This window comes from Leucopleurus acutus (assembly GCF_964270905.1).
Source record: "Leucopleurus acutus genome assembly, chromosome: 11".
Lineage (NCBI taxonomy): Eukaryota > Metazoa > Chordata > Mammalia > Artiodactyla > Delphinidae > Leucopleurus > Leucopleurus acutus.
In genome coordinates this window covers 18,082,199-18,143,146 of record NC_139152.1, presented here as the reverse complement: position 1 = coordinate 18,143,146, position 60,948 = coordinate 18,082,199, and the positions used below count along the sequence as shown (strand labels likewise).

Genomic DNA, 60,948 nt, shown 5'->3' with positions numbered 1-60,948 from the left:
TTCTGTGAAAAATGCCAGTGGTAGTTTGATAGGGATTGCATTGAATCTGTAGATTGCTTTGGGTAGTAGAGTCATTTTCACAATATTGATTCTTCCAATCCAAGAACATGGTATATCTCTCCATCTATTTGTATCATCATTAATTTCTTTCATCAGTGTCTTCTTTCTGCGTACAGGTCTTTTGTCTCCTTAGGTAGGTTTATTCCTAGGTATTTTATTCTTTTTGTTGCAGTGGCAAATGGGAGTGTTTTCTTAATTTCACTTTCAGATTTTTCATCATTAGTGTATAGGAATGCCAGATTTCTGTGCATAAATTTTGTATCCTGCTACTTTACCAAATTCATTGATTAGCTCTAGTAGTTTTCTTATAGCATCTTTAGAATTCTCTATGTATAGTATCATGTCATCTGCAAACAGTGACAGTTTACTTCTTCTTTTCTGATTTGTATTCCTTTTATTTCTTTTTCTTCTCTGATTTCTGTGGCTAAAACTTCCAAAACTCTGTTGAATAATAGTGGTGAGAGTGGGCAACCTTGTCTTGTTCCTGATCTTAGTGGAAAGGGTTTCAGTTTTTCACCATTGAGGACAATGTTAGCGGTGGGTTTGTTATATATGGCCTTTATTATGTTGAGGAAAGTTCCCTCTATGCCTACTTTCTGCAGGGTTTTTATCATAAATGGGTGTTGAATTTTTTCAAAAGTTTTCTCTGCATCGATTGAGATGATCATATGGTTTTTCTCCTTCAATTTGTTAATATGATGTATCACGTTGATCGATTTGTGTATATTGAAGAATCCTTGCATCCCTGGAATAAACCCCACTTGATCATGCTGTATGATCCTTTTAATGTGCTGTTGGATTCTGTTTGCTAGTATTTTGTTGAGGATTTTTGCATCTATGTTCATCAGTGATATTGGCCTGTAGTTTTCTTTCTTTGTGACATCTTTGTCTGATTTTGGTATCAAGGTGATGGTGGCCTTGTAGAATGAGTTTGGGAGTGTTCCTCCCTCTGCTATATTTTGGAAGAGTGTGAGAAGGATAGGTGTTAGCTCTTCTTTAAATGTTTGATAGAATTTGTCTGTGAAGCCATCTGGTCCTGGGCCTTTGTTTGTTGGAAGATTTTTAATCACAGTTTCAATTTCAGTGCTTGTGATTGGTCTGTTCATATTTTCTATTTCTTCCCCGTTCAGTCTCGGCAGGTTGTGCATTTCTAAGAATTTCTCCATTTCTTCCAGGTTGTCCATTTTATTGGCATAGAGTTGCTTGTAGTAATCTCTCATGATCCTTTGTATTTCTGCAGTGTCAGTTGTTACCTCTCCTTTTCATTTCTAATTGTATTGATTTGAGTTTTCTCCCTTTTTTTCTTGATGAGTCTGGCTAATGGTTTATCAATTTTGTTTATCTTCTCAAAGAACCAGCTTTTAGTTTTATTGATCTTTGCTATCATTTCCTTCATTTCTTTTTCAATTATTTCTGATCTGATGTTTATGATTTCTTTCCTTCTGCTAACTTTGGGTTTTTTTGTTCTCCTTTCTCTAATTGCTTTAGGTGCAAGGTTAGGTTGTTTATTTGAGATGTTTCCGGTATCTTAAGGTAAGATTGTATTGCTATAAACTTCCCTCTTAGAACTGCTTTTGCTGCATCCCATAGGTTTTGGGCCATCATGTCTCCATTGTCATTTGTTTCTAGGTATTCTTTGATTTCTTCATGATCACTTGGTTATTCAGTAGTGTATTGTTTAGCCTCCATGTGTTTGTATTTTTGACAGATTTCTTCCTGTAATTGATATCTAGTCTCATAGTGTTGTGGTCAGAAAAGATACTTCATACGATTTCAATTTTCTTAAATTTACCAAGGCTTAATTTGTGACCCAAGATATGATCTATCCTGGAGAATATTCCATGAGCACTTAAGAAAAATGTGTATTCTGTTGTTTTGGGATGGAATGTCCTATAAATATCTATTAAGTCCATCTTGTTTAATGTATCATTTAAAGCTTGTGTTTCCTTATTTATTTTCATTTATGATGATCTGTCCATTGGTGAAAGTGGGGTGTTAAAGTCCCCTACTATGATTGTGTTACTGTCGATTTCCTCTTTTATGGCTGTTAGTATTTGCCTTATGTATTGAGGTGCTCCTATGTTGGGTGCATAAATATTTACAATTGTTATATCTTCTTCTTGGATTGATCCTTGATCATTATGTAGTGTCCTTCTTTGTCTCTTGTAATAGTCTTTATTTTAAAGTCTATTTTGTCTGATATGAGAATTGCTACTCCAGCTTTCTTTTGATTTCCATTTGCATGGAGTATCTTTTTCCATCCCCTCACTTTCAGTCTGTATGTGTCCCTAAGTCTGAAGTGGGTCTCTTGTAGACAGCATATATATGGGTCTTGTTTTTGTGTCCATTCAGCCAGTCTGTGTCTTTTGGTGGAAGCATATAATCCATTTACATTTAAGGTAATTATCGATATGTATGTTCCTATTCCCATTTTCTTAATTGTTTTGTGTTTGTTATTGTAGGTCTTTTCCTTCTCTTGTGTTTCCTGCCTAGAGAAGTTCCTTTAGCATTTGTTGTAAAGCTGGTTTGGTGGTGCTGAATTCTCTTAGCTTTTGCTTGCCTATAGAGGTTTTAATTTCTCCATCAAATCTGAATGAGATTCTTGCTGGGTAGAGTAATCTTGGTTGTAGGTTTTTCTCCTTCATCACTTTAAATATGTCCTGCCACTCCCTTCTGGCTTGCAGAGTTTCTGCTGAAGGATCAGCTGTTAACCTTATGTGGATTCCCTTGCTTGTTATTTGTTTTTTTTTCCTTGCTGCTTTTAATATGTTTACTTTGTATTTAATTTTTGATAGTTTGATTAATATGTGTCTTGGCATATTTCTCCTTGGATTTATCCTGTATGGAACCCTGCACTTCCTGGACTTGATTGGCTATTTCCTTTCCTATATTAGGGAAGTTTTCAACTATAATCTCTTCAAATATTTTCTCAGTCCCTTTCTTTTTCTCTTCTTCTTCTGGGACGCCTATAATTCGAATGTTGGTGCGTTTAATGTTGTCCCAGAGGTCTCTAAGACTGTCCTCAGTTCTTTTCATTCATTTTTCTTTATTCTGTTCTGCAGTAGTTATTTCCACTATTTTATATTCCAGGTCACTTATCCGTTCTTCTGCCTCCATTATTCTGCTATTGATCCCTTCTAGAGTATTTTTAATTTCATTTATTGTGTTGTTCATTGTTGCTTGTTTCCTCTTTAGTTCTTCCAGGTCCTTGTTAAATATTTCTTGCATTTTCTTTATTCTATTTCCAAGATTTTAGATCATCTTTACTGTCATTACTCTGAATTCCTTTTCAGGTAGACTGCCTATTTCCTCTCCATTTGTTAGGTCAGGTTGGGTTTTACCTTGCTCCTTCATCTGCTGTGTGTTTTTCTGTCTTCTCATTTTGCTTATCTTACTGTGTTTGGGGCCTCCTTTTTTCAGGCTGCAGGTTCGTAGTTCCCATTGTTTTTGGTGGCTGTCCCCAGTGGCTAAGGTTGGTTCAGTGGGTTGTGTAGGCTTCCTGGTGGAGTGGACTAGTGCCTTTGTTCTGGTGGATGAGGCTGGATCTTGTCTTTCTGGTGGGCGGGTCCATGTCTGGTGGTGTGTTTTGGGGTGTATGTGGACTTATTATGATTTTAGGCAGCCTCTCTGCTAATGGATGGGGTTGTGTTCCTGTCCTGCTAGTTGTTTGGCATAGGGTGTCCAGCACTGTAGCTTGCTGGTCGTTGAGTGAAGCTGGGTCTTGGCGTTGAGATGGAGATCTCTGGGAGATTTTTGCTGTTTGATATTACGTGGCACTGGGAGGTCTCTTGTGGACCAGTGTCCTGAAGTTGGCTCTCCTACTTCAGAGGCACAGCCCTGACTCCTCGCTGAAGCACCAAGAGCCTTTCATCCACACAGCTCAGAATAAAAGGGAGAAAAAGTAGAAAGAAAGAAAGAGGATAAAATAAAATAAAGTAAGATAAAGTAAAATAAAGTTATTAAAATAAAAAATAATTATTAAGAAAATTTTTTTTTAAAAATGTAAAACAAAACCAAAATCGGACGGACAGAACCCTAGGACAAATGGTGAAAGCAAAGCTATACAGACAAAATCTCATACAGAAGCATACACATACAGACTGACAAAAAGAGGCAAAGGGGAAAAAAATCATAAACCTTGCTCTCAGAGTCCACCTCCTCAATTTGGGATGATTGGTTTTCTATTCAGGTATTCCACAGATGCAGGTACATCAAGTTGATTGTGGAGCTTTAATCCGCTGCTCCTGAGGCTGCTGGGAGAGATTTCCCTTTCTCTTCTTTGTTCGCACAGCTCCCGGGTTCAGCTTTGGATTTGGCCCCGCCTCTGCGCGTAGGTCGCCTGAGGGCATCTGTTCTTTGCTTAGACAGGACGGGGTTAAAGGAGCCGCTGATTCGGGGGCTTTTGCCCACTCAGGCCGCGGGGGCGGGGAGGAGGGAGGGGCATGGAGTGCGGGGCGAGCCCGCGATGGCAGAGGCCGGCGTGATGTTGCAGCAGCCTGAGGCACGCCCTGCGTTCTCCCGGGGAAGTTGTCCCTGGATCCCGGGACCCTGGCAGTGGCGGGCTGTACAGGCTCCCCGGAAAGGGGGTGTGGATAGTGACCTGTGCTCGCACACAGGTTTCTTGGTGGCTGCAGCAGCAGCCTTAGCGTCTCATGCCCGTCTCTGGGGTTGGCACTTTTAGCCGCGGCTCGCGCCTGTCTCTGGAGCTCCTTTAAGCAGCGCTCTTAATCCCCTCCCCTCGTGCACTAGGACACCAGAAAGTGTCTTGCCTCTTCGGAAGCTCCAGACTTTTCCCAGACTCCCTGGGGGGTAGCTGTGTTGCACTAACCCCTTCAGGCTGTGTTCAGGCAGCCAACCCGAGCCCTCTCCCTGGGATTTGACCGAAGCCTGAGCCTCAGCTCCCAGCCCCGCCCGCCCCGGCGGGTGAGCAGACAAGCCTTTCGCCTGGTGAGTGTCGGTCGGCAGCGATCCTCTCTGTGCGGGAATCTCTCCGCTTTGCCCCTGCACCCCTGTGGCTGTGCTCTCCTCCGGGACTCCGAAGCTTACCCCCTCTGCCACCCGCAGTCTCCGCCAGGGAAGGGGCTTCTAGTTTCCTTCACAGCTCCCACCCACTGGTGCAGGTCCCGTCCCTATTCTTTTGTCTCTGTTTTTTCTTTTGCCCTACCCAGGTACGTGGCGGGGGCGGGGGTGGTTTCTTGCCTTTTGGGAGGTCTGAGGTTTTCTGACAGCGTTCAGTGGGTGTTCTGTAGGAGCAGTTCCACGTGTAGATGTATTTCTGATGTATCTGTGGGGAGGAAGGTGATCCCCGCGTCTAACCCTTCCGCCATCTTCTTCAACTCCATTTTTATCTTCTTCAATTAGTTCTTTGACAATTGACCTCTACTTTTTTGTGGTCAACTAAAATGCTGATTATTTCTTTGTTGGTGTGCATTTCTTTTTAATGTTTAGACGAGCAAACAAAAAAGATTCAAATGTGGTTCATTGAAGTAACTGGGCACTTCATTGCTATATCTAATTCAATCCAGAATATTAACAATATTGGTGACAGAAGCTAAGAATGACTCAAACAGGAGTTTATTAGTTCAACCAAAAAACTTCCTGTGTACATCAAAGCTCAAGATTTTTGTTTGTTTGTTTTTTGCTTGGGTTTCCTGATTCCCATATTATCTTTTGTAGTTTTTATTTAAAGTATTTCCTGTGGGGTTTGTATTTAGTCACAAATTTATCTGCCAATTCCTAGAAAAATTTATATTTTCTTACTCCATTCCTCTTTTCTTCCTGAAATGCAATACTAGCTGCTTCCTCTACTGTGTGTTAATATTAGCCAGAAGAAGCTCAATTTTCCCAGTCACTTCCACAATGATATAATCCATATAGCCACTAAAAGTCTCTCCTTATTTAGGACAAAGGATTTGATGAACCCTAGTCCCTTAATATAATGATTACACTCTGATAACTTGATAGCTGTGTATGTAAACTATCTGAGTCAAGTTGGAGGGAATATTTTGTAACATGTGTTATCAGCAAAATTCAGATAACATCATTTTCACAGTAGCCTTTGGCTCAGTTATCATTTAAAAATTACTCTTGTGAAGAATTGCAAAAGGTATATATATGTTCCTCTGATTGGAATGTCAGCTCAGTGATTACATTGCCAGTGAGCTAGGATTAAAATCAAGGACAACCCTTGCTCTGTGCCTTGTGTAAAGTTAGTGTTTAGTAAATACTTTTTGATTGATTTGATGAAACATGACATCCGAGAGCCAGTCGAGTGTTCTTCATAAATTCAAGGGAATCCTCTTTTCTACTATGTCTTCAGAAGAACTTTTAAATTCCCTGGATTCTTCTGAGACAAGAGAAGATGATGTGTTTCTGGTGTCCTATCCAAAATCTGGTAAAGCTTATTTTAATGTATTTTATAATGTAGAAAAACAATAATAATAATACACATAATAATAAATTTTATCAAACATTTATTTTTCAGAATTTTTCCACAGGAAATTAGAGTACCTTAAATGCTTATTTTAATGAAAAATCTTGACATTAGAAAGCCAAAAGATGTGCTCTGAGAAAATTCAACTGGAGAAATTAGAGCTTTACTACACTTTCGTTTCTGTTTTATTCATGAAGGCATACAGATGTTAATACATATAATAAGCATAATATCTATAACATTATGAATTCTCTTCATACTTTGAGCCAGGCATAGTGATAAATAAATAGTTTTTGTTCAATTTGTACTTAATGATTGATTTATAAATAATTGTTTTCTTCTGGGCTGATAAGAACAGGTGGCTAATTTATACCATATACAAACAACCATATTTAAGGCTTCCACTGGACGTTTTGGTGCCTATAAATTGACATCTTCCACTAGTTGCCAGGAGGTCCCTTTCAACAACACAAAGCTGTGTATTCTCTCTTCTTCATCAGAATAAATCAGTATGTTTAATTAAAATAATGCAAATATCACTACTATAGGAGTCACATTTATATGACTATTATAATTATACATATTTAAGACTTATTAACATTATAATCTAAAATTTTCTTAAATTTAAAACATATAGTGTTAAAGAGAGCACTGTTTAAATATTTAGTCAATTGTAAATTTGTTGATATTGTATCTAATTGGACTTACAATGAGATAAATGGAAACTAGGCCTCATTTAAACCCTTTATGGGCATTGCTTTCAAATTAGTGAAACACCCTCCCCAGCCAAACTTCTGCCTCTTCGCTCCAATTTACTGTAGTCTACAGCACTGGAGCATATCTTCATTTGCTTTAGGTAAACATAAAGTGATATTTCTTCCAGACTTCATGGTAGTAGGTATGCATCTCCATGACATTTGAATATGGCATTCGTTCATTGTTCAAATGCTTTGTTTGCGCAACTACTCTGTATTTGCATACAAACAAAGATAAGATTCTGTGTCTATATTCAAGGGGGAAATAGGGAGACAGACATGAATGCAAGCAGTGGCAACTCTCTTCTGGTGTGTGCTGCTTCCAAGGGACAGAAAGAGAGAGCAATTCTGAGAGGGGAGTGGGGATTCAGAAGACAGATTTTAATACAGCATGAGCTTGCAGGACCGGTAGGAATCGTGAATGAAAAAGATCTGTGTGTTTGTGAATTAGAGAAGGTACTAGAAGTGAGTGGTAACATAGAAGAGTATTTCAAGCTGAGGAAACAGTATATACACTTTTCATAACTCTTCATGCTCTTTAAAATGTGATCCCTCCTGTAAAGTGAATTAACATCTGAAAGGTTTCAACAGGTTTCAGTTGGTGTCAAGAGGTGATAACTATTTATAATAAAATTAATGCATTCATTGCTTTTATAACCTCATACTAATTTTCTATATTCATTTCGAGTATCACTTAATTATAAAATGCATTTCATTTTATTTTCTTATGAAGGCACTCACTGGATTGCAAAAATCATTGAGAATATTACCAAGGCTAGAATAACCCTAACACCTCTATTGAATTGGGAGACATTTCTAAATTTGAAGAGCTAAAAATATACTGTGAGAAGAGTTATCCCACCGCATTTGAACTACAACGTGCTACCAATGAATATTAAACAAAAACAATGCAAGGTAAGTTCAATGGTTAAGGGCAGAGGCTGGGGTTACACAAACCTGCACTTGGATTCTTGCTGTGTCACTTTCAAGCTATGTGACCTTTGAAAATTGCTGATGCTCTCTGAGCTTTGGTTTCCTCATTTAATACAGGGATAATAATATTCATCTCATATAGTGTGATGAAGATGAAACAAGATAATGAGTGTATAGGTGTTACCACAGTATCTAGCTCATAAAAAATTATTATCTTTCAGTAATGAAAGAAATCTGAATCAGTATGTCAACTGTAATTACGCTAGACAATGTCTTATTCTATTCTGAATCTGGTTTGAGTCATTTTACTTTAAATATTGATGTCTAGAGAAAGAAAAACTGCCTTAATAATTTTATTTTAATTATTTTATCTATAATTTTTGCAAAAGATTATATAGGAAAAGAATAAAAAATAAAACTATAATATAAAACACTAAAGAATATTTACCTCGAGCCGTTTTTAAAGTCCCCACATTATTATTTTAAGTTACTTCTGGGACTTCCCTGGTGGTGCGGAGGTTAAGAATCTGCCTGCCAATGCAGGGGACACGGGTTTGAGCCCTGGTCCGGGAAGATCCCACATGCCGTGGAGCAGCTAAGCCAGTGCACCACAACTACCGAGCCCACGTGTTGCAACTACTGAAGCCCGCACGCCTAGAGCCTGTGCTCCACAACAGGAGAAGCCACGGCAGTGAGAAGCCCAGGCACCACAAGGAAGAGCAGCCCCCGCTCGCCGCAACTAGAGAAAGCCTGCGTGCAGCAACAAAGACCCAACAGAGCCAAAAAAAAACCAAAGAAGTTACTTCTAATTTTAAAGAATATCTCTATCTTCATATACTTCTTATTCAAATTTGTTTTCATGGAGAAATGCATGATCAGAAAAAAAAGAGAATAATATTTGTAAAGCAAAGGCAAGATACATGTGTCCACTGTGAACAATTTCCCAGTAATGAAGCCTCTTTATACAATGTCAGCCATATTCTCAAAAAAACAAAAAAAAACCCTACCAAATGTGCATAAATTGAAGCAGATCTTCCGATGATTATAACTCTGCGACCACAGTGTTTCCACGTGCATCATATCTACTCTTCCACCCAAATAAAAGTAGACACAGTGAGAGGCAAATGCCGTGAAGTTTTGTTTTTATCCCAAGCAAATCTATCAGAACAGGTGAAAGTATACTAACCTGAGTACATTTTGACTCAACGGAGCATCTTCATTTCAAACAGACTGTCTCTGAGACAAGGAGAGAGAGATTTGGGGAGGAAAGGAGTCTGATAAGCTCAATTACCCTTACTCAGGGCAATACAGTAAAACTGATAAAAAAATGCTACCAGGGATTAGGCTGTGCTTTATAAACATTACAACAATGACAAGAGTAGGTACTTTTCCTCTTATAAGTAAAGAAACTGAAACTCAGATAGGTTAGGGTGCGTCTTAAAACCACCACACTAACAGTACAGCCTGAAGGTACAATCATTTCAGTGTGACCCTTAATGGAGACTGACACTGTCTGGTTGCCCTTGGTCTCCCTAGAGGATGACCTGTCCCCTCTTGTTGATGGCCACGCCCTGAGAGCTTGGGGGATGGACAAGCCTTAAATGCCCCAGGAGGGCCAGTCAGAGAGTAAGTTCCTCCTCCGATCTTTCCCTATCAGCTCTTGACCCTACTTGGCCTCCTATATTTTATTTCTAACCTTTGTCTCTCCTTTTATAATGTTTCCCAACTTTCTTACGTGAAATTTATGTTTTCAGCTCATTTCATGATAAGTTAATATTTAATTTTTTAAATAGAATTTTAATTTTTTAAAAAATTTAATTTTTTAGATATTTAGTTAATATTTAATTTTTTCTCCAGAGTACTATTCTGCCTTCCCTTCATATCCCTCAACCTCCCCCTAATGTTTCTTACAGTTTCTTAGAGTACATCCTTGATGTGTGTGTGTGGTTTTTTTTTTAATTTAATTTTATTTATTTTTTTATACAGCAGGTTCTTATTAGTTATCTATCTTATACCTATTAGTGTATATATGTCAATCCCAATCTCCCAATTCATCCCATCACGCCCCCACCGGTTTCCCCACCTCCCTTGGTGTCCATACATTGTTCTCTACATCTGCGTGTTTATTGAGTGTAATTGACATATAACAGTATATTAGTTTCAGATGTATGACATAGTGATTCCATATTCATGTGTATTGCGAAACTATCACCACACTGTCTACTTGACATTCGTCACCATGCGTAGTTACAGAACACATTCTTTTAACCTCTTTTGGTAAAATATGTGTTAATGGGTTGCACTGCCCTTCCCACTAGATCGTACTGACATGCAACTTTGAGGGAGGGTTCTCCAAAGGCCCTAAAATTTCTTCTCTCTACCAAAAAAAAAAGTCTCCATCTGGATGTCTAAGGTTTAAAATTTGGCCATTTATTCCTTTTTGTTAAGGCAGTGGGTTTTTAAACTGTCATCTCTGGGCCTTGGGGTTTTGTGAATCTGTTCAGGAAGCTTAGGGCATTTAGAGGAAGCCTGAGGTGCTGGGTTACTCCACAATTATCTCTTGGGATGAAGAGAAGATAATGGTGGGGTTAAAGGTGGCTCTTCATTCCTGCGTGTCATGGTCTTTGTGTATCTTTCAAGTAAAGAGCAGCAGATGCTGTGCATTAGGGTCACAACCTGGACTGTGAACACAGTAGGGAAAGATATGTATTAAAAATGACTCAGTGAAAACTTCCTTATCTAAGTAAAATGCGTCCACCTTGATTTTCACTTAAAAAGCAAGTAGAGTATCTGTTACTCAAGCGATGCTGACCATGATTGAGGACAGTCCTATTACATCCAGACTTCTCACACTGGTTTCCGGAGGTTTCTTACATGCTCCTAAAGCTCTCTGTACTTCGCTGTTATAACCTTCGTAACACTGCACTGTCAAGAGTGTGTTTAATTATCTGCTTCCCTCACTTGACTGCAAGTTTTGAGAGGGCTGGAATCATTTCTGTCTTGCTCATTATTCCTTGCCTCTGGAACACTGCACACTACCTGGTATACAATAGGTACTAAATTAATATTTATTGAATCAAATTAACTTACAGTTGCAGTATTTGTATAAAGTGGGAGGGTATCACAGATTCCCTGCTCTTTGGAGGATCAAATTGTACAAAAAGGAATTCCAAAGCATTCTTCTTCCTATAAATATGAACAATTTGTAAGAAATCTTCTTGTATGTAAATCATGTTTTGTAATACATGGATATTAAAAAATTAATCTCGTCCTTCAAATGAGTAGGGTCTCTCAAGTCTGCCCCTAAAATATTACTACAAATTTTGTCACATAAATTCAAAAAGTGTGGTCAGTGGGCTGGCAGCATCAACATCGCCTGGGAGCTTGTTAGAAATGCACAATGCCAGGCCTCATCCTGGAACTTCGGAATGAGAATCTGCATTTTAACAAGATCCCCTGATGATTTTTATGCACCTTTTGCACCTTAAGTTTTGAGAAACACTGGTCTAAGTCTGTGTTTAATAATCAGCTGAAGCTACCAAAAAGTTGTGACTTGCACAGGTGAGTTTGGCTGCTACTTTCTTTTAGGAAATGTTTTGTGTTGGGGCTATTTCCCTCCAAAAATAAATGGATATTTTTTTTAACATTATCTACATCACTAGGAATCCAAAAGATACAGCTGTTTCACTCTTCCACTACTACAGAGAGAACCCTAATCTCCCTGGCATTGAAACGTGGCATGAATTGTTTGAGCTGTTCCTAAGAGGAGATGGTAAATACAACAATGATTTTTATTCATAATATACAGGGAATATTTCTGCCCAAAATGAAAGCATTTTCCAAAAGTTCAAATGAATCCTAACTGCCTATTTTCAGAAATAGATTTGAATAGATTATTCTTTTACTTCTTCTAAGCAAATTCTTTCTCACTTTGCTCCCTCACAGTTTTTCTAATCACCAGTGGGTAGTAAGTACGTAAGAGCAATGACTTATTAGCTGGTTTTAATGTCTTCAGAACAGATTAATTCTGATCAAGCATTTCTTTTTTTCATATACCATCAGTCTTTTCAGTGAAGTAATTATTCACTGATTAGAGTACAGTGAGATACAGCTGAAAGCTAGACAGGTAGTTTGAAACATGCCTTATATATACCTGCACAGAAAATAAAACAAGTCAAACAGTACACACACACACACACACACACACACACACACACACACACACACACACCAATTCCCCAATTATAACAAAGAATTTGCCATCTTAACACTTGGCAGAAAGTAATTTATTCTGAAAACACCACAGTGATACATCATTTGTTGAGCTGCGCAGCACATGCTGGGCCTGCCACCATGTGTGACCTTTGGATTTATTCTTTTTTCCCTGACTCAGTGGTGTCTGGAGCACTTAAAGAAAACAAAACAAAACAAAAACTCTTCTGAATTCCCAAGGCTTTCATTAAACAAAAATAATATACCAAGATGATGCAGAGTCTAGAAGAGACATGATTTAGAAATGGTGTGTTCCCTGAGGATCTTCTCTCTCACTGGACTTAATCGCTACTTTCACTATTTTACTTGCAAATTGTTAAGCTTTTACTTCTTAATTTAAGAGAGGCCACAGCAAGCATAACCTTAACATGAGGACATTGGAAACTCACCAGCAACAGGGTTTTGTTGTTGTTGTTTTTATTTTTGGCTGCGTTGGATCTTTGTTGCTACGCAGGCTTTCTGTAGTTGCGGCGAGCGGGGGCTACTCTTCGTTGCCGTGTGCAGGCTTCTCATTGCAGTGGCTTCTCTTGTTGCGGAGCACGAGCTCCAGGTGCATGGGCGTCAGTAGTTGCAGCACGCGGGCTCAGTAGTTGTGGCGCATGGGCTTAGTTGCTCCGTGGCAGGTGGGGTCTTCCCGGACTGGGGCTCAAACCCGTGTCCCCTGCATTGGCAGGCGGATTCTCAACCACTGCGCCACCAGGGAAGTCCCAGCAACAGGGTTTAATATTTTGTTTTGCTGTAATCCCTAAGGAAGAATATACTATGCTCACACTGTTTCAACTCCTCTTTCTATTTTGCTCCCTATCTAATGGCACATATTTGATAGAACCATCAAATTTCAGAAATGACAGGTATATTAAAGGTCATCTGGTTAAAACACCCACCTGATGTTTGAATCACCTTTACAACATCCCCAGGAATTGTAGAGGCTAAGCTTGAACTTCTTACCCTCGACAACAAGTTCACACCCCTCCCTCTTGCCCCAAAGCAACACATTCAATATTGGTACTGCTAAGATGTTTTTAAAAATCTTACCATGTGATATAGATTGTGCACGTACCATGTGATACAGCCATTCAGCTAAGTGCTATGCAAACACGATCTCATTTCATCCTCACTAGAACAAATGAGGTAGATCTTATTATCCTCACTTTACAGGTGAGGGGAATGCAGGCCTTGGGAGGCCAAATATCTTATCCACAGATGCATAACTAATAAGGAGGAGAGCCAAGATATAATTAAGTGTGAGCTCCAAAATCTTTGCTCTGACCGCTGTGCCTTAACTCATCCAGCAAAAAAACTGTCCCCGATCATTAATTCATCTTCCACCTGATCGCCTTCTAAATATTTGAAGATAGTTAGCATGCCTCACTCTGCCTCAATTCCATTTTTGGAATAAGCAGAGTTTAAATACATAAATTATTTTTTAAAAAACAGATTTTGAGTCTGCTTTTCCTCAAAAAAAGAAAAGCTGTGTTCATCCCCAACTATTACAGACTGGTTCACCACCCCTTAGCACTGCATGAGCTCTCCTTTGGCGAGATCTCTATTATTTTGTCGTGCCGGAAGGCAAAGCTTCCTCTGGGTATGGTCTGGCTAGGGCCTGCTCCTGTTGTAGAGATGGTTTGTCTATGAGGGCAGCCACAACCCAGGCCACACGCAGGGAAGCAAACCAGCTACCACGGAGCATCCACCTTTGCTACCATTGTCAGGAGTCCTGGCAGAATATCTGGGAAGGGCCGAGTGTAGTCAGAAAAAATATTTCAGATGATTCTTTCACACCTTCTTAGCTGAGTTCATAGGGATTTGACTTGTAAGTATTCTACAGTCACGTAATCCAGTCTAGGCCAACTGTGTCACAAGACGAATAGTCACTGAACCGCTAAAGCTTTAGTTAAATTTATTTGAGTGGTAGCTTCCCTTTTTACTATTTATAAGATAGGGTATTTGTTTTCCTGTGTGTGCGGGGTAGGGGATGTTTGTATGTATGTGATTGAGTGTCAGGGATGTTCTTCAGTGTCTATTTGAGGGGAGGGTTATGTGCAAATGACATGATATATTAGAAAGAACAGGCTATGGAGACAGAAGAACTGGGATGAAGTCCTAACTCTATTTTATTCCCTGTATGGCTTTGGACAAGTAGCTTAGCTGTTCTGAGGTTCAGATTCCTAATGTAGAATAGGACTAACAAAACTATCTATTTTGTAGAATTATTTAGAGGTTATAATTATGTGATGGCTAAAGTTTCCTGTAGAAACCTACTCACTTATTCTATTAAACGTAGACATTTAAACACACACAGACTTACATAGTTTCACATTAGGGTGGAAATGTTACAAGTAGATATTTATCCAGAAAGATTAATTTATGACTGAGGCATCATGATACCCTGTACCCAATTCCAAACCATAAACATAAATACACATGATATGACAAGACAGGACAGTAAAGGTATACATAGCTACACATTTGTCTAATCATTTAATTTTCTCTTTCAGTTTACAAATACGCTTTAGGTTTTCAAATTACATAATAACTATGAATTGCGTTCTGGCAATATCCTGACAGATTAATCTCTCAATGCAATATTAGCATTTTACTTTTTCCCCCTACAGCCCCCTGTCCAGTTTTATATTAGAACTGGAGACAACTTTAGAACTTTATATTTCCTAGGCCACTTCATCCCAGCGAGTTTTGTTTTCTGCACAGTTATCTATCATCAGAGTACTTTCTAGAAACTAGAAACTAAGATCCTCATTATAACTGGATATAAGAGTAGGGCACAGGGTTTGCAGGAAATGTGGGAGGTTTGAAATAGCTGATGTGAAGAATAAGAGAATGTGTTCATGCAGGACAAATAGGTTTGCCAGGCAGCTCTGGAGCCCTTAAAGTTGGAAAAATGAATTTGCAGTGGTATAAATACATAGAGTTGTGTAAATTTCTTCAGCAGAACTCAGCAGCAAGGAGAGAGAGGAAGAGAAGAGGAAATGCTTTAGTTTAACACTGGGTGCTTTTTGGTGGTTGAAATAAACAATTAGAGGGCAAATAAGAAGGTATTGGCAAGTCAGTTGTTGAGGGGATGAATAAAAGGAAGAAAGTGAAAAAAATGGTCAGAATAGGAGATTGTAGAAGCTACCCATTAAGATTTTGGTCGAAAATCAGAATCTTCAGTGACTGTGGGAGAGAGATCCCAAGGCTGATTTCTGACTGAGACAAGGATGTCTCAGTAGTATATTCAAAAACATGATTCCCAAAGGAGCCTGGATTCTGTAGGAGGGAGGCGTTCTAGAAGTGGGTGGGAAGCAGTGAGATTTCTGACTCACTCTCCAGACCCTAAGACACACGGGTTGGTTGAGAAAGAGCAACTTCTATTTAGGGGCATTTCAGAGGAATGAGTAATTTTGGATAGCAGAAGAGGGGCCATCCAGGCATATGTTAAGGCCAGGAGGTGGTGGAATAATTCTGTAATTTCGTGAACAATGTGCAGAAAAACATTTTCCATTAAAGGAATATTTCAAATCTGTTTTAGAAGCTGTATTTTCTTTAAAGCCATAGGTCTACTCATGACCTAGACAATGAGGATTCTGATTAAAAAATGAACCAAAACTGTAATTCCCTATATTAGTAAGGAAGCCACAGGTAGTGAATTTCTTTAGATTCTTTTGGCTGGCTTAAGTCCTTTTGGAACAAGGTGGAGAATAAATTAATTAGTCATTAGAATAGCTGGGTCTCAAATTATGATCAGGCTATTATGCAAAGTTTATTCTTAAATCTATTTTGGGCATGTTGGAATATATTTCCTACTGAAAAACCATAATGGACAAGGTCAATTACATCTAATCACTGGGCATGGCACTGGGTCTCTATCCCTCCTCAGCCTCCTGGCTATAGAAGCATGGGCTCCCCTGACAGTATTGGGAGCTTCCATAGCATCAACAACTCTAGGCAGTGACATTAATCACCAGGGCTGGGCTGTAGCTGCTGAGGGGAGGTGGAGAGGCGGGTTGAGACTATGAGCATAGTCTGGGGTTCTAGAGACTTCCTAAATTTGAGAGAAAATCAATCTTTCTCCTACCATGTGTTTTGTGTCTTGGAAAAGGTTGGCCATTCTTAGAAGATAAACTTCTTACCACTGATATGGTAATTTGGGTAATTCTAAGATAAAGTATTATGTAAGTCATTGAAATAGCAGTGAGATTGCTAGTAACTGAAGTTTGTATCAGGGCAGCTCTTCTTGGCACCGATTCTTATTACATAGTCTTCTGGGCCCATGGAGCAGAAAATTGGGCTAACACTATAATGATACCACTGTAGTCCTGGAAATTCTTGTTTTAAAAATACATTATGGGACTTCCCTGGTGGTCCAGTGGTTAAGACTCTGTGCTCCCAGTGCAAGGGACAAAGGTTCAACCCCTGGTCAGGGAACTAAGATCCTGCATGCCATATGATACAGCCAAAAAAAATGCATTATTTTTTTGCCCTTTGCTTCCCCAGGAGCTGAAGTCATGAAAAACTGCAGTTGGTTTGGAGTTAATTATACTTCAATTTATTCAAAGATTTAATGTCCTAAATGTATAGCACAATGTTTGGAAGACAATAATGGCTTAATAAATGTTTATTAAAATGAATCAGCAGTCAGCAGATCTTCAGGAAATCACTAGTAGAGTAGCTCTTTTATGATTGAGGCATTAGCTAGTATTAAATCTTTGGATGATAAGGAGATGTCGACAAAAAATTAATCAGTAGCCTAAGAAAAAATGGAAAATTTTATTTAAGCGAATCTGAGGATTAAAACCCAGGAGACAGTCTTTCAGAAAGCTCTGAGGACAGTTCCATCCGTTAGAGGTCAAAGCACAGTTATATAAGTTTTGAGACAAGGGGTTATATGTCAAATGACGTATTATCGATAGATCTACATGTACAAAGTGAGTCATGAGTCATCGTGACTTCTTACAAGATTAAGAAGGAATGTTTTCTCCTAAGGATGTTTGGTTAATGCAGACACTCTAAAGGGGAGGGGGGAGCTCCAAACAGGCAGAGAAAACTTTTATGTTTAAATTTTTCTCATCTTGCCATAAAATATGAATTTTAATTCATCAATTTCCTGCTTTTGATCATTAATCTTTTAATAGAAAGCATTAGGTAATCATATATTTGGTCCCTTGATGCCAGGGTGGTTGCTTACCTAGCCTGAGTCCACCATGTCCCTTGATGTCAGGTCTTAATAGCTCGGTTCTTGCTTTCCTTTTAGGGGGTTGTACTAGTAAGATATATGGCAAAGAGTAACAGTCAATTCCAAGTTGTCCAATAGGACTGGTGCCAATTTTACCTTGCATGTGCACTGTGTACATTCATTAAGTTATAGAGAACTATAGATATGATAGTTTCAAGTTTAGATATCATTATCTTAGTAGAAGTTGATACACAGCTTGAGAGGCAAGAAACTATCGCTTTATAAATCACACAAACTGTAGTCAAAATTGCCAATAGGAGTAACAATGTCATTAGTAAAGACTGAAGCCAAGATCTTCCTAAACCAAACCATTTCCCTTAGATTGGGAAGAGGATCTTTCATAGGGGAAGTTTGATTCTTCATGTGTCATAATACAGGTCACATTAGAAGACCCATCAGGTATAAAAACCCAACATTTAGTATGTTTTATAGCACAAGTTCCCCCCCAAGAAGCAGTTAGAATATCCAGGGCCATGCAATCCTGTAGGACTACTTTTCTCATCATGGAGACTTCCAAATTGAGCAAGCTAATGGCTTGATTATTATCATTCAAAGCTTGCTGAGTAAATTTTGTTAAAGCCTACATGTGATTAATGATATCTTCTATCCCTAGTGAAGACAAGAGTGTCACAGCCAAATGGTCATACCATTGGAAAACTCATCGAAACCCAGCATGCTCACATTAAAGGCAGATTGGCAGGGGCTGTTTCAAGGCTTCCTGTAAGTGACCTTGAGCCCAAAAGAAATCAATTGTGCATCTTCCTAACCAACCTGGGGAAAGCCAAGGCCATAACCTTGTTCCATAAATCCACTGCTACCCAGTATTTAGCATTTAGTGTAAAGGAGTATTTATGGCCAGGTTCAGAACAAGTGTCATTAGTTGGTCAGGTAAGAGGGTCTCACTTATTGATACTGGTGGTAGCATTAGCTTGCATGAAACTAGAATTTCTTTCTTCTAAAATAAAATTTCTAAGAGCCATCCAGTTAGCATCCTGGAGAAAATAAATCTACCAAGGTAAACTAGGAGTATTGGATACAGGCAGTTGGCCACAAACACAGCAATTGGATTGACTTTTTCAAACTGGAAAACAATTGAGTCCAGGGAAGAAATACATTTGGTTCATCAGTAAAAGTATGAACAGCTATCAGAGTAATTGCTATATGAGCCTTGTCCAGCATCTTGGGTCAGCTGTCCACTTCAGATGTTGTCTTCTCATCCTGGTCTGGTAGTGATGGTCTTAGTCAGGTGTTACAAACAGGATTTGCAGTTCATTCAGGAGAGGAGGCCTGATAGGGTTCTTCCCAACGTGGCTGTAAAGATTCCTTTAACTGACGTCTTTTCCAGAGTGCACAGTGTCCTGGTTGCAGGTCATGGGGCATCTATTCTTCTTCCAAAGATAGGTTACTGTGATAGTAAGTTTCAGAAAAGTCTTTCTGGTAATGTAACACAGCAAGAAGGAGCCGTCTGAGAAGTGAGTCTTAGGTGGTAAATACAAAAAATCTCAAAGACAACAACCGTAGAACTTAATGTCCACTAAAACATGATTTTTTTTTTGTAAATTTATTTTATTTTATTTATTTTATTTTTGGCTGTGTTGTGTCTTGTTTGTTGCAAACAGGCTTTCTCTAGTTGCAGAGAGTGGGCTTCTCACTGCGCTGGCTTCTCTTGTTGCAGAGCACAGGCCCTAGGCGTGCAGGCTTCAGTAGTTGTGGTGCACAGTCTCTAGAGCGCAGGCTCAGTAGTTGTAGCGCACAGGCTTAGTTGCTCCACGGTATGTGGGATCTTCCCGGACCAGGGCTCAAACCTGTGTCCCCTGCATTGGCAGGCAGATTCTTAACCACTGCACCACCAGGGAAACCCAACATGATTTTTTTCTATGTCTACTAAAATTACCCTCATTTCTACCAAATGTAGCCAAATTAAGACTAATTTATTTGCAAAATAAGTCTGGTTTTAATAAACTCGGCTTGATTATTTACATAAGTGTAATTGATCATACAGGTTCTTTTAAGGTGGCTCTGCTGGAACTTTTTATAAAGAATATCAAATTGAACTTTAAAAAGGCCTCTCAAGGCCAGGAAAGCCACACCAAGGGCTTGACGTCAGATTCCACCTATGATATCTATAGATTTGGATGGACTCCTCTCTTCTCTAAGTCCCCCAAATATCCCAAGATTCCTACACCTGCCAGGAGGCAGCCTTTCATATTCACCTGATAAAGCTGCTGGGAACCTAAGAGTTTCCAATTTCTGGAGGGGTCATGTAGAGAGAAAAGATAAGTATTTCAATTCTACTTACAAAGGTACAACTTACCAAATTGCTGTAAGTCATAATTAGCTTGAAGGGAAGGGTTTCCTTATAGCTCAAAACACAGATTGAAAACCAGTAATATTTCAGACAAAAACTAAAAAATTATAACCATATTCATCAATTTGTTCAGTCCTATGTGACTAATCCTTGATCTTAATCTTCTGTTAACAGTTTTATTAAGCTATCAGATTTTCCATTAGATTTCTTTAATTTCTTCAGTTCAGCAGTATAATCTGAAAGCTATCAGAAACCTGTACTTGTCAGAAGGTTCCTCCTGTGAATCTTGAAGATGAAGCATTTTTGCAAAAGCATCAGAGTACAAACAATAACTGTCTACAAATGACAAAAGATTTAAGAAGCCACAGTTAAAGATCTGATTACAATGCAATTGACAAAGAAACTTGGTTATTGCTGTGGCATACAACATTTTTTTTTTTTTTTTTTTTTGGCTGTGTTGGGTCTTCGTTGCTGTGAGTGGGCTTTCTCTAGTTGTGGCGAGCTGGGACTACTCTGTTATGGTGCGCAGGTTTCTCACTGTGGTGGCTTCTTTTGTGGAGCACGGACTGTAGGTGTTTGGGCTTCAGTAGTTGCAGTGCGTGGGTTCAGTAGTTGTGGCTTGTGGGCTCTAGAGTGCAGGCTCAGTAGTTGTGGCGCATGGGCTTAGTTGCTCTGCAGCATGTGGGATCTTCCCAGACCAGGTGTTGAACCCATGTCCCCTGCATTGGCAGGTGGATTCCTAACCACTGCACCACCAGGGAAGTCCCATTTTTAATATTTTACTTTTAAACCCTGGAGATTTTTAAGGCTGTCAATTTAATGAAACGATAAAGGAATAATATCAACTACAGAGAAATCTCTAAGACTGTATTTTTCAGCTTTGAGCTAAGGTAAGTGAACAGAATTTGTTTTGAGGATGTTTATAAACTTTTTGTACTAAGAACTTATCATTATGAAAAGCATGTCATTTTACAGGAAGAAAATGATAAATTCTTATGCTTTCCCTATTTCTCCCAAGATCCAAGGTAGATATCAAAACACAATTCTTGGGAAAATATGTATCTTTGTAGTTCTGCTGTCACTGTTTTGTTTTGTTTTTTTGGCCTCGTGGCTTGTGGGATCTTTGTTCCCTGACCAGAGCTGGAACCCGCGCCCCCTGCGGTGGAAGCACAGAGTTCTAACCACCGGACCACCAGGGAAGTCCCTCTGCTGTCACTTCTGATGATAAAAGAATATTTACTAAAAATAAGAAAAAAACACCTCAGCCTAATTAAAAGAGGGGGTCATCCAGCTTCATTTCACAATATTATATTTATTTGAAATAGTGAAATTGAGCTCTCTGAAGGAAAACTCTTGCCCTCCGGAGTCTAATACATGTGTGCCTTACTTTGACTACTTCACTGAAGTGGGAAGAACCCAGGGATGCAAAGTGATAATGTTCAATGAAAGCTTTTTTATAACATTTAATATTAGCACAACAATTCACTTTTCTTCTAGTCGTATATGGATCCTGGTTTGATCACGTTTTAAGCTGGGAAGAACACAAAAATGCTAAGAACATTCTAATTATATCCTAGGAAGAAATGAAGAAAGCAAGTCCTTTCTACCATTTCAACGATGAAAATTTAAGTAGAATTAAGTTAAAACAGGAAATCAATCAATGAATTCCGTTTTCAGGTTTCAGAGAATGAATTTAGTGTTTTGATGAGATATACTTTTTATTTATTTATTTATTTATTTATTTATTTATTTGCTTTTTGCTCAGGATCCTTCTAAAACCATAAAGAAAATAACTGCTTTCCTTGGTTTAAGCATGAGTGATGGTGAAATTAATCAGATTGCTTGGAAAACATCATTCACTGAAATGAAAAATAATACAGCCAAAGAAAACTGTGATCCAAATCATACCATCTGTGCCCTCACATCTAATAGGAACCTGGTATTTAGGAAAGGTACGTCAGAGATGTGATGCTTTGTCTGGGCTTCCATCTGGAAGTAATTGCATTTCACCATTTTTAATCTCTCATTTCACCTTTGTACACCCCATACCTTGCACAGTGGATTGCACATTGGCATCCCTCAGTGAATGTTTATTAAGTTTATTAAGTGAAATTTTTGAACTGCATTCTTTCCAGACGTTGACATTCCCAGGCCCAGTTAGGAACCAATTGAAAGATAGACACAGGTGTCAAACAGATAGAAATGATAAAGCTATGTGAAGAATGTGCCTCAGGTCTGCAGACTAGTGTGATTGCTAATAACTAACCCTGAATTTTACAAACACACTCATTTAGTCACAGCCGCTCAAATGCAGTCCTGACCCCCGCTGGGGCAGGACACTTAGAGCATGGCACAGAGTGGTACATGACTCATGTTTTCTCCAGGAGAGAGAAGAGAGCTGATGAGTGTGACCAGTGCATTTTCCTAACCTCACCAATCAAATAACTCACCCTGCAGGAGTAAGGAAGGGGTGGAGAGAGAAGCTGGGATTGTTATCTAAGGATATCCCTCTGCATGGAAACACAGAAGAAAATAAATCTTCTCCACTAATTCCTGACGTTTTAGAAGCAGGTTGGGTACATCTGGATATAGAATTGTTTTGAAATCCATGTAAATTTTAATACACATCTGGGGAGAAAATGTTTTAACATTTTTCAGATTTTTCATAACTTACAAAGACAAAATTCTTTGTACTTATGTACTCAGGTTTCTTACTAAAAACACACATTTATTTCCGTTCTTTGCCTCAACTGAATATAATTACTCCCAAAGCAAATGCTGGCCAACTCATGTAAATCAGATATTATCTTAACTTTGCAAATTACTTTTATCCTTTTTTGTGGTTCATTTTTTATTTCCTGATAGTTGGAAACCCAGGGCTAAGAGAGAGGAGAGAATTCAATTTACCAAATGTTTATTAATAAACTATTTTCTAAAAACTAAGTTTCAAAAATTTAATAAAATACAGACCTGTCATTCAGAAGATCATAATCTAGATGGTAATACAAGGTCATAACAACCATACTAATAGTATGAGCAAATGTGAATAGCAACATGAGTAAGGGAGAGAAAATATTTGCCTAGCAAAGTAGTTGAGGAGATCAGATCTGGGACTGGAAGCCTGAGCAGGATTTTACTAGGAAAATGACAAGGAAGAAATATGTTACAGCAAGAGCTAACAGCAAGAAGAAAATCTCAGAACCACCATGGAATTAGAAGGTATTTTCTAGAAGGAGCAGGTAGTCTCATGTGCTAAAGTAGTATATGATATGTGAAGCAGAATGAGAGAGATAAAGACTGTGGACAGAGAGCAAAGGCTTTGATGGACATCATGAGGTCTGTTTGCTGTTTTAAGAAGGGACCTGACAATGGTCAGACCTGTGTGCTAGAAAATCATAGAGTCAGAGTGGAAAATTGACTAGAAGAGGGTGAAAACAGAGGCAAAAAGTGCAGTTAAAATGTTGCTGTAATAGTACAAGTAAAGAAGCATTGAGGGTCATAATTCGGGCACGGGCAGCAAGCTACTGTTGGGTGCAGCTCGGCTGAGAGGTCAGCTTAGGAGGCATCAGCAGACTGTGGAATTAGGTACAATTGTTCAGGGTGAGTGGGAAGGGCTAGTGAAGAAATGGATAGAAGGGAGAGCCCTAGGGACCCTGACATCAACAGCCCAAGACAAGCCAAGAAAAGAAATCAGCCAGAATTAGGAAGAAAACTAGGGTCAAACATGACCATTTATTTACCATTTGTGAATTCTGGGAACGCAGTTTCTATAGTATTGGGGATGGAAGCCACATTCAGGAGGGGCTTAAAGAGATAAGAGGCTAAGGAGAGGCGTAGAAATGAAGGACCACTCTTAAGAAGGGTGAGAATGGAGGATAGTATTGAAATGGTGTGGGAGCTAGAGAAAGGCAGGGTGAAGAGAAAGGCTAGAAGGGGGGAGGGATGATAAAGGGAAGACAGGATGTGGAAAAGGATGCATGAAGAAAAGAAATGAGCAAAGAGGAGAGAAATAGGAAGATATGGGGAGGGACCATGGTAAAGAGGATGCTGAGAAATGAGGAAGTTCTAATCCTTAGTGGAGTCCCATACTTCTGTTGACGTCTTTTACCACCTTCCTTTGAGATGTGATTAGCAATACTCAGTATTCATACAGCTTATTCTACAAACTTGAGAAATTTCACTCTAATGAGAAGAGTTTATCTCTGACCTGCCGACTGGTGACCCTAGCAAATAGCACCAGGTGAAATCATGTCAACATAATTGTAGCTAGCAACCTTAATTCTAATGCATTTAAATTCTACCTAAAAGTGATTTCCTTATATTAGATCTAACAAAACACAGGTTAACAGTGGGAGTAGCCTCTCTGATACTAGTTCCCATGAGTGCCAGTTGGTAAATTAGGACTGTATGAGGAATTATACACAAGGAGGGTCAATAGAGACCACTTACTTCATTCCTTCCGTTGGCTGGATGGAGTGGGAGTGGGGAATCCATCCTCTGAAAATAATCATTTCAAATAAACGACTGAAGTTGGTGATTCAGACTCCTTGGCACACGGAGCTATTCCTCACTTTTCAGAGGAGAATTTGTGCCTGCAGTTGTCCTTACTTTAAAGTCATAAATGGAGCTGATATTCTAGAAAGTGACTATGGTGGTCATGGAGATAAGGTGACAAGGGAGGATACAGAGTAGTCCACGTAAGTGTCAGAAGTCCAAGGGCCCATACAAACTAAAGTTTATGGGGAATATTACAGGAGTATGGAAAGATGTATGGACAGGATGCATGTTGCAATACTGCTTATAACAGTGAAAACCTCAGATGCACTTAAATGGCTACTAATCAGAAATTTAAACATATTAAGTTACACCCATACAGGGGTTTACTATGGAGTCACGAAAACTATAGATGAAGAATAGCTAGGATTTACTGAGTGCTTACTCTGTGCCAGGCACATTACTCGATTTGTCTAAAACTTGGCAACAGACTTTTGAGGATGCTATTTATGTGGTTTTACTGAGACTCCAAGCGCCTGAATAACTTGTCTAATATCACACAGCTAGTAGCTGGTACAGTCAAGATTCGAATCCAAACAATCTTACTCTACTTAGTGTACTTTTCACTGTAGGTGTATAAATAGTAATATGGAAAGATGATCAAAGTATAAAAAGTGAAAAAAGTAGGTTATGATTGTGTGACTTTTAAATGCAGTTTATATGCTTATATATGTTTACAAAGAAGAACATCTAGAAGAAGGCATGCTAACCAATTTATTAGCCATGTGAGCTGGGTACATTTCCTTGATTTTTATCTTCTTTTGCGTCTATGTATGTATTTTCTGTAACCTACATATATAAGTACTCTATTATTTTTTAAATATTTTTTTCTTAAAAAAAGTAAAAGAAAGAGTGAAAGAATAAATCAGAAACCAAGCAAACAAAAGTCAGGTCAAATGGAAGAAGACAACAGTGGTTCAGGCAAATTGATATAAGAGCCTGGAAGGGAGAACTAAGAAGGATGGGAAAATATTAAGTAAATTAATAACATTAACATTGCCCTTCTAAGGGCCAGGCATTTTGACCTCGTGAAATTGACCTTGTGCCCTAGTTGGTGTGTTTTAGAAGTCGTGCCATTTCCTGATTCTGGGATCTTCCCTCTGATACTATTTTCTTTCCTTTTTCTTCTCCCCCAAGTGGAAGAATTCCACTTTACTTCTTCTTTTTATTTATTTATTAACATTTTATTGGAGGATAATTGCTTTACAATGGTGTGTAGGCTTCTGCTTTATAATAGAGTGAATCAGCTATACATATACGTATATCCCCATATCTCCTCCCTCTTGCGTCTCCCTCCCTCCCACCCTCCCTATCCCACCCCTCTAGGTAGTCACAAAGCACCGAGCTGATCTCCCTGTGCTATGCGGCTGCTTCCCACTAGCTAGCTCTCCGTTTTACATTTGGTAGTGTATATATGTCCATGCCACTCTCTCACTTTGTCCCAGCTTACCCTTCCCTAATTGGCAGATGGTTAGACTAACATGTGCTAATATTGTTTCTTCATGCTTGGCGTCAGATGTCAGCTCTTTGATCCTCCACAGCTGTGTAGGTTGGAGGAGAGTTAAAGCATTGAAGTAGAAAGCAGGAAATTTACTCTTTGCCCTAATTTTAGAAATTATATCCCTTAAAATTAGCTGAAAACAGGAATGCTGGGTGGGAAGGATAAATGAGAGAAATATATTTATTTCAGTCGAACTTTGCACACGTGAAAATTTTGTTAACTAGGACCTTAAAGATCCTAGGGTTGGTTTTTATTGTGGGGAACAAAAATCTTTTGCTAGTAACACTGGCATTTTAAGGTGATAGAAGTCAAAGATTGTTTTCTTGGGGTTGAACTAGCAGCCAAAACATTCTTTACTTAGGGGCTGGGATGTGGCTGTTGGCGACGCATTTCATGGTGCGGTCTTTAATTCAATGGTAAAATTTAAGCTAAAACAAGCCAAAAACTATAGGTTTCTTTATTTTCACTAAACAGGCAATTGAAATACATGGTACAAAAATAAGTGGTAAGATTATTGTAAAATGAAATGGACAGAATAAATATTCAATTTAATGTTCCATCTATGAGATTTTCACAATAAAATCACAGTTTACTTTGTAAAAAAAAAAAAAAAAACAACTCCCCGTGTCCCCAAGTCCATTCTCTAGTAGGTCTGCATCTTCATTCCCATCCTGCCCCTAGGTTCTTCATGACCATTTTTTTTTTTTAAGATTCCATATATATGTGTTAGCATATGGTATTAGTTTTTCTCTTTCTGACTTACTTTACTCTGTATGACAGACACTAGGTCCATCCACCTCACTACAGATAACTCAGTTTCATTTCTTTTTATGGCTGAGTAATATCCATTGTATATATGTGCCACATCTTCTTTATCCACTCATCTGTCGATGGACATTTAGGTTGCTTCCATGTCCTGGCTATTGTAAATAGAGCTGCAATGAACATTTTGGTACATGACTCTTTTTCAATTGTGGTTTTCTCAGGGTATATGCCCAGAAGTTGGGTTGCTGGGTCGTACGGTAGTTCTATTTTTAGTTTTTTAAGGAAACTCCATACTGTTCTCCATAGTGGCTGTATCAATTTACATTCCCACCAACAGTGCAAGAGGGTTCCCTTTCTCCACACCCTCTCCAGCATTTACTGTTTGTGGATTTTTTGATGATGGCCATTCTGACTGGTGTGAGGTGATACCTCATTGTAGTTTTGATTTGCATTTCTCTGACGATTAATGATGTTGGGCATTCATTCATGTGTTTGTTGGCAATCTGTATATCTTCTTTGGGGAAATGTTTGTTTAGGTCTTCTGCCCATTTTTGGATTGGGTTGTTTGTTTTTTGATTTTGAGCTGCTTGTAAATTTTGGAGATTAATCCTTTGTCAGTTGCTTCATTTGCAAATATTTTCTCCCATTCTGAGGGTGGTCTTTTCATCTTGTTTATGGTTTCCTTTGCTGTGCAAAAGCTTTTAAGTTTCATTAGGTCCCATTTGTTTATTTTTGTTTTTATTTCCATTCTCTAGGTCATGGGTCAAAAAGGATCTTGCTGTGACTTATGTCATAGACTGTTCTGCCTATGTTTTCCTCTAAGAGTTTGATAGTGTCTGGCCTTACATTTAGGTTTTTAATCCATTTTGAGTTTATTTTTGTGTGTGATAATTTAGAGTGTTCTAATTTCATTCTTTTACATGTAGCTGTCCAGTTTTCCCAGCACCACTTATTGAAGAGGCTGTCTTTTCTCCATTGTATATTCTTGCCTCCTTTATCAAAAATAAGGTGACCACATGTGCATGGGCTTATCTCTGGGCTTTCTATCCTGTTCCATTGATCTATATATCTGTTTTTGTGCCAGTACCATACTGTCTTGATTACTGTAGCTTTGTAGTATAGTTTGAAGTCAGGGAGCCTGATTCCTCCAGTTCCGTTTTTCTTTCTCAAGATTGCTTTGGCTATTCGGGGTCTTTTGTGTTCCATACAAATTGTGAAATTTTTTATTCTAGTTCTGTGAAAACTGCCAGTGGTAGTTTGATAGAGATTGCATGGAAACTGTAGATAGCTTTGGGTAGTAGAGTCATTTTCGCAATGTTGATTCTTCCAATCCAAGAACAAGGTATATCTCTCTATCTGTTTGTATCATCTTTAATTTCTTTCATCACTGTCTTAGAGTTTTCTGCATACGTGTGTTTTGTCTCCTTAGGTAGGTTTATGCCTATGTATTTTATTCTTTTTGTTGCAATGGTAAATGGGAGTGTTTCCTTAATTTCTCTTTCAGATTTTTCATCATTAGTGTATAGGAATGCTAGAGATTTCTGTGCATTAGTTTTGTATCCTACTTTACCAAATTCTTTGATTAGCCCTAGTAGTTTCCTGGTAGCATCTTTAGGATTCGCTATGTATAGTATCATGTCATCTGCAAACAGCGACAGCTTTACTTCCTCTTTTCTGATTTGTATTCCTTTTATTTCTTTTTCTTCTTTGATTGCTGTGGCTAAAACTTCCAAAACAATGTTAAATAACAGTGGTGAGAGTGGGCAACCTTGTCTTCTTCCTGATCTTAGTCGAAATGGTTTGTTTTTCACCATTGAGGAGGATGTTGACTGTGGGTTTGTTATATATGGCCTTTATTATGTTGAGGTAAGTTCCCTCTATGCCTACTTTTGGAGGGTTTTTATCATAAATGGGTGTTGAATTTTGTCGAAAGCTTTCTCTGCATCTATTGAGATGATCATATGGTTTTCATTTTTCAATTTCTTAATATGGTGTATCACGTTGATTGATTTGCGTATATTGAAGAATCCTTGCTTTCCTGGAATAAACCCCACTTGATCATGATGTATGATCTTTTTAATGTGCTGTTGGATTCTGTTTGCTAGTATTTCATTGAGGATTTTTGCATCTATGTTCATCAGTGATATTGGCCTGTAGTTTTCTTTCTTTGTTACATCTTTGTCTGGTTTTGGTATCAGGGTGATGGTGGCCTTGTAGAATGAGTTTGGGAGTATTCCTCCCTGTGCCATATTTTGGAAGAGTTTGAGAAGGATAGGTGTTAGTTCTTCCCTAAATGTTTGATAGAATTCACCTGTGAAGCCATCTGTTCCTGGGCTTTCGTTTGTTGGAAGGGTTTTTTTGTTTTGTTTTGTTTTTTGGTTTTTTTTACGTACACGGGCCTCTCACTGTTGTGGCCTCTCCCGTTGCGGAGCACAGCCTCCGGACACGCAGGCTCAGCGGCCATGGCTCACGGGCCTAGCCGCTCTGCAGCATGTGGGATCTTCCCGGACCAGGGCACGAACCTGTGTCCCCTGCATCGGCAGGTGGACTCTCAAACACTGCGCCACCAGTGAAGCCCTGTTGGAAGGCTTTTAATCACAGTTTCAGTTTCAGTGCTTGTGATTGGTCTGTTTATATTTTCTATTTCTTCCTGGTTCAGTCTCAGAAGGTTGTGCTTTTCTAAGAATTTGTCTAGTTCTTCCAGGTTGTCCATTGTAATGGCATATAGTTTCTTGTAGTAATCTCTCACGATCCTTTTTATTTCTGCAGTGCCAGTTGTTAGTTCTCCTTTTTCATTTCTAATTCTATTGAGTCTTCTCCCTTTCTTTGTTGATAAGTCTGGCTAATGGTTTATCAATTTTGTTTATCTTCTCAGAATGCCAGATTTTAGTTTTATTGATCTTTGCTATTGTTTCCTTCACTTCTTTTTCATTTATTTCTGATCTGATCTTTATTATTTCTTTCCTTCTGCTAACTTTGGGGGCTTTTTGTTCTTCTTTCTCTAATTGCTTTAGGTGTAAGGTTAGGTTGTTTATTTGAGATGATTCTTGTTTCTTGAGGTAGGATTTTATTGCTATAAACTTTCCTCTTAGAACTGCTTTTGCTCCATCCCATAGATTTTGGGTCATTGTATTTTCATTGTCATTTGTTTCTAGGTATTTTTTGATTTCCTCTTTGATCTCTTCAGTGATCTCTTGGTTAATAAGTTGTGTAGCATTTAACTTCCATGTGTTGTATTTTTTACAGATTTTTTCCTGTAATTGATATCTAGTCTCATAGCGTTATGGTAAGAAAAGATACTTGATATGATTTCAATTTTCTTAACTTTAGCAAGGCTTGATTTGTGACCCAAGATATGATCTATCCTGGAGAATGTTCCATGAGCACTTGAGAAGAAAGTGAATTTTGTTTTTTTTGGATGGAATGTCTTATAAATATCAATTTAGTCCATCTTGTTTAATGTATCACTTAAAGCTAGTGTTTCCTTATTTATTTTCATTTTGGGTGATCTGTCCATTGGTGAAAGTGGGGTGTTAAAGTCCCCTACTATGATTGTGTTACTGTCGATTTCCCCTTTTATGGCTGTTAGCATTTGCCTTATATATTGAGGTGCTCCTATGTTGGGTGCATAAATATTTACAATCGTTATATCTTCTTCTTGGATTGATCCTTGATCATTATGTAGTGTCCTTCTTTGTCTCTTGTAATAGTCTTTGCTTTAAAGTCTATTTTGTCTGATATGAGAATTGATACTACGGCTTTCTTTTGATTTCCATTTGCATGGAATATCTTTTCCATCCCCTCACTTTCAGTCTATATGTGTCCCTAGGTCTGAAGTGGGTCTCTTGTAGACAGCATATATATGGGTCTTGTTTTTGTATCTGTTCAGCCAGTCTGTGTCTTCTGCTTGGAGCATTTAATCCATTTACATTTAAGGTAGTTATTGATATGTATGTTCCTAGTACCATTTTCTTAATTGTTTTATGTTTGTTATTGTATGTCTTTTCCTTCTCTTGTGTTTTCTGCCTAGGGGCATTCCTTTAGCATTTGTTGTAAAGCTGGTTTGGTGGTGCTGAATTCTCTTAGCTTTTGCTTGCCTATAGAGGTTTTAATTTCTCCATCGAATCTAAATGAGATCCTTGCTGGATAGAGAATCTTGGTTGTAGGTTTTTCCCTTTCATCACTTTAAATATGTCCTGCCACTCCCTTGTAGCTTGCAGAGTTTCTGCTGAAAGATCAGCTGTTAACCTTATGGGGATTCCCTTTTATGTTATTTGTTGTCTTTCCCTTGCTGCTTTTAGTATTTTTTCTTTGTATTTACTTTTTGATAGTTTGATTAATATGTGTCTTGGCATGTTTCTCTTTGGATTTATTCTGTATGGAAATCTCTGCACTTCCTGGACTTGACTAACTATTTCGTTTCCCATATTAGGGGAATTTTCAACTATAATCTCTTCAAAAATTTTCTCAGTCCCTTTCTTTTTCTCTTCTTCTTCTGGGACCCCTATAATTCGAATGTTGTTGTATTTAGTGTTGTCCCAGAGGTCTCTGAGACTGTCCTCAATTCTTTTCGTTCTTTTTTCTTTATTCTGCTCTGCAGTAGTTATTTCCAGTATTTTATCATCCAGGTCACTTATCCATTCTTCTGCCTCAGTTATTCTGCTATTGATTCCTTCCAGAGATTTTAAAATTTCATTTATTGTGTTGTTCATCATTGTTCGTTTGCTCGTTAGTTCTTCTAGGTCATTGTTAAAGATTTCTTGTATTTTCTCCATTCTATTTCCAAGGTTTTGGATCATCTTTGCTATCATTTTTCTGAATTCTTTTTCAGGTAGACTGCCTATTTCCTCTTCATTTGTTTGGTCTAGTGGGGTTGTACCTTGCTCCTTCATCTGCTCTGTGTTTTTCTGTCTTCTCATTTTGCTTAACTTACTGTGTTTGGGGTCTCCTTTTTGCAGGCTGCAGGTTCGTAGTTCCCGTTGTCTTGGTGTTTGCCCCAGTGGCTAAGGTTGGTTCAGTGGGTTGTGTAGGCTTCCTGGTGGAGTGGACTAGTGCCTGTTTTCTGGTGGTTGAGGCTGGATCTTCTGTCTCTGGTGGGCAGGTCCACATCCAATGGTGTTTTTTGGGGTGTCTGTGACCTTATTATGATTTTAGGTGGCCTCTCTGCTAATGGGTGGGGTTGTGTTCCTGTCTTGCCAGTTGTTTGGCATGGGATGTCCAGCACTGGAGCTTGCTGGTCATTGGGTGGAGCTGGGTCTTCTCATTGAGATGGAGATCTCTGGGAGATTTTTGCCATTTGATATTACGTGGATCTGGGAGGTCTCTGGTGGACCAATATCCTGAACTCGGTTCTCCCACCTCAGAGGCACAGGCCTGACACGTGGCCGGAGGACCAAGACCCTGTCATCCACATGGCTCAGAATAAAAGGGAGAAAAAAGGAAAGAATGAAAGAAAAAATAAAATAAAATAAATTTAATAAAATAATTATTAAAAAAATTTAAGTTAATAAAAAAAAAGAAAGAAAGAAGAGAGCAACCAAATCAAAAAAGAAATCCACTCTCACCACTCTTATTCAACATAGTTTTGGAAGTTTTAGCCACAGCAATCAGAGAAGAAAAGGAAATAAAAGGAATCCAAATCGGAAAAGAAGAAGTAAAGCTGTCACTGTTTGCAGATGACATGATCCTATACATAGAGAACCCTAAAGATGCTACCAGAAAACTACTAGAGCTAATCAATGAATTTGGTAAAGTGGCAGGATACAAAATTAATGCACAGAAATCTCTAGCATTCCTATATACTAATGATGAAAAATCTGAAAGTGAAATCAAGAAAACACTCCCATTTACCATTGCAACAAAAAGAATAAAATATCTAGGAATAAACCTACCTAAGGAGACAAAAGATCTGTATGCAGAAAATTATAAGACACTGATGAAAGAAATTAAAGATGATACAAATAGATGGAGAGATATACCATGTTCTTGGATTGGAAGAATCAACATTGTGAAAATGACTCTACTACCGAAAGCAATCTATAGATTCAATGCAATCCCTATCAAACTACCACTGGCATTTTTCACAGAACTAGAACAAAAAATTTTGCAATTTGTATGGAAACACAAAAGACCCCAAATAGCCAAAGCAATCTTGAGAACGAAAGAAGGAACTGGAGGAATCAGGCTCCCAGACTTCAGACTATACTACAAAGCTACAGTTATCAAGACGGTATGGTACTGGCATAAAAACAGAAAGATAGATCAATGGAACAGGATAGAAAGCCCAGAGATAAACCCACGCACATATGGTCACCTTATCTTTGACAAAGGAGGCAGAAATGTACAGTGGAGAAAGGACAGCCTATTCAATAAGTGGTGCTGGGAAAACTGGACAGCTACATGTAAAAGTATGAAATTAGATCACTCCCTAACACCGTACACAAAAATAAGCTCAAAATGGATTAAAGACCTAAATGTAAGGCCAGAAACTATCAAACTCTTAGAGGAAAACATAGGCAGAACACTCTATGACATAAATCACAGCAAGGTCCTTTTTGACCCACCTCCTAGAGAAATGGAAATAAAAACAAGAGTAAACAAATGGGACCTAATGAAACTTAAAAGCTTTTGCGCAGCAAAGGAAACCATAAAGAAGACCAAAAGACAACCCTCAGAATGGGAGAAAATATTTGCAAATGAAGCAACTGACAAAGGATTGATCTCCAAAATTTATAAGCAGCTCATGCAGCTTAATAACAAAAAACCAAACAACCCAATCCAAAAATGGGCAGAAGACCTAAATAGACATTTCTCCAAAGAAGATATACAGAGTGCCAACAAACACATGAAAGAATGCTCAACATCACTAATCATGAGAGAAATGCAAATCAAAACTACAATGAGATATCATCTCACACCAGTCAGAATGGCCATCATCAAAAAATCTAGAAACAATAAATGCTGGAGAGGATGTGGAGAAAAGGGAACCCTCTTACACTGTTGGTGGGAATGTAAATTGATACAGCCACTGTGGAGAACAGTATGGAAGTTCCTTAAAAAGCTACAAATAGAACTACCATATGACCCAGCAATCCCACTACTGGGCATATACCCTGAGAAAACCATAATTCAAAAAGAGTCATGTACCAAAATGTTCATTGCAGCTCTATATACAATAGCCCAGAGATGGAAACAACCTAAGTGTCCATCATCGGATGAATGGATAAAGAAGATGTGGCACATATATACAATGGAATATTACTCAGCCATAAAAAGAGACGAAATTGAGCTATTTGTAATGAGGTGGATAGACCTAGAGTCTGTCATACAGAGTGAAGTAAGTCAGAAAGAGAGAGACAAATACCGTATGCTAACACATATATATGGAATTTAAAAAAAAAAAAATGTCATGAAAAACCTAGGGGTGAAACAGGAATAAAGACACAGACTTACTAGAGAATGGACTTGAGGCTATGGGGAGGGGGAAGGGTAAACGGTGACAAAGCGATAAAGAGGCATGGACATATATACACTACCAAACGTAAGGTAGATAGCTAGTGGGAAGCAGCCGCATAGCACAGGGAGATCAGCTCGGTGCTTTGTGACCGCCTGGAGGGGTGGGATAGGGAGGGTGGGAGGGAGGGAGACGCAAGCGGGAAGAGATATGGGAATATATGTATATATATAACTGATTCATTTTGTTGTGAAGCTGAAACTAACATACCATTGTAAAGCAATTATACTCCAATAAAGATGTTAAAAAAAAAAAAAAAAAAGAAATCCACCAATGATAACAAGCACTAAAAACTATACTAAAAACAAAAAACCAAAAAATGGACAGACTGAACCCTAGGACAAATGGTAAAAGCAAAGCTATACAGACAAAATCATGCACAGAAGCATACACATACACACTCACAAAAAGAGAAAAAGGAAAAAAATATATATCGTTGCTCCCAAAGTCCACTGCCTCGATTTGGGATGAATTAGTTGTCTATTCAGGTGTTCTACAGATGCAGGGTACATCAAGTTGATTGTGGAGATTAATTTACATTATCAAATTTGCCTTAATAGAAATGAGAAAATATAGGTCTTTGGATGCTCTCAGTTATTTGGATTATGCCTTCATTTTGTGAAAGTTTCATAGTCTACCAGCATCTGTGCAGAGGATACCTGAGGGAGGTACGGGCAGGCACGGAGGGAGACAGCATCCTTGTGATAAGCAGGCTGGTTAGGGAGAGAGGGTATATTTCTAAGTAATTGACACAAAGGAAATTTCAATTAAAATAAATGTGACAGAACGGTAGTGATGCGTATTGCCGAGAGGATGGCGGACGCCGGCGCGCCGCGTGGTTCCCAGCAACCTGTATCCCCTTGTGCTCGGCTTTCTGTGTGATAACCAGCTCTCGGACGTGGCCAACAGGTTCGCCAAGGCAACAGGCGCTGATGGTTTCCAGTGATTTGGAATTATAAACCACGTTGCCGCAAACATCGTCCTGTGTAGATGTTTGTTTCATGGACCCAGCAGGATGCCAATGCCTCTTCCCTCTTGGACATCTATAGTTTCTGGCTCAAGTCCACCAAGGCCCCAAAGCGGAAGTTACAGGCAAATGGACCAGTGACTAAGAAAGCTAAGAAGAAGACTTCATCCAGTGACAGCAGTAAGGACAGCAGTGAGGAGGAAAAAGCCCAAGGGCCCCCCACTAAGAAAGCTGCTGTACCTGCCAAGCAGGCCGGTCTGCTTCAGCACCCTGGAAAGGCTGCAGTCAAGGCATCAGAGAGCAGCAGCAGCAGTGAAGAATCCAGTGATGATGAGGAGGAGGACAAAAAGAAAAAGCCTGTCCAGAAGGGAGTTAAGACGCAAGCCAAGACAGTCAAAGCTCCTCCTAAGAAGGCCAAGAGCTCTGATCCTGATTCTGACTTAAGCTCAGAGGATGAGGTGCCCAAGAACCAGAAGCCAAAGACAACACCCGTGGCAGCTAAAGCTCAAGCTAAAGCCCTAGCCAAACCAGGTACACCAGCTCGTCCCGCACCTAGAGTAGTCAGTGGCAAAGCAGCTGGTAGTAACAGCAGCAGCAGCAGTGATGATGACTCAGAGGAGGGGAAGGCAGCAGCCGTATCTAAGAAGACTGTACCTAAAACGCAAGCTGTGGCCAAGGCCCCAGTGAAAGCAGCTGTCGCTCCTGCCCGAAAGAGTTCCAGCAGTGAGGACTCCTCCAGTGAGGAGGAGGAGGAGGAAGAGCAGAAGAAAAAACCAGGTCCCTATAGTTCAGTTCCCCCGCCCTCTGTTCCCCCACCCAAGAAGTCCCTGGAAATTCAGGCTCCCACGAAAGCTGCAGAGAAGCAGCAGCCTGTGGAGAGCAGTAAGGACAGCAGCGACGAGCCTGATTCAAGTTCTGAGGAAGAAAAGAGACCTCCAGCTAAGGCAGTCATCTCCAGAGCAACTACTAAACCAGCTCCGGCAAAGACGGCAGCAGAGAGCTCTTCAGACAGCGCAGACTCTGACAGTTCTGAGGATGAAGCTCCTGCCAAGCCAGCCGGTACCACCCAGAATTCCTCGGGTAAGCCGGCTGCCGCTCCCAGGCAGTCTGCGGTTAAGCCAGCTACAACGCCCAAGCAGCCTGCAGCCACTGGCCAGAAAGGCTGATAGCACCTCCAGCGAGGAGGAGAGCAGTGCTAGTGAGGAGGAGAAGACGAAGAGGACTGTAGCCACCCCTAAGTCCAAGGTGATGGCCAAAGCAGCTCCGTCGTTGCCTGCCAGGCAGGCCTCTCAGGGTGGTGGGGACAGCAGCTCTGATTCAGGCAGCTCCAGCAGCGAGGAAGACGAGCAAGAGAAGACGCCCAAACCCCCAGCCAAAAAGAAGCCACAGAAGGCAGGGGGAACTGTAGCCCCTTCCAAACCAGCCTCTGTGAAGAAAGCGAAGGCCGAGGGCAGCAGCACTTCTTCCTCTGAGGACTCCGGTGAGCAGGAGGAAGAGGAGAAGCCCAAGGCCAAGGGCACTCCAAGACCACAAACCGCCAAGGCCAATGGCACCTCTGCACTGACTGCCCAGAATGGAAAAGCAGACAAGGACAGCAACGAGGAGGAGGGGGGCAAGAAAAAGGCAGCAGTGGCAGTTGCTAAGCCAGGTTCAGGAAAGAAGTGGAAGCAGAATGAGGCTGCTAAGGAGGCAGAGACTCCTCCAGCCAAGAAGATGAAGCCCCAGACCCCCAGCATGTTTCCTAAAAGGAAGAAAGGAGAACGAAGGGGATCCTCCCCGTTCCGAAGGGTCAGGGAGGAGGAGATCGAGGTGGATGCTCGAGTGGCAGACAAGTCCTTTGACGCCAAGCGGGGTGCAACCGGAGACTGGGGGGAGCGAGCCAATCAAGTTCTGAAGTTCACCAAAGGCAAATCCTTCCGGCACGAGAAAACCAAGAAGAAGCGGGGTAGTTACCGGGGAGGCTCCATCTCTGTCCAAGTCAATTCTGTTAAGTTTGACAGCGAGTGACTGTGGGCCATCTGTAGCACAGCAGGGGTGATGGTCTGAGACCACTCACTTTCCCCAGTCGACCTGGGAACCCTCAGCTCTATCGGGGGAGGGTGTCGGTGAGGAGAGCAGTTTAGATTAGGTCTGAAGGCTTTGCGTCGTAACATCCTCTAAGGTCCTTTTCTATGTTTGTGGTTTTGTACAGATTTGTTTTTGAGTGTTGGGTAGCAAGGACAAGGTAAGGGGAGTGTTCTTTTTTAAGAAAAATTGTTTTAGTTGTCATTCTCCCTGTTTTGTGGAAGTTCTCATACTGAGAAATTTGTATATTTTACATTCGATCATTTCTTACTGATTTTTGTTGTGGTTTTCAGAGGTGGGTTCACAGATTAAAATCTCAGCTATCTTCCAAGATGTGGTAAAGGTCACATTATGAATTTTTATAATTGGAGAATTCTGTCTATGGGAGTGCTTGTGTCCACATTTCATCCTTCCTACCCCTCAGGGCCCTGGTGAGGGGCGGCTAAGAATGGTTAATGTATATATCTGTTAAGCATGAACTACGTACCTCATTTGTGGGGTCTAGGACTGAAGTTTTCAGCCAGCATGGACTTACCTACTTTGGGGGATAAAATTTACTGTTTTGTTTCAGGCAAAATTCTGGTGGGGTGTGAATGCTGTGGGGTCAGTCTGAATATTTCGTTTGCTATAATTTTATTATTACATAATGTTTGTAATATGTGTTTTTTAATTTGAAAGCATAAACTCTTTTATTGTTCAAAAACAAAAACAAATAAATAAATAAATGTAACCAACTAAATCCCGCCAGGTAGTAGGCAGCTGAGTTGGAAAATGACAGAGAAGCTTATTCAGTCCTGACAGAAATATTTAAAAGTCATCAGGTAAATATACAAATTAATAATGTTAGTATTACATTTGATCCAAAAGGTAGTTCTAGCCAGTCCAATAAATATCTCATTTCATTCTTCTTTTGCTCGCATAGTAAAGGTCAACAATATCCTGTTTTGTGAGAGTTCAGCTTCTGATTTATAACTAAGATTATAAGGCTTCTGTAGCCATGGGTGAAGTAGCATTTCCACCCTGAGGGTCATAAAACCTAAGTAGGAATTCCTTGAGGCCACTGTAGAGTGCAAACAAAACTAAGGCCGAGGGGGATGAGGCTGCAGTGACAGGACTCGTCACAGTACTCTTCCTATGATGCCAATTAAACAAAAGGGCCTGGGTCGCAGGAAGGACAGCTAATAAGTGCCCTGGCCAGGGCTGGTTTCATACCTAGACTATTGAGGACAGTCATCTGCTCGTTCAAGTAAGGCCCTGCTTTCAGTCAGAGCTGTTGGCTCTTAAAGTCTGACCCAGGCCTGGGTCTCTGCTATGAAATGAGAGATCTGAAATTCAAAAAAAGAGAACTTGGGCAGTGATATTTATTTTTGTAAAATGAGGAGATTGGGGCTTCCCTGGTGGCGCAGTTGTTGAGAGTCCACCTGCTGATGCAGGGGACACGGGTTCATGCCCCGGTCCGGGAAGATCCCACATGCCGTGGAGTGGCTGGGCCCGTGAGCCATGGCCGCTGAGCCTGCGCATCCGGAGCCTGTGCTCCGCAACGGGAGAGACCACAACAGTGAGAGGCCCGCGTACCGCGCAAAAAAAAAAAAAAAAAAAAAAAAAAGGGATTGTACAAAAAGACCCCTGAGGGCCTATCCAGCTCAGCACCTTTCCCATGCCCTGAATTGCCTCCCTCAGGGACTCTTCTCCCCGAGAAGCGAGAAGGATGAAGAATGTAGGTACCAAGTGCGGGTAGAGGGTGGAAGGAAGAGGACAGTGACGTGTTGTCATTTCCCCAGCCACATCCAGTGGTCCTGTCTTGACTCCTATTTCTGTCTGTGTTGCTTTTCCTGCCAGTACTTCAGGCTTTCCTATTTTTACAGGTGATGGAAGAAGGATCAGGAATCCCTTAGAATGGACTCCAGGTGCTGTACTAGACTGTGAAGATACTGGTGATTAAGCCAGAAGGCGTTATTTCTTTAGCCCTTACAGCCAGAAGTGGAGGGTGATGACTACAAAGTCCAGTGACAGAGTTCTGCAGGCTTGAATCACTGTGTGTGGGCTCAGGAATGGGGTCCTTAAAGGAGTCCCGTGGACTGCCATTGGCAGGCAGTGGTCCCCCACTCATGATGGACCCCTAAATGTGTAGCTGTGCTGGTGGACCCGGAATGCCCACATGGCCAACCAGGTCTCACATTTTGCAAAACACAACCCCCTAGCCAAGTGGGTCAGGCATGAGGAGAGACTATGGGTGGACATGCTGGCCCCTTGACAGATTCATCTTGCCCAGTCTTGACGTGAGCTTCAAGACAGCCTGGTCTCTGGATCTGGAAAATGAGCCATAGTTTAATACCACCTGGAAGAGTCTTCATCTACACTTTTTCCCCCTTTGGCATTCTTATCTCTGCCCCGTCTTTTTATTTTTTATTTTGGTCATGAGGCACGTGGGATCTTAGTTCCCCGACCAGGGATCGAACCTGTGCCCCCTGCAGTGGAAATGTAGTCTTAATCACTGGACCTCCAGGGAAGTCCCTGTCTTTTTATTAAGACAGTTTCTCAAAGTGTATTTTGCAGAATTTGCATGAGAATCACCTCTAAGGTACTTGTTCAAGATTTCATTTGAGAACTATTGCTCAAAAACATGACGTCAACTCTGGCTGCACAAGAGAATCACCTGGAAAAAAACCTTTTTAAAATACCAATTCTCTGGGCCCCATACCCAGAGTTTCTCATTTGATTGGTCTGGGTTCTGATTCAGTAGTCAGGGATGCAACTGGAGTACATATGTTAACAATTATTATACTTACCAATGATGTTTTTAAAATTTATTTTTATTTTATTTATTTTTGGCTGTGTTGGGTCTTTGTTGCTGCACATAGGCTTTCTCTAGGTGCAGCTAGTGGGGGCTACTCTTTGTTGCGGTGCAATTCTCATTGCAGTGGATTCTCTTTGTTGTGGAGCATGGGCTCTACGCGCGTGGGCTTCAGTAGTTGTGCGTGGGCTCAGTAGTTGTGGCTCACAGGCTCTAGAGCGCAGGCTCAGTAGTTGTGGTGCATGGGCTTAGTTGCTCCACGGCATGTGGGATCTTCCCAGACCAGAGCTCGAACCCGTGTCCCCTGTGTTGGCAGGCAGATTCTTACCCACTGCACCACCAGGGAAGCCCTTTACCAATGATTATATTCAACTTTGATGAGGGTGGTTGAGGTACCATGACATTTTGAAAACACTGTCTAGGCCTTCACCAAGGGTATAATCTGCTACCCTTGGGAATGTTCTCTGTCTTGAATTCTGGTTCCACCAACTTGTGTCTGATCTTGGGTAGTTATTAACCTCTCTGTGCCTCAGTTTCTCCATCTGTAAAATGGAGGAAATAAAAGTACTTACTTTACAGAGGTTGTAAGGATTAAAAGAAGTTAAGACAGAAAGAGGTCATTTTTATTTTGGGAATCTCTCTCTCTCTCTCTATTTAGTTGGCTCTGGTTCTCTGATAAGGCAGTAATTCAACTGTTTCCATGTCCTCCTTCAGCCTTAGCCTTCCCATTCCACTTGCCCTCTCACATGAGATACTCCAATCATGGTTAGAAGAAATCTTCTCTATATATGATTTGTTGTGAAGAAAAACAAAACATGCTGAAATTCTATTTTACAAAGAATTTCCTCTAGTGGATATTAATGTTCAATGTATGATGGTTGAACAATGAAAATATGTTATTAAATCTCTAATGAGATTAATAATCATGAGATTTAATAACATATTAATTTCTTATTAATTAATAAATAATTTATTAGTTACTTCCAATCAATTGATTAAAACTTTATTTATTTTAAAAGCTAGAACTGTGATGATACCCAGTATATCTTTGAAAAGATAAAGAAAATTGATAAACCTTTAGCCAGACTCATCAATAAAAAACGGGAGAGGGCTCAAATCAGTAAAATTAGAAATGAAAAAGAAGGTACAATGGACACCACAAAGGATCATAAGAGACTACTACAAGCAACTATATGCCAATAAAATGGACAACCTAGAATATGTGGACAAATTCTTAGAAAGGTACAATCTCCTAAGACTAAACCAGGAAGAAATAGAAAATATGAACAGACCAATCCCAAGTACTGAAATTGAAACTGTGATTAAAAAACTGCCAACGAAAAGAAGTCCAGGACCAGATCACTTCAAAGGCAAATTATATCAAACATTTAGAGAAGAGTTAGCTCCCATCCTTCTGGAACTATTCCAAAGAATTTCATATAAAGGAATACTCCCAAACTCATTCTGAGGCCACCATCATCCTGATACCAAAACTCGACAAAGATATCACAGAAATTACAGGCCAATATCACTGATGAACATAGACGCAAAAATCCTCAACAAAATACTAGCACTCTGAATCCAACAATACATGAAAAGGGGGGCTTCCCTGGTGGCACAGTGGTTAAGAATCCACCTGCCAATGCAGGGGACACAGGTTCAATCCCTGGTCTGGAAAGATTCCACATGCTATGGAGCAACTAAGCCCATTTGCCACAGCTACTGAGCCTATGTGCCACAACTACTGAAACCCGTGCACTCTAGGGCCCATGTGGCACAACTGCTGAGCCTATGTGCTGCAACAACTACTGAAGCCAGCACGCCTAGAGCCCGTGCTCCACAACAAGAGTAGCCACCACAGTGAGAAGCCCATGCACTGCAACGAAGAGTAGATCTCACTCGCCACAACTAGAGAAAGCCCATGCACAGCAACAAAGATCCAACACAGCCAAAAATAAAAATTAAAAAAAAAACATGAAAAAGATCATACACCATGATCAAGTGAGATTTATCACAGGGATGCAAGGATTTATCAATATCCACAAATCAATCAGTGTGATACACCACATTAACAACTTGAAGAATGAATAACCATATGATCATCCCAATAGATGCAGAAAAAGCTTTTGACAAAATTCAACATTCATTTGAAAAAATGAAAAACTCTCCAGAAAGTGGGCATAGAGGGAACCTACCTCAACCATAATAAGACCATATATGACAAACCTACAGCAAACATCACACTCAACTGTGAAAAGCTGAAAGCATTTCCTCTAAGATCAGGAATAAGACAGGATGTCTACTCTTGCCACTTTTATTCAACACAGTTTTGGAAGTCCTAGCCACAGCAATCAGAGAAGAAAAATAAATAAAAGGAATCCAAATTGGAAAAAAAGAAGTAAAACTGTCACTGTTTGCGGATGACATGATACTATACATAGAAAATCCTAAAGATGCTAACAGAAAACTACTAGAGCTCATCAATGAATTTGGTAAAGTTGCAGGTTACATAATTAATACAGGTAAATCTCTTGCATTTCTATACGCTAAAAATGAAACATCAGAAAGAGAAATTAAGGAAACAATTCCATTATCATTGCTTTGAAAAGAATAAAATACCTAGGAATAAACCTACCCAAACAGCAAAAGAGCTGTACATGGAATACTATAAGAGGCTGATGAAAGAAATCAAAATTGACACAGATGGAAAGATATACCATGTTCTTGGATAGGAAGAATCAATATTGTCAAAATGACTATACTACCCAAGGCAATCTATAGATTCAATGCAATCCCTATCAAATTACCAATGGCATTTTTCATGGGACTAGAACCAAAAAATCTTAAAATTTGCATGGAAACACAAAAGACCCCAAATAACCAAAGCAAATTTGAGAAAGAAAAATGGAGCTGGAGGAATCAGGCTCCCTGTCTTCAGACTATGCTACAAAGCTACAGTCATCAAATCAGTATGGTACTGGCACAATAACAGAAATATAGATTAATGGAACAGGATAGAAGGCCCAGAAATAAACCCATGCACCTATGGTCAATTAATCTATGACAAAAGAGGCAAGACTATACAATGGAGGACACTCTCTTCAATAAATAGTGCTGGGAAAACTGGACAGTTACATGTAAAAAAATAAAATTAGAACATTCTTTAACACTATACACAAAAATAAACTCAAAATAGATTAAAGACCTAAATGTAAGACTGGATACTATAAAACTCTTAGAGGAAAACATAGACAGAACACCCTTTGACATAAATCACAGCAATATCTTTTTTGAGCTGTCTCTTAGAGTAATGGAAATGAAAACAAAAATAAACAAATGGGACCTAATTAAACTCAACAGCTTTTGCACAGCAAACGAAACCATAGACAAAACATAAAGACAACCCACAGATTGGGAGAAAATATTTACAAATGAAGAAACCGACAAGGCATTAGTCTCCAAAATTTACAAAGAGCTCATGTGTCTCAATATCAGAAAAACAAACAACCCAATCAAAAAATGGGCAGAAGACTTAAATAGACATTTCTCCAAAGAAGGCATACAGATGGCCAACAAACACATGAAAAGATGCTCAACATCGCTAATTATTAGAGAAATACAAATCAAAACAACAATGAGATATCACCTCACACCAGTCAGAATGACCATCATCAAAAAATCTACAAACAATTAATGCTGAAGAGGGTGTGGAGAAAAGGGAACCTCTTGCACTGTTGGTAGGAATGTAAATTGTTATAGCCACTATGGAGAACATTATGGAGGTTCCTTAAAAAACTAAAAATAGGGCATATATCCAGAGAAAAACATGGTTTGAAAGGATATATGTGTCCCAATGTTCATTGCAGTGCTGTTTACAATAGCCAAGACATGGAAGCAACCTAAATGTCCATCAACAGATGAATGGATAAAGAAGATGTGATACATATATACACAATGGAATATTACTCAGCCATTAAAAAGAATGAAATAATGCCATTTACAGCAACATGGATGGACCTGGAGATTATCATACTAAATGAAGTATGTCAGACAGAGAAAGACAAATATCATATGATATCACTTATATGCAGAATCCAAAAAAAAATGATACAAATGAACTTATTTACAAAAGAGAAACTGATTCACAGACTTAGAGAACGAACTTATGGTTACTGGGGGGGAAGGGGAAGGGAGAGAGTGGGAGGTTGGGATTGACATATACACACTATTATATTTAAAACACTAACAAGGATTTGCTGTATAGCACAGGGAACTCTGCTTAGTATTCTGTAATAACCTAAATAGGAAAAGAATTTGAAAAAGAATAGATACATGTATATGTATAACTGAATCACTTTGCTGTACATTTGCAACTAACACAACGTTGTTAATCAACTATGCTCCAATAAAAACAAAACAAAAAAAAAAAAACAAAAAAAAAAGAAACGCTAGAACTGTGGTGACACCCAGTGGCCAAAATGTTAACCACTGAGATTTTTTAAATACATGTTATTTTCCTCGGCATACAGATATTTAATATTGCATCTATTTTATCTTTATATTTTGAGACCAATTTAATAATAAAGCATGAAACAGTCCTTCATTAAGAATATCAGCAGTGATATCACTTATATGTGTAATCTAAAAAAATAGTACAAATGCACTTATTTACAAAACAGAAATAGAGTCACAGATGTAGAAAATAATCTTATGGTTACCAGGGGGGCAGGGGGTGGGGCGGCATTGACATATACACACTACTATATATAAAATAGATAACTAATAGGGACCTATGGTATAGCACAGGGAACTCTACTCAATACTCTGTAATGACCTATTTGGAAAAAGAATCTAAAAAAGAGTGGATATATGTATATGTATAACTGATTCACTTTACAGTACACCCGAAACTAACACAACATTGTAAATCAACTCTACTCCAATAAGAATTTTTAAAAAATAAAATTTTACCCAGTATAAAAAAAGAATATTGTCAATGAAATGTGGACAAACCAACATTCTTTAGTATATTTTTAGTAGTAAAAGTTTTCCAGCCAGTTCAGGCAGACGAGCACAAGGTCATCAAAGGTGACATTCATCATAAAAACTTTTCCACTTGGAGAAAACAATTTGTATCAGTATGTAGAAAACAAACGAAAGACCAGACACAGGAGAATTGTAACAGAGACTATTAAGACTTCTCATATGGCCCTTTAAATGATGAGGAAATAATTAACAATTCAGGTAAAAGTGATTCCTCTATCTATTTCCCCTCCCAAATTGGTATAGGATCTATCCTTCGGTATATTCATTCTTTTGCTCATTCAGGAAATATTTCCCAGTGTCCTATTTGAGAAGCAGACTCTGAGAGGGAGATTAATGTCCAGGAGGTTTATAGGAGAGTGATCTTGGGAGGATTGGGCAGAGGGAGAAGATGGGCTGCTATGCAGTCTCAACAACAGCTTCAGCTGACCCCACAGGGAGCTCTGAAGCTAGCATGACCCCTTAGTGTTGCCTCTTATTGGGGAAAGTGGGGAGAACTTTTATCCTCTGGGTCCATCCAGTCCTTGGATGTTGGCTACCCCCAGGAAGGGGTGACTTTTCGGTGAAGTAGCTCTCTTTTAGCTGAAGCAGTGCTGAAGAGGGCTGACAGCTGAGGCTCATCTACTTGACAATACTCGCAGCAGTTGGAAGAGTAAGGCCTCCAGTATCAAGGGTGATCGGCCTAGCCCATCTCAACGTCCTCGGAATCACCACACTGAAGCCACACGATGCCAATAGAACAGACCGGTCTTCTGACCTTTTAGAACTTAAACAAATGAACACCCATATAAATACTCCAGGCTATGAAGGAAGATTGAACTTTAAGAGAATAATGGGCACGGGTCGGGTAAGGAGAGGAAGGCTAATTTTGTCTCTGCTGATTTCTGCATCAGAGTAGAAGGGCAGGAAGGATACAAAGAACTACAACACTTGCCTTGGACTGAGAAGTGTTTACCTTATTCTGTGGGCAGTTTGGAGTCACTGTAAGGTTTTACAAAGAGAAGAGCAAGCACTAAGTAGACAACCCAGCTGGTAGTAAATTTTCTGTCATCTTTAAGGCCACTTCGAATTGCACCTTCACCTGAAAAGCTTTTCCTGCTTCAAGATTTTTAAGGGCCTCTCTCTACCCTTGGTCTTAGAATAAAATAAAAATTCCTTAGTGTAACTCACAAGACCTGTGTGATTTGGCTTTGTTTGTTTACCGCTCCAGACTCATCTCTCATCCCATTCCTCTATATTTGTTGGCCAGCCTAGGCTAATTTTGCCTCTGCTGATTTCTGCATCAGAGCAGACATCAGTAGAACTGGTGTCTTATTTATCTTTTTATCTTCAGGGACTATTATAATACCTTTAACATGCTAATGCTTTATTGCTGAATTGAAGAAAAGTAAATAGTCCTCACAGATTATTTTGTTGATAGCTGCTCTCCCTCAAAGAACCACAGAATCTAATCCAGAGTATTTCCTTTTCCAGTTCATTTTTGTAATAAGAAATTTAAAAGACTTCTGCACTGTAATTCTGTGGCCGGTCATCCCCAGTGCCCTGAATACCTATATTTACCATAAATTTGGCATATATTTCTCCTATGTGAAGTATTTCTTCTCAGTTAAACATCAGTACGGTTGCAACTATAGAATGAGAAGGGATCGTAGAGGTAGTCTATTATATAAGCCCCTCAGTTCATAGTCAAATAAACTAACTTGAGGGTGTTAAATGATTTGAAAAATGCCACCTAGCTAATTAGTGACAAAGTTGAAGCTAGAATCTAGAAGTAGTAAATCAAGTACTAAATCAATTCATCACTCATCATCATCATCATCATCATCACCATCAATGCTTAGAGGCCCTACATGAACCAGGTACTCCTCTAAAGATGCTACTTATATATTATCTCATTTAACCTTCACAATCCTCTGAGGTGATACTATAATATTATTAGCTTCAATTAGAGTAAGGAAGGTAGGGCACAGAGAAGTTGACTACCTTGCCCAAAGTGCATAATGCATAATAATTCCAATAAAAGCCCTCAAACATATCTCTTTTCCCAGCTTCTTTAATTCCCAAAGCTGAACATATCAACATAGATAGTGGATTAAAAATAAAACTCCTTCCATTAGGAAATAGACTCTATCTCCTGACTTCTTGATCTGGGCTGGATAGTCAGCAACTTGCCTCACTTTGACCAGTAGAAATGGGACTGAAGTAACATTGAGTGATTTCTAAGGAAGCACTCAAGAGGTGTTGCAGCTTCCAATCTCACCTTCTAGCTGCTCTGAGATTGCCATGTTAAGAAGCCTAGGCTGCTCTCCTTAAAGTTGAAAGATTACAAGAGAGAGACCCAGACAACAACCAGCATGTGAGTAAAATTCAGATCATTCAGTCATTCTAGCCACTAGGTGACTGCGACCACAAGAGTAAGCCCAGGTGAGACCAGAAGGACAACCCTACTGTGTTCTATTCAAGTTGCTGACCCAAAGAACTGAAAAATTAAATGGTGGTTGTTTTAAGCAAACATATTTTGAAGTAGTTCATGATATAGCAATAGATAACTTGTACAGTGTATGATATTATCATTTGATTAGTGTTAGCATGGTGTTTCTTTTTCCATCTCATTACTTTTAATTTTTTCTGAGTCATTATATTTAAAATAGGTTTGTGGTAGACAGCATAAAGTTGGGTCTAGTTTTTTAATCCGATCTGAAGATCTCTGTCTTTTAACTAGTGTGTTTAGACGATTCACATTTAAAGTGATTATTGACATAGTTGGATTAAAATTTACCATCTTTGTAACTGTTTTCTATTCTATTTTCTATTACATTTGTTCATTTTTCTCCCACCCCTCTTTTTCTGACTTCCATGTGTTTAATTGAGAATTTTGTATTATTCCATTTTACTTCCTCTCGACATTTAAAAAAAACATTTTCAGTTGTTGCCCTAGGGTTTACAATATACATTTAAAAATATTCTAAGTCCACCTTCAAATAACACTATACTGTGCCACTTTATGAGTGTATTCCCAAGTCATCCTTCCCATCCCTTGAGACACTGCTGTCAATCATTTCATTTATCCATATGCTGTGATCACCCTGGATAGATCAACCAGACAGAAAATCAATAAGAAAACAGCAGACCTGAATTAACACTGTAAACCAAATGCACCTAACAAAATATATAGAATATTCCACCCAATACCACCAAAATAAACATTCTTCTCAAGCACACATGGAACATTCTCCAGGAGCGATCATATATTGGGTCATAAAGCAAGCCTTAACAAATTTAAGAATATTGAAATTATGTCAAGCATTTGTTCTGTCCACAATGGTATAAAACTAGAAGTCAATAACAGGAGGAAAGTTGGAAAACTCACAAATATGTGGAAATTAACACACTCCTCATCAACCAGTTGGTGAAAAAAAAGTCAAAAGGGAAATAAAAGAATATGTCAAGACAAATGAAAATGGAAATACAAGATATCAAAACTTATGGAATGCAGCAAAAACAGTTCTGAGAGGGAAGTTCATAGTGATAAACACATACATTAAAAGAAAGATCTCAAATAAACCACCTAATTTCAAGGAATTAGAAAAAGAACAAACTAAGCCTTAAGTTAACAGAAAGAAGGAAATAATAAAGATTAGAAATAAATGAAATAGAAACTAGAAAGACAATAGAAAAAAAATCAATGAAACTTTAAGAGTTGGTTTTTTTAAAACATAAATAAAACTGACAAACTTTTAGCTAACCAAAAAGAAAAAAGAGAGGACTCAAATAAAATTATAAATGGAAGAGGAGACATTACAACTGACACTACAAAAATACAAAGGATTATAAAGGTTACTGTGAAAAATTATATTCCAACAAATTGGATAACCTAGAAGAAGTGGATAAATTCCTAGAAACATATGTCTTACCAAGACTGGACTCTCAGGCAGCAGCTGGTAAAGAATGTAGTTAAGGTGCTTCTAGGGAAAAAGTGTGAGATGGGTGTTTTTGTCTGCTTCCTCTGCACTGAGCCCTGGTGGGATAGCTTTGTCAAGTGCTCATATGCGCATTAACTATTGCTTCTTCTTTTGCGATAGTCTTTTGGGTCTCATGTATGCAAGCCTCACTGGCTCTCAGAGTTAGGTGTTTTGGGGTCCCATCTATTGTGTGGGCATCTTAAAAGTTTGGGTGCTAAATGTAATGTCCAAACTCTTCACTCTTCTGGGAGAAACTGGTAGTTGGAGTTCCCTCCTGATCGTCCCCTACTGTGCTGGGAGTAGGGTTTATAGCAAGAGTGTGTCTCAGCCTTTTTTACCGGTTTCAATGTGTGTATTTTCTCATTTGTCTGATGTTTAGGAATCACTCAGCTAATTTCTGGATTTCTTTTAAAGGAAATTGCTCTATATGTAGCTGTACATTTGTTGTGTTGGTGTGAGGAGTTCAGGAGTCTCCTGTGTCACTACCTTGGTTGACCACATATCTATGTGATCCACTTATTAAGTGTTAACTTGACAAGTTCATAACACATGGAAACAACCTAAGTGTCCATCAATGGTGAATGAAGAAAACGTGGTATATAGATATATACAGTGGAATATTATTCAGCCATAAAAAGGAGGAAATTCTGCTATTTGCCCAACACTAATGAAACTTAAGGGCACTTATGCTAAGTGAAATAAGCCAGACAGAGAAAGACAAATGCCATGTGATTTCACTTATATGTAGAATCTAAAAAAAAGCAACCAAAAAACCAAACGAATTAATAGAGAGTGTACTGGTGGTTGCCAGGGGCTGGGGAATAAGGGAAACAGATGATGTTGGTCAAAGGGTCCAAAGTTCCAGTTATAAGATTATGTAAGTTTCTGGGAATTAATGTCCAGCATGGTGACTGTAGTTAACAATACTGTGTTGTACACTTGAAAGCTGCTAAGAGAGTAGATCTTAAATGTTCTCACCACACACACACACACACACACACACACACACACACACACACACACACAGAATGGTAGCTGTGTGAGGTAATGGGTGTGCTAACATTATTGTGATAATCATTTGCAATGCATACATATTTCAAATCATCACGTTGTACACCTTAAACTTACAAAATGTTATATGTCAAGTATAGCTCAATGAAACTGGAAAAAAACAAAATGTAATAAAATAAACATGTAATTCAGATGTATAGAGGAAAACAAAATAAAATCGGCTAATATTTAAGTTCGCCCATTCTTTCCTCAGCTGTTTCAAGTCTACTCACCCACTCTCAAAGGCATTCTTCATTTCTCTTCCTGTGTCTGATTTCTAGCATTTACTTCTGATTCTTTCTTATAGTGTCCATCTCTCTACTGACATTACCTTTCTGGTCTTTCATGTTGGGTACTTTTCTCATTACATCCTTTTAGATATTAATCATAGCTATTTAAATTGCCTATTTGATAATACTAACAAGTGTGTCATATCTGAGTCTGGATCTGATGATTGCTTTTTCTCTTCAGACTCTGCTTTTTCTTGCCTTTTGTATGCTTTATAATTTTGTTGTTGAAAGCCATGTATGTTATTGGGTAATGGGTACCAAGACACAAAGTCTCTAGTGTGAAGATTTATGTTAATCTTTCTAGGAGTTGGGCTGTATTTACTCTTTCCTGTAGCTATAGGGACCAGAGACTTCAAATTCCTCCATGTCCTTGGTTTTGATTTTGGGACTTCCTTTTTTTATTTCTCCTCAGAGAAAGTCTGTGTCTTGTAGTCTTTTTAAGCTGTAATCCACTGTTATCATACTAGCAACATATTGGTGTAGCATAGGGTGTAGAAGACGGGCAGCATTCTAAAATCTTCTAAGACTTGGTCTCTTAGTGGGCTTGTCTTGGGAATATGCCTTCACAGGTGTTTCTGTCTCTCCTACAACGTATAGCTTTCTTCCTCCTGCTGCTACTGTTTTTCCTGCCTGCAGCATTCTCTATTTCCTTAATGTCATCTCCCCTGTTGAATAAGGGGGAATTTCCCCACCTTAGATGAGACAGAGATGTTGGAGTGGAGCAGAGTTCCCTTCTCCCTGTTGGGGTAAGTCTTCTGTATTGCCCTCTGGGGAAATGTCCTTCCTACTGGAGTAGTCCTTTCTTAGGGAGATAGGGTTTCTCCTATCAGGACCATAAGGGGATTTTTCTTGAATCCTCAGACCCGATTTGTGATAACATGCTGGCATTTCTGGAGGGAAAGTGTGTCCCACTCCCACCTCCCATGACTGCAGTTTCTAGGAGTTTCTCACTCTCACATTAGTTCCACACAACTTCTGGCAATTTGCAAATTACTAAATGTTCCCGTCAGTTTATGGCATCCAGCAGGTTTTGCTCTAGGCAAACCAATATCAGGTGCTCTATCTCTGGATGTCATTGTCATTGATTTTGGCCAGTTTGTCTTGTTGAACAAACTGGAAGGGGAAGGGGTTGGCAACTTCGAAGTTCTTTACATGTCAGAGCTGAAGATATATTTTCTTGGCTAAGTTTCCCTACTATTGGGCACACAGGAACTAAGAGTCACAATGTGGTCTGAACTGTCTCTTTGTATTTGGCTTTGGGTGAGGGGAATGAAACAAGGACTCTAGTATAATCTCTACTTATACATGGTATTTACAGGAGGTATTTTGTCAGGATTTTTTTTAGGAATGAGTGACTCATGTGGTGATTAAATATAAGACTTGAGAATAGGCTACTAGAGGCATGGTTGGAGAATTACACAGAATACCTTGATTGGGGTGGAGAACCGCACAAGAATCAGTAGGAACCGAAGCTGGAAATATTGTGTCCAGAGTACATTCAGACTGGGAAATGTCTGATTACATTCTGTGGTCAGCATGGAGTCACTACAGATTTTGTAAATGATAACAGCAAATACATAATTAATCTAGCAATAGTATTAGATAAACTGAAGGGACACTGGGCTAGTAGCATCAAGCTCAAGATTTAGTGTCTGACTAGAAATGAAAAGGAGAAACTGAGGAAGGCTGTGATGTCCCAATGATAAAATCAGACATTTGAGAGATGAGGTACAGGAGTCTGGCCTATAATACAAAGAACTTGAAACGCAACCAGATCTCACAACAGAGATTAGGTTTTGGAGTCATCTGCATGGAGGTTATAGCCGAAATACTGAATAGAGCTGTGGTCTTCGGGAAGAACAAGAGCTGCGTTTAGAACCTTGGGGAATGTGTAAATTTAAGGGGATGGGAGAACATAGAGTTAGCAGTGGAAAAGCAAGAAAGATGGGAGTAAAACCAGGACAAGATGTAAAGGAAATTAAGGTAGAAGATGGTCCTTTTTTTTTTCCAACTTATGTCTGGCCTATAGGGGCAGACTCAACTGTACAGATCCACCCAGCCTTGACTGGAAAACAGCTTCCTATATAGCGCCGCGTGAATGGCTTGCTTCTTGCTAGAGTTTTACATGAACTCTTTTTATAGTGGAAATAGATGAAAATGTTCCACAAGAAATGGTTAGTGTTTTTATTAGGTAAGCATCCACAATTATGAGCTAATGTCCCATTCTTGGAATCTAACCAGGTGGGAGAGAGATTTGTGCTGGCTGTAAAATTGTGATAATAGCCAAATTTAGTACACAAAATTACCATGATCTCCGAGGTAGTTGCAAACGATTTACTACAAACCAATATACAACCTTCACAACACATGAATTTCTTCAGACATCTGTATTTGTATTCATGTGCTGTATGTATCCATATATGAAGTACAATCGGATGCTCTACAGCTGGTATTTAGTGGCTTGTTTCTCACGCTGACTGCATGGTCAGTGTTTAAAGGAAATAAGGCAATGTTTGGTAAATCTCTTCTATAGCAACAAGACAGTTTTCATCAAGTTTGTGAAATGTAATTTTATTAATAGAAGGGCATGTCTTACCAGACAAACTGTCCCCAAATAAATAAAGTTTCAGCATCATTAAGAGCACACAAACACACAATTTTACAGGATACAATACAAAGTCAATTTGGATGATGTTCTTACTTGCATTTACTAAAAATCTGAGAGAGACTGTGATCAATCTCTAAATAATGATCCTGCATAAAGAGAAAAGTACAGCACAGTTATTTCATAGAAGGTTTTGGAGTGACAGTTTGAGAAGACTCTGCTTTAAAAGATATTAAGATATATCACAAATCAAATCACACTCTCTGTTAACATTACAGCATGGAATTGTACTTAATCAAAAAGAAAAGAAAAGTGGCTGAAGAAGGCTGTATACTTTCTTTTCCAACATAACACTAATTTCTATTTTTGGCATGAATTAATAACCTTTTCCATTAGTAGGAAAACGTGCTCTGCAAACTCTCGGAGGGCACCACGGCCACCATAGCTTTTGCAAATATATCCAACAGCCTTCTGGGCAGCGGCACAGGCATCAGCAGGAACACCACTGAGGCCCGCTTTCTTCAAGCACTCCTCATCAGACACTTCATTTCCTATCAAGTTAAAGAAACACTGGTTGAATATTTAAAGAGAGAAGGAATTTTCTTCCTAAATAATGCAAACAGCAATCAGTAAGTGATTCTGGCAACTTCAGACACTGTATATTAGAATACTACAGATTAGATGGAACAAAAATAAAAGCTTTTCCAAGTATAATAAATACTTAAGGTCTAGGGTTTTTCCTAAGTAATTCATAATAAACGCTTATCAATTAGAGGAGAATGGAGTATACTTTCTGCTTGCCATGCATATTACAATTACTAGAAATCTAATATAAACTATAATTATTTAAACTTTTTATTAAGGAAAATTTCAAACATGCAAGAATCCCAAATTTATGTAATTATTAATGTTTTGCATTATTTATCAATATTCTTGTCCATTCCCTGCCCCCCAAGTTTTTTGGAGGAAAGGGAGAAGAAGGAATTCCCAGAAAACATACTTTACCCATAAACTTTGCCATCTGTCTATAATACATATATTTTTAAGAAACTGACATAACATCATCCAACCAACAAAATCAACACTAATTCCTTAGTATCATCTAATAACCTAGTACATGCTCAAATATCCTCAACTGTCTCAAAATTGTCTACAAATCAACTATAAAAAGTTGATTTATTTGAATCAGAAACCAAAAAAGGTCCACATAGTGCATTTTGTTGCTATACATATTAAGTCTCTAACAGTTCTCTCTGATTTGTATGCTGCTTGTTGAAAAATTACCATCACATTGACATAACTACATCCTTTCTCTCCCTGCCTTGCTTATTAGTTTCTCCACCTCCCCCTCTTATTTTATTTTTTTGGTAGGATGAATTTCAGAAGCTCCCAGGATCTAACATTCACCATTCTGCATATAACTATTACTATAATATAGACTAAATACTACTAATAAATGTTGGTTAAGAGTGTTTGTTTTAAATCTGTTCTACATTTATCAACTGAAATTTTTTCTTTTATTATTAAATGTATTGAAATTTGAATTGTTTTCAATGAAAGATAAAAATTAAAGTATTTCTTTGCATAACCCACCCCTGAAACTAAACTTTATTAAATTTTATTTATAAAAGTGTTTATTAGAACTAATAAATGAATTCAGTAAAGTTGCAGGATACAAAATTAATACATAGAAGTCTATTGTGTTTCTATATATACTAATAATGAACTCTCAGAATGAGAAATTAAGAAAACAATCCCATTTAGTATTTCATCAAAAAGAATAAAATACCGAGGAATAAATCTAAGGAAGTAAAAGACCTGCACTCAGAAAACTCTTTAAGACACTGACAAAACAAACTGAAGATGACACAAACAGATGGAAAGATATACTGTGCTCATGGATGAGAAGAATTAATGTTGTTAAAATGATCATAACTACATCAAAGGCAATCTACAGATTCAATGCAATCCCTCTACCAGAATACCAAAGGCATTTTTCGCAGAACTAGAATAAAACTAAAATTTTTATGGAAACAAAAGACCCCAAATAGACAAAACAATCTTGAGAAAGAAGAACAGAGCTGAAAGAATCATGTTCCCCGTTTTCAAAAGCTATACTCATTAAAGCAGTATGTTAAGAGATTAATTGTAAGAGTTCTCATCGCAGGGAAAACATATTTTTATTATCTCATATGTATCTATATGAGATGATGGATATTCACTAAATTTACTGTGATAATCACTGCATGATGTATGTAAGTTAAGTCACTGTGCTGTAGACCTTAAACTTATACAGTGCTGTAAGTCAGTTATATCTCAATAAAATTGGAAGAAAAAAAGTGTCAACATTTTAAAGGAATACAATTTTATACATTTATGTAACTGACAAAAAATACTGCTCTGATTTTTAAAATAAAAATTTGGAGTTTATTCTCTATTTTCTTGATTTTCTAACCTCTACTTTTTATACTTTTTTCCTTATGTGATATAAGTAATGCATATTCTTGGTAGAAACTTTAAAAAAAAATAAACGAAGGCAAAAAAAATCAAAATTAGGCTAATTATTATTATTTATGGATAATCACTGTACTTTGGCATATATATTTTACAGTTTTACTTATATAAATGATATACACTTATTACTAAATGCATACACTATTTTAAGGATTTTATATTATCTTCAATTTCTTTCCCAATAGCCTTATGAAGTTTGATTTGTGTTTATACTGTAAGTAGGAAAACTAAGGCTTAGAGAAGCTGCTTAAGGTTGCACAGGTAATAGTAAGTACAGCTGGGAGTTGTTATATGTTCCATTAAAATTGTTTTCGTCTTACAAAAATTGGATCATTTTCTATCAAAGGTTCTACAGTATTTTTCTCCACTGAATCTTCACATGTGATTCAAAGGCTACTCCTGAAGTCCCCGGATCACGTGCTCCCAAAGCATCCCTGTGCTGCTTCTTTTGAGGCCCATATTGTCCTTGTAAATATTTATCTCATACACGGTTTATAGTTATTATGTATTTTAATAACTTTTCATTACTGATATTCAAAAATGTTGACATCATTAGACTGTAAACCCTGTATGCAATAAGTCCCAGCAACCAGTTCCAAGCATGCATAGAGGAGACACCTGATACATATACTTGCTTAATGCTAAAGTGAAAAACTTGTGACCATGTCAAGGAATACATATTACAGCATTGTTTTTAATGGTTGCAGGATATTTAGGTGGGTTCTTTTTTTCCCTCCATTATTGGCATATTTGTTCAATTTCTTTCCTGGAAATGGAATCTGGGGAGTCAAATCTATGTACATTTTAATAATAGCAAAATATATTCAGAATGTACTTCCTATATATCAGAAATCTTCAATCCATTATTATGGCTGAATAGAAGGACACCAACCAAGATATGCCACTTCTTTCCAGCACAGGCCCATTTCTTTTCTCCATTCATCTACAACTGCAAGCTTGTCTGGTACACTGACTTCCATTTTGCAATCCAGTTTTAAGGAAGAGAGAGTCTGCTTTGAACAGGCCCTTTCTGAGATTAACCTCACCTTAAGGAAAAAAAAAAGGGCAAAATGAGAAAACAGAAATCTCTCATAATAACACCTTTTAAATAATACAAATCACAAGTGAGTAGTCTGAAGGACTAATTAAAGTAAAATCAACTAATTTATTTTAAAATGATGAAGCTTTAACACATTTGATTGCTAGTAGTCCAATAAAGGCAAAAGACTGTTTTCTACAGTGGAAAGGATTCTATCTACAGGTAAAAAATAAAATATACATTGTCTGATAACAATCTAAGATTCTCCAATAATTCAATTTATTCAGAGGAAAGTCTAACTGGTCTCTCATGCTGCTCAGAAACACGTATTTAAGATTTCTAGTGAATTCTAAGAAATCATCTTAAACTTCATTTTTGAAAATACACATAAGTATTGTTATTTTGAATTAAAATTTTCAATCATAAGAATAAGCTACATTTAAAAAATCCACCTGAGATTTGCTTTTCTCCAAATGCTGACACCTATTTTCTATGAAACCTTTCTGGTTGCAAAATCCTATCGGAAATACTAGATAGCACCTACTATCATACTCATTAAATAAATAAGAAATATTATTTATTGATAGACAAATTACTAATTCTGCTCATCTCAAAGTAAATAGCACAATTTTCTAGGCATGTGAAAGCTCAATTTCAGATATTTTAATTGATAATACTAAAAACGTAAATCTGTTATTTCCCTCACGTGTTCCTTGACCTTAAATCACAATCTTAAAAAGCATTGCTATGTTCAGGGGGCACATACCTCAATACCACTTTTCTTTAATAAACTTATCCCAATAGCATCTTTTACATCGTAAGATATTATTTCTTTTTGGTCTCCTGATACATAAATGTGGCCATTGGTTAGACATCCATCAATATTGCAAACGAAAAGTTTTATCTCCTTCAGCTTCTCTTTGCCAAAATAGCCAAATCTAAAAGAAACCAAAATAGACTTTTGAATTTTAGTGTGATACTAATCTCTCATCTGGCTAACACCAGTAAACTTGATAACCCGTTTCCATTTAATTACTCAAACATTACCTTTCCAAGTAACCTCACATACACACTTCAACTTACAGTGCAAGGATTTTAAGTGTGGTCTAACCAGATTATGTGCTTCTCAAGTTACTGAATAAGCCACCTATAGGCATATTTTATGTATATGTCTTCCTCACATAAGCAAAATAATTACAAAAGATCCTAAGATTGGAGGATCAAAAATCAGTTGTCCACAAGTGAATTTAAAAGTATCTACTAAAAATCGTTCATTGTGGTCTAGTGCAAAGGCTATACAATCTTGTTTTCACCTTAAAACTCTTTGTTCTGCAATAGGCCAGTCAATGTCCACATCTATGTCCACACTGTGCTCGGCTCGCATCTCGTAGTACGCCATTTTCCCACCCTAAAGATAGCACAGGTGCCATGAGGACTGTTGTCAACATGCATTCACACATATCAAAAAGTTTATTACAATACAGAACAATGAATCCACTTCTATAGTACTAAGAAAAATGAATAAGCCAGTAATACCAGACATACAACAAATATTTTTTTTGGAGGGGAGAGCTTATTGTTTTCCATATATTCAAACCACATAAAACAAACAACCTTGACATTTTTCAAATTCTATTTACACAGTGCAAGTTCCCATTTTTCTTTAAATAGATTTTAAAGACTGAAACAGAGTAGAAATAATATGCATCCTCCAGTATTCTGACCACAAGGAATTTTCTGGGAATCCCTAATTGTATCCCCTTTGTTCTGGTAGTCTCTCCCATCATCATCCAAAAGCAGTAGTATAAATGTTTTTGGAACTTCTGTTCCTATTTGCAATAGGGGTAAGATTGGGGAGGAAAAGGAACTGTAGTATCTACTGTACAGAACTGCCTTAGATCCCTGAGCTACAGATGGGAGTGAACAATAATTGTCTGGGTCACATGTGGGCAAAGGTAGGAACAGTGTCATGATCCTGGGGTATGGGGCAAGAGGAGTGAGGCCTTTCCTGATTGTAATCATTTGAAGGTCAATATCAATCACTAGAAATTTTCATATTTCAGAATTGTCAGTTTCTTTACAAATCTTGTTACAATGAGAAACCTACTTTTCTCCACACTTTAGGAAAGGGTCAAATCACATTCCCCCTTAGCAAAGAGCTTATGGAGGGTGGTATCTATAGATGTCAAATCTAATTTTCCTGAATACTCAAACTTAACTGAACAGCCAGTCTACAGTTCGCCTACTGACCAGAAGATTGGAAAAATTCCCTCCCCTTAGAGAATGAGTCACATTAGAATTTTTACTATAAAGAATGGAGCTCGGGGGTTCTTAAGTGCTATTTTTTGAGTAACATAGGACCTGAATCCAAATCCTAACAGTGCCATTCACAACTTGTTTTTGCTTTGAGCCAATTGCTTCATTTTTCAGAGCTGCTATTTCCTCCTCTGAAACAGAACTAGGAACATCCATTTTATTCCGTTATATAAGATAACCTATATAGTATTTCATATAGTCCTGGGTCCATAGTAAATGCTGAATAAAGAATAGCTATAACCAAAATGAACAAATAGTATATGATGTAACGTAACCACACAGGCTCTAAAGATGAGAGAGACATCCAACTCCCTTATTGTAAAATGAGAGCATTAAGACTCAGAACAGATAAAATGATATATTCAAGGTTAAATTAGTTATAGAGATTTTACTACAATATATTCCAGTTTTCCTGATGCCCAGGTTGGTGCTCTTTCACCTCTACTATACGGTTGTGTTTTTTGTCTCTTTTCAAAGTAATAAAGGTTATTCAACTGTACAACCACAACTTGACAGTAATACAACTATGGATTAAAAACAGAGTTTTGAATGAAATAATATGAATACCAGGACACATACAGAACATTCAATACTTGTTTCATTTCTTATCTTAATGTTGCAACTGTAGCAGAGTCTTTCCCATATTCACTGAATGAACCCCAAAGATCATTTTGGGGTAAGTGTGCAGGATAAATGCCTCAGATGATAAATCTTGTCAGTTACTGCTTTTCCCCTAGGGGTTAATACTTTCCTTTATGTGCCATACTTCTTTCTTAGAACTCAAAGTATATAGATAAAAGGGTTTGAAAGGTTTTTGCAAAATGAGGGCACAGACCTGTAAGTAACCCATCTCTATCAAATGTCTTTTAGCAAAATAAAACGAGCCATTTTCATATAATTCTCCATCCCAGTCTTGTCGACGAGGTCGTTTAGCTGGATTCAAATTCAGAGGCTCAGTCATTTCACGAACTAAAAGCAAAAAGCTACAGTAAGTCCCAGGTGCTTTGAACACTGAAAATGTTCATTCAGTAATTTTTTTAAAAAGCAAATAAAAATGAACTCAGAAGGTAGAATATTTCTGTATCTAAATAAACAATTTAAAAGATTTTTTAAAGAAACAAAACCTCTAATAATTCTGATGATTTATCTTTGCTTTTCAATAACAAGAGAAAAATAAGGTATCTTACAGAGAAATTCTGAGCAATTAAAGTTTTAAACTATTTATAGAAATATAATGCTTTGGGAGGACATAAAGGCAACCTTAAAATAGTTTCAAAAGAACTGAATTTGTTATAAAGTACCCATAGTTCAGTATTTGAGCCCTTTAAATCTACTGCTCACTATGAGCTTCTATAGAAATACAATGTATGTGTCATTTATCTAATGTGGTTGAGAAATTCCTCTCATGGAATTATTACAGAAAAATGAATACTTCCCCACTAAATTATTGAAACTTTTATATTGATAGAACTGCTTATATAATGTATGATACATTCTTACTAGTAGTTAAAAAAATACTAATATAAAATATACATAACAATAAATAAATAATGTTTACTTATTATTATTGTTGGTAATAATGAAGGCTGAGCAATACCAACATTAATGATTATAACATGATATAATAAATGAAGCCTTCAGTATTGGTATATAGGAATTCCCTTGGCTTTCCACTAAATTTTTGCCAAATTTGTGTTTGTGTATGGGTACTTTTTTAACTTTTTTAACTTTAATCACATATCATATAAAGCTCAATATTCAGTTTAACACTGGGCTTCCTTGATTTGTTCAAAAATGTGTTTTACAAGCTTTAATCCTTCCTATATCTTATTTCTGATATTTAGTGAATAAGTTCAAAATATTATATATATAAAACTTAACGTAGAACCTGCTACAGAGAAGACACTCAATAAATGCTTATTGAATGAAATCAATAAATTTAGTCATTGATATACTGCATTGATTTTGACAGCATTC

The 60,948-nt window shown here is 38.3% G+C and overlaps 3 protein-coding genes across 3 annotated transcripts in view; 2 read left to right on the top strand and 1 right to left on the bottom strand.

The window, feature by feature from the left end:
- Window positions 1-6,309: 6,309 nt before the first annotated feature.
- LOC309968314 (sulfotransferase 6B1-like) lies at window positions 6,310-21,963 on the top strand (the record flags this gene model as incomplete). The annotated part of the gene is given in 8 exon segments (XM_082849523.1): window positions 6,310-6,454; window positions 7,982-8,041; window positions 8,044-8,095; window positions 8,097-8,163; window positions 11,827-11,953; window positions 21,492-21,568; window positions 21,572-21,586; window positions 21,760-21,963. Coding segments are annotated over 8 exon segments (747 nt in total).
- Window positions 21,964-35,140: 13,177 nt separating this feature from the next.
- On the top strand, window positions 35,141-37,301 carry LOC309968203 (nucleolar and coiled-body phosphoprotein 1-like; the record flags this gene model as incomplete). The annotated part of the gene is given in 4 exon segments (XM_082849415.1): window positions 35,141-35,154; window positions 35,156-35,269; window positions 35,335-36,441; window positions 36,443-37,301. Coding segments are annotated over 4 exon segments (2,094 nt in total).
- Window positions 37,302-53,048: 15,747 nt separating this feature from the next.
- CMAS (cytidine monophosphate N-acetylneuraminic acid synthetase) overlaps window positions 53,049-60,948 on the bottom strand; it is a 15,867-nt gene continuing 7,967 nt past the window's right edge. Inside the window, exons 4-8 of the mRNA XM_082850883.1 lie at window positions 59,807-59,940; window positions 57,969-58,063; window positions 57,422-57,593; window positions 56,509-56,662; window positions 53,049-53,653 (exon numbers count right to left, since the gene is read on the bottom strand). Coding sequence (XP_082707009.1) covers window positions 53,463-53,653; window positions 56,509-56,662; window positions 57,422-57,593; window positions 57,969-58,063; window positions 59,807-59,940 — 746 coding nt within the window. The 3' untranslated portion in view covers window positions 53,049-53,462. The remainder of the gene's footprint in view (window positions 53,654-56,508; window positions 56,663-57,421; window positions 57,594-57,968; window positions 58,064-59,806; window positions 59,941-60,948) is intronic.